The sequence below is a fragment of the Hypomesus transpacificus genome, chromosome 8, assembly GCF_021917145.1.
Source record: "Hypomesus transpacificus isolate Combined female chromosome 8, fHypTra1, whole genome shotgun sequence".
In the NCBI taxonomy this organism is placed as follows: domain Eukaryota; kingdom Metazoa; phylum Chordata; class Actinopteri; order Osmeriformes; family Osmeridae; genus Hypomesus; species Hypomesus transpacificus.
In genome coordinates this window covers 3769616-3838578 of record NC_061067.1, presented here as the reverse complement: position 1 = coordinate 3838578, position 68963 = coordinate 3769616, and the positions used below count along the sequence as shown (strand labels likewise).

Sequence of the window (68963 nt, the reverse complement as noted above, 5' to 3'; positions counted from 1 at the left end):
TCAAGAGTCTCATCCCTCCATCCATCCATCCTCCATTCCTCCATCCCTCCATCTCTCTCTCCTCCTCGTCCTCTACGAGCAGCCGCACTCCTCTACGATCATGTTCTGGATGTCCTTCTTGACGATCTTCTGCTCCTCGTTGTAGTAGAGCATGGACATGGCGCGTAGCCTTGTGGGGACGCAGCACGACTTGAGGTTCTGGAAGGGGCTGTAGCCTCGCATGCGGTAGTGGTTTATCACCGTGGAGTGGAAGGAGAGGGAGGAGCCCGTGATGCTCGCCACGTGACCCGGGCAGTCGCCTTCGCAGTAGTTGGCGTGGTAACCGGGTGGGGCTATGATCCAGTCGTTCCAGCCGATGTCTTTGAAGTTGACGTAGAACTGGCGCTTGCAGCAGACTCGGACCTTCCCGTCACACTCCAGCCCACGCTTCCGTCTCCTCCGGGGCTCGCCGCCGTCCGCCGGACGCACCACCGCCATGAGGAAGGGCCGGTGAGACTGCTCTCGCTGCTGGCCGCGCTCCGAGTTCCCATTGGCCGATGCTGACATCAGGATGGGCGTGGCCCCGGCCTCGGCACAGAGCGGACAGGAAACGCGGAGGCTGAGGGTTCCTCCGGAGGCAACGTCCCCCCCTGCTCCGCCTGCATCCAGGAGCGCCTGCACAGTTTTGGACACAGGGAAAGTGTGCCAGCCACTGCGCCGCGTATCAACCAGCTTCTCAGCTAGCGGAACCTCCGTCATGGTGGCTGCGGTGTCTCCGGGGAGGCGGACCTGCTGCAGAATATGGATGGTGACCTTGGCTCGGCTACGGGAGTTCTTATTGGCCAGCCTCAGAAAGAGCCACACGTTAGCCTGCTCCACCAATGAGAGCTCGCTGCCTCCCTCCTTGGAGACGGCAAAGTTCACCACACCCGGAGAATCACCTGGAAGGAGGCAGAGAGAGAAAGGGAAAGAGAGAAATTCTCGGTCAGTCACATACTGCACAGGATTAATGGGCACACAATCAGTAAAAATACAATTTTTAAACATGTACCCTGAGCTAAAGACACAGTAGTAATGGCTTGTTTGAAGGTTGGTTTAATGTGGTGCAGAAGGAGTGGAGGGAGAGACATGGGAGATCATTAGAGGCAGAGGCTGGAGGCTGAGCCAGACAGAGAGTGAGAGAGGATGGAGGACAGGCTGGAGGGCAAAGAGAGGCTGGGAGACAGAGGCTGGAGAGAATCTGGAGGACAGAGGCTGGAGGGTGAAAAGAGGCTGGGGACACAGAGGCTGTAGGCCGAAGAGAGGCTGGAGACAGGAAACCACATCATTACCCCTACACTGTGTCATTAGAGCTGTTTCTGACAGGAACTTTTTCTCTCTCTCACACACACACACACACACATACACATCACTCATTTCTGTATGGTAGTGTATTGTGGTGAACAATTCCTTAAACCTGTATGCTAGTTGACACTTACAAACACACACATGCACAGGCATAAAACAACAGTTTATCATGAGGTCTAAAATCACCTACAGGTCCAAAATAGAGACAGAGAATAATTGGTGGTTGGGAACCAGGTTATGCAACTCATTTTTCCAGGTCTGTGTGTCCATTTGTGTCCGTGTGTCCGTGTGTGTGTGTGTTTGTGTGTGTGTTTGTGTGTAAACCCTGCCCCCTGTGCCTTCCCTCCCAGTAACAGAGAGGTAGAGTAGAGATGTGGAGAGGCTGGGGAAAAGGAGGTCAGTTATTACTGTTAACAGCTACCCTGACACACACACACACACCCTGACAGGCTCCTGCAGCTGTGAGCTAACTAGTGATGTGGCATCTGGTCCTGAGGTCACTGAGCACAGGGCTGGGTCTTTCTCAAGCTGACGGAACTTACAGCCTCTCTCTCTCTCCCTCTCCCTCTCCCTCTCTCTCCTCTCTCTCTCTCTCTCTCTCTCTCTCTCTCTCTCTCTCTCTCTCTCTCCTCTCTCCTCCCCTCTCCCTCTCCCTCTCTCTCTCTCTCTCTCTCTCTCTCATCCTCTCTCTCTCTCTCTCTCTCTCTCTCTCTCTCTCTCCCTCTCCCTCTCCATCTCTCTCTCCTCTCTCCTCTCTCCTCTCTCTCTCTCTCTCTCTCTCCTCTCTCTCTCTCTCTCTCTCTCTCTCCTCTCTCTCTCTCTCTCTCTCTCTCTTCTGGCTGGACTCCAGTCTCTGAGTCCAGGTCTCTGGAAGTCTTCTCCTAACAGATCATTCCGGACATCCCTCTCTCCCTCTCCTTAATCCCACTCCATATACAGGACGCTGCTCTTTACAAAGTGATGTATCAACATCCCATAATGATCACCCTTCTCTGCTGTCTCCATCTGGCTTAGCTTCCTGCTCGTGTAACTCATTCTCCCTCCCTCCCTCCCTCCCTCCCCTCCCTCCCCTCCCTCCCTCCCTCCCTCCCTCCCTCCCTCCCTCCCTCCCTCCCTCCTCCCTCCCTCCCTCCCTGTGTTCCACTCTAATGTGGTTGACACGTTGTTTTTTTCTGTTGAGTGTCCTTATGCAGCAGAGTGTCCCAGTATGAAACCTTAACCCAAACACTTTGCGTCCCCCGTGTTCATAGTTTTAGGTTCCTGTGGAGGAAAGTTGTTCGGTTTCGAATCCCACCTGTTTGCTCTTGGTGAGCAGTCCTGATGTGTTCTAGAGGGGAGGTCCCTGAGCACTCTGGCATGTGTTGGGGAAAAGTCCATCTCCCTCTCTCTATCTTTACCACTGCCCCTCCTTCCCTCTCTCTCTCTACCTCTCCACCATGTGTTTGGACAGTCCACCGCCACACCCAGCCTGAGCAGAATGGCTGCTGCCAGTTTAGATGTGCTCCTACAGACAGCAGGCTGCTTATCTTCTGTCTGTTTGTTGGTTTAACCCCATGTGGGAGCAACAATGGCAATGTATGATCAATGTGTGAGTGTGTGTGTTTGGAGGGCGGGGAGGTTGTGGGGTGGGGGGTAGTCTATCCAGTATTTATCTACTCTGTGTGTGTTTAGTGTGTACATGTGTGTGTTGTTGTGTGTGTCCATAGGGGCAATACCCATCTGTCCAAACACAGGCATTCATGTCAAACGCAGCTTCTACACAGCGGGTCTTTACCCACAGTGACTCCTTCATTGTTCCCCTGCTAATCCTTCTGCTGTGCTCTCAGGGTGGGGGGGGGGGCTGAGGAGGGGGGGCGGATGAGGGGGGGGGGGAATGAGGGGGGGCACTAAAATATGGTCCAACGTAGAGAGCCCTGGAGAGAGTGGGGGGTTAAGAGAGAAGAGTGGTGAAGAAAGAGACAGAGGGAGAGAGGAAAGGCAAGAAACAAGGGAGAGAGAGGGGCGTATTGTGCTGTGCAGCACAGAAGTAGAGAGATAGAGAGACTACAGGGCCACTACAGAGAGGACTACAGAGAGACCAAAGAGAGAACTACAGTAATCCCTCAACAATAAACACTCCATCCAGCAGCCCAAAGGACAGCTTGCACAGCTGTCACACACACAAAGATGGAAAATAACATTTACACATTCCTACCCCGCCCCCCCTTCCTCCCCTCCCTCCTTCTAACTCTCCTACTATTTTAGAAGTGAAGAAAAGAAAAGAGAGAAGGAGAGGGGGACGCATTACCTGACCGTTTAGAGCAGAGTGTCTGTGTTTTCTAGTTGTGTGTGTGTGCTTGTTTTATGTGTCTCATTAGATGTATGTTTAGTTTTCTCTCAATTTCTCTCTCTCTCTCGTTCCATGTGTGTGTGTGTGTTTCGTCTGTGCAGAGAGGGCCTTTCTCCCTGGTCTAAACACTGCCCTAATGTAACCAGTAATGCTTCTCTGTATTATGCTGACCTAAGGAGGGATCTATGTATTAGCTGGACTCACATGGAACAGCCTTTATAATACTCTAATAATACTGTCACGCTGCTGGGGGCAATAACGAGAGAGAGAGAGAGAGAGAGAGAGAGAGAGAGAGAGAGAGAGAGAGAGAGAGGAGCGGTAGAGAGAGAGAGAGAGAGAGAGAGAGAGAGAGAGAGAGAGAGTAGTGTCCATGCACCTACAGTGACAGTGCCTACATCTCTACTGCAGATTCAGTTACAACACAGACTAAACACTCTCTGAGAAATATGCATTTATGATATCATACCATATTTATAAGTCGTCTTTCTCTCTCTCCCCCCGTTTTTTCCTTTTCATCTTCTCTCTCCCTCTCTCCCTCTTTCTGCCTTCCAAGCTGTGTTTGTAAACACCAGATCCATCAAAATACTCTTAATGAGAGCAAAGTTATGGAGAAAATGTAATCATGAACTTGTTAAAAAACCGTCCAACATTTTATATCTGACAAGGTGAGTTAACCACGTCATAACACTTCACAGTGCCCTTTCCTCAGTACACTATGCTTAAGTACATTACAGCCTGCCTGCCCACTCAGAAGCCAGGCCAAGAAAGTCACCTCTGAGAGAACAGCTGAGAAGAAGATGTACCATTTTTCTACAGGCTAATACAGGTTCTGATCATATCACAACCATGTTCTATTCACTATTTAGTTTAAATGTCGCAATGCAGCAACATGATGACAAACAGACTAGCGCCTTCTCCTTTGTCACATGGACATTGTGCTTCCTAACTTTCCATCCTCCCCTGGCATACTTACTCTGCATCCTAACCTTGCAACTTCACAATCAGGTATTTAGTGGAATAACACAACTCTGAAACAGAGCCTTGATTCGTGAAGGCTCCATATCTTTAATGTGGTCCTGTCTGCTTTCTGACCACATGAATAGACACTTCAGCTGCAGTCTGTTACCCACTTCTAATGCCCTTCGTTAGAGAGAGAGAGAGAGAGAGACAGAGAGAGAGAGAGAGAGAGAGAGAGAGAGAGAGAGAGAGAGAGAGAGAGAGAGAGAGAGAGAGAGAGAGAGAGAGAGAGAGAGAGAGAGAGAGAGAAACAGGTCTTTATGCCGAAGCCACTTTATATAATGTGTGTCTGCTGTCCTGTCACTGTCCACAAACCCAGGTTCACTGTGTTTCAATGAGAGGACATTTACAATCCTCCAGCCTAGCCAGATTGCAGCTCACCACACAGTTGGGGTCAAATGTAAGAGAAAGGACGTGTGGTGAGAGGACCGAAGAGCGGCCCCACCCTTTTGTAACAGCTGAGGAATGTGTCCTAGTTCAATGCCAGTGTCTCATCAGCGTCCTTGTGTCTCTGCAGGTCCTTGACAAGCTGATAAAGACCTGAAAAGTACAGCTCCGCACCAATTCAGGCTGCTTGTGGCAACTCACATGTGGGGATAGTGTCTCGGTAAAGGGCACAATTGAAAGAAAGGGTTGCCACCACAATTACTGATGTCAGCAGTGCTCAGGTGGACGAGACCTCACACCTCACAACGCAGCCCTGTCAGCACAAACAGATTCAGCTTCAGCTGTCGACTTTAACATGGATTCAAACCCACATGCTCACAGCTAGCGGCTACCAGACTGTCTGATCCCGAGACAAAGTCACTGGTCTACAGAGGTATCTGACCTCAGACCAGGGGCAGAGACAGAGAGAAAAAGAAGGAAAACAAGAGAATGAAAAAGAAAGGAAGAGAGGAGAGAATACTGTGGAAGCGATCAGTGTGGACACTGGAATTTCACTAATGATGTGTTTAATTAATGACTGTCCTCAGTTGGTGTTTTGGGGGCGGGTGGTTATGGGGGCTGGGTAGGGTGTCGGGTTGGAGACTGAAAGAGAGAGCGATCAGAGAGCAAGGTTGCTATGGACAAAATGACCTCTACCAAACTTCAACCCCCCCCCCCCCAATAGGCAAGCAGCTTTACCCTGACGGCCATCCCTCCGTCCATTTATCTACATTTCTCTATCTGTACCCCTCTCTCTGTTGCTCCGCAGACAGACGGAAAGAAACCGAACGTGGTAAGCTGTTGTATTTTCGTTATGCCCCACCCCCTTCATCTTCCTCCCTCCTCCTCCTCACCCAGGGACCCACATCCCACATCTCCTGCCCAGTCTCTTTCAATCTGCAGTTCATTCAGGTTATTTATAGTCCACAGGCAGCAGGCCCCTCGTGGAAGCTACATGCACACAAGCATTTGGGTGGTGGGGGAGGGGGCATTCTTGTCGGGGTACTTCATGCTGAGGTAGAGGGTGTGGGAGGGAGGTGTGGGTTGGGGTGGGGTGGAAGTGGGGGTGAGAGAGAGGGGGGGCTATCATTACGAAGCAGAGCTCTCTGAAAAAAGGGTTCCACTTTAAACCCTTTGAAGTCTTGTTGAAACTTTTTTCTGTTTATAGCTTTGACCTTGGTCATTAATCTGTGGCGATCAAGGAGATGGTCAGGTGTGACCCCCCACCACATCCTCCTGCAGCATCCTTGCTATCACAGAATGTCTGATGGCTTTATCATCTACTATGAGCAGCAAAGACTACTGATTCACACTGGGCAAACGGTTTATTAGGCTGCTAACGGAAAACAGACTGAGTCTGAAACAAAGATTTGGAACTCATTATGTTCACCTCATCTTCATGCTCTCTTGATCACTAATATAGGCTAATGCACCGTGTGGCGAACAAAGGAATTACATAACAAATACATGAAAGTGGTTCGCTACTGCTAACGGAAATAAATTACTTTTTTTGCATACAAAACACAGTTTTCCGCTAAACCGGCCAAATGGATCAGGTTAATATAGGCCATGAAGCGTTTCGCTGTTGCTCAAGTTTTTGTTTGACATAGTCGGCTGGAGTGTATTGCCGCAGACAGTTATGGTGATGAAGAGCAGCGCGAGCCTCCAACGCTGCGCACTTCATCAACGGAATTCGAACTGCGAACATCTCGAGGCAGACAACAACGACGAGTTGCACTAGAACCTCAATTTAATAAAAACGACTCAACATTCCAGCGCAATCAGCAGTGGACGTGTTATCAACGGCCTTCTGATTATAGCAAGGTTAGGATTTAGGACTTGGCGGAGCGCGGAGCTTTCTGACAGCTCAGCTGATGCGCGCTGTGAGGGTATTGGATAGTTGATGTAAAAAGTATCTAACCGTAACCGCAATTTAGTGCACGCTCGTATTAGGCTACAGCTGACTCTCGAGTCATACGTGGCAAAGCTCAACAGTTCTAAGATATCAGACACATCCAAAAACTTCCCTATGTAATGTTAACATAGCGGTATATCCTACCAGTGGATTTTATAATTGTCGTTACTCAGAAACAGATACCTCAAACTGCTAACATAATGGGATATTGCGGTGGCACTCTGGCGCATGGTCTGTCATCAATAAATAGCTTACTAGTACATTCGGATTTCGCAAAAGTACGCTAGGCGTGGAGAGAGCACTCGTACTTGAATTTGTTTTTCTCTCTCTACTTCTGGCTCCCGAGCCGGTGGTATGACTCACTGCCGCTCCGCAACAGATAGCATACCGTCGAAGCATTCTTTTAGAAAGTTGTCCCTTTTTAGAGGCACATTTACTACCTCATAAAACACACACACATTCATTAGCACTGCACAGCATCACGTTAAATAAAAAGCACATTGTCAGATTGTGGACCATGAAAAACAGTTTATCTCTAAAGAACTTGAAAGTGCATCTGTTCTCACCACAAGCCTGTAGCATATGGAACACAGGTGTCCTTCATGTCCCTAACCTTTATACTGATGCTCTATTGCTCACAACATCACAGCTGCCAGAGGGGCTTCCAGTAATGCTTCACAAGCACCTGCACAGCACTGACAGAGAGTAGGGAGGAGATGGGGAGGAAGGGGGACGTAAAGAGGACAGAGGGAGACAGAGAGGATAGGGGGAGGCAGAGTGGAGGCAGGGAGGAGAGGGGCACGTAGGGAGGAGAGCAGGGAGAAGAGGGATGAGGCAGTGAGGAGAGGAGGTGGATAGGGGGAGGCAGGGTGGAGGTAGGGAGGACAGGGATGAGGCAGTGAGGAGTGGAGAGGAGGTGGACAGGTAAGAGAAGAGTATGGGTAGCCGGGGGATGAAGGGAGGGCAGGAGGGAAGCAGGAAGTGTAACTAGGAAAGAAGGGGATCCTGTGAAGTGGCTCTTGAACTCACTATAAATGTCATTCATTGGAGTGCACATCCACAACATTCTTATCACCATCCCTTCGTGCCTTTCTGAGATGCACCCTCGCACACACACACACACAATCACAAAGATTCACCTTCATCCACACAGTCGTACACACAAACCTGTTTCAGTGTAACTGCTCCAGTGCTGAATCCAGTACTGTCAAACATTTCCCTTCTCTGGGGAGAGGGACCTTGTCTCTCTTTCTCTCGCTGTCTCTCTGGCTCTCTCTCCCGTTTCAGTCGGAGACTGCTCTGATCTCACACACAATCAGCAGCCGCTTGACAGCACCTTTGAACACTGAACGCAGCCTTCTTTGAAACCAAGAGAAATGGATAAAAGATTCCTTTACGTCTCACCTCCCTTTTTTCTCTCTATCTTCTCTCTCTTTACTCCCCTGCGCCCCCCCATTTCTCTCTCCTCTGCTGCTTCTGATGAAAACACTCGGTTTCTAGGTAACAGCCACTGCAGTTATCTGAACAACTTCACACACACACATATACACAAACGCAGATCAGCAGAGCGGACACACCTTGGGGGTCTGTAAGCAGATAATTACATAATTGCTAAAACAGCGGGAGGTCCTGAATGACCTGAAGGAGGTGTGTGTGTGTGTGTGTTCTTGTGTGTCCGGGGAGGGTGTGGGGGTGCTGGAATGCTAAAAGGAGATTGTGGGGTGGGGGAAGCAGGGGGGTGCTGTTAACAGGGTGAACAGCTGAACTGAATCATACAGGTGGAATTAAGCAGGTGGAATTACCCCTCCCCCCCTTACACACACACACAAACCCTTCAGAGTATTTTGAGAGCTCACAGTTGTTAAAGAGATTTATGAATCCACTAAACTGCCTGACTGGCTGACCGACCAGAGAATTTTACAGAGCTGGATCTAACAAAACCGCTTTTTTATGACCCATGGTGTGTCCAGTCCCTTCACACACACATTCTGGAAGCCATCCAAGACACCTTTCACAGACACAAAACATCACACACAGGGACACACATACACACAGCATCACAAGCAGATGTGTACACACACACAGGATTAACTAAAAATACCTCCCAAACACACATATCCATCCACACACACACACACACACACACACGCTCACGCAGGTAAGAACTCACCAGCCTCGGCGAACGTGATGATCTCTGTCTGTTCCGCGGACTCGCTGGCGTCCGAGCGTCCGAGTCCCTCGTCCTCGATCTGCACGCTCCCGTCCTCGCCCACGCGGCCCACGTGCAGCTTGCGTATGGCGTTGAGCAGGGCTGCGCGCGGCACCGGGTGCGTGATGTTGGGTCGAGCTTGCAGGTGCAGCATGTTCAGGATGTGGCGTTTTACCGCTTCCACCACCTCAGGTTGGGCTGCCCCCTCCTCCTCCACCTTCTCCTCCCCCCGCTGCTCCGCTCCTCCCTGACCCTGCTGGAGAGTCCTCAGGTGGGCCAGGGCACAGGATGGGCAGAGCGCCCCCTCTTCCTCCACACCCTGACCCTGGGGCTGGAGCTGGGAGGGGGTCTCGGCCAGAAACGTGCCTGCCGAAGAGGTGCCGGAGGCAGGGAGGGAGGTGGAGCAGCCCTGGAGGAAACCCAGCAGCAACATCCCACACAGCAGCAACGCTGACATCCTGGAGAGCTACAGTTAGTTAGTTAGTTGGCTGAAACCACGAGAGGAGACAGAGAGCAGGGAGAAAAAAATACTGTCTGGAGAAAAAAAGAAAAGAACAGATGCTCCAAACTTTGAAGTCTAGGTTCCTCTGTCTGCCAGGAGTCTTGAAATGGTTCTCCCGGTCGCAGGGTGAGAGTGTGGATCTGGTCCTCTAGGAGAGAGCTGGACGGAGACGCAGCACTGAGGAGACTAGTGCTGAAGTTGGAGGAAAAAGTCCAAGTGTCCCCTGGAACGTGGAGGAAAAAGGAGAGGAAAAGGAGTGTAATCCTTGCGGAGAAGGTGTTCTCTGTGTTGTCTGAGTTTGTGGAGAGAAGCAGGCTGGTCCTTAGGAAGTTGAGGAGTTGTGTGTTGTAAAAGTATGTGTGAGTGAACGATCAGGGCAGGAGCTTTCTGTCTGTGTCAGCACAGGATGACAGAGTTGTTCTCTTGCTCTCTTCCCTTCTTTCAATCTCTTCCTATCTCTTCCTGTCTCTTTCTGTCCTTCTTTCTTTTTTTCTTGCTCTCTCTCAGTAGATCTCTGGCAGCTCTCTCTCTGCACACGTTGAATGGGTTTGTTAGAGTGGGCAGGGCTCTCTCTCTCCTCTCTCTCTCTCTTCTCTTCTCTCTCAGTCTGTACTTCTCTCTCTGTGTCTAACGGTAATTATACTGGCCTCCCTCCTCCTCCCTCTCTCCTCGTCAGGATCCCACCCTTTACTTTTCCCCTCTGTCTGACTCACTCCCTCTGTCTAACTTTTACCTAGCTTCTTTATTCATGCACTACCCTGCCTGCCAGCCTGCCTGTCTGTCTGTCTGTCTGTCTGAGTGTCCTCATGTCTGTCTATCTGTCTCTATCTGTGTATTTGACTGTCAGTCTCTGTCTCCATATCTGCCTGCCTGCCTGCCTGCCTGCCTGCCTGCCTGCCTGCCTGCCTGCCTGCCTGCCTGCCTGCCTGCTTGCCTGCCTGCCTGTCTGTCTGTCTGTCTGTCTGTCTGTCTGTCTGTCTGTCTGTCTGTCTGTCTGTCTGTCTGTCTGTCTGTCTGGTGTATTTCTGAGTGCCTGTCTGTCTGTTTGTCTGTCTGTCTGTCTGTCTGTCTGTCTGTCTGTCTGTCTCTCTGTCTGTCTGCCTTTTTCATTCTATTTAGTCTGGTTTCTCTTGCCCCCCACTCCACCCCCCCCCCCCCTCTACACCCCAGTGATTTTCTCAACCATACTAGTAAACTTCATCTAAACATCACTGATGATTGGGCTGTATTGTTGAGCTTTTAATAGCAGTGACGTTTCTGTCTGCTGGAGTGTAACGAGTGGATACATGCACGGAGGTGAGGAGAAATGTGGGGGACAGTTACTCAACGCATAGTTTTGAGATGGTCATAAGCTCTCTCATGATTGGCTTAGAGTGTAAAGCTTGTTTTAAGAAAAAAACACCATATAAGGCAGCCTTGATTTTAATTACTTTATTGGAATATCGGTCATTTTTCCAGCCAATCAGCAAGCCAGAAAGTCAGTCAGTCAGTCAGTCAATCTGCCAACCACCCAGCCAGCCAGTCAGTCAGCCAGCTTGTCAGTCAGTCAATCGCAATGCCAGCCAACTAGAATGCCAGCCTGTCTGACATCCAGCCAACTTGCCAACCAGTCAGCCAGCTTGTAAGTCAGTCAGCTAGTCAGTCAGTCAGTCAGTTACATTGCCAGCCAGCTAGCATGCCAGCCAGTCATGTGGGGTTTTCCTCTTTCTAATGACGTTAATATTTTTCCTTGGACGATTCACCAGGAAGTGGCCACAAAATAAACTTTCTATTTTAATGGGTCAGACATCTGGCATTGGCCATGACATCACTTCTGTGACATCATCACGGGGAACTCTGATGGTGTGCATATGAGGTGTGTATGACGGCGTGTGTGAGTCGTTTATGTGTCTGTCTGTTGGACCAAGACATGTCATGCAAAGTCATGACAGTGCAAACAACTCAACCATGGTAACCTACTGGTTACCAAAGCAACTTGAGGGTCTGACTCACCATCATGTTGTCAATGTTGTTGGTGTTGTTGAGGGTTATATCTCATATCTATACTGCAAATAAGGTTCTAATATAGAGCTGATAGTTCTGTGTTTCCCTTGTTCGGACGTGTACAGGGCGGTCACTGGTAGGATCATTGCTCTATTCCTCCCTCTGCTGAACATTTGGTGTAACTTCACATCATCAAAATATTTGTTACAGATATATAGTAATAATAAGCTCTCTCTCTCCTTTTCTCTTCCTCATTCTCTCTCTCTTTTTTATCTCTCTGTCTCTTTCCTTCTTGCACTCTTTTCTCTCCAAATCCCAATATTTCCATCTTGCTTTCATTCAAATAATCTATAATATATTTATTTTTATTTTAAAGTTCACTTCCCTGGTCTCCCTCTCATCGTGGAGATCAAAGGTGACTTCCTGCTACACTATTGTTTTCAGCAGGACATCTCTGAGGGGGGGGGGATCTCTATGAAAGAGGGGGGGCAACTGTTGCTCCTGATTCACTGTCCTGCATCCACACACACACACACACACACACACACACACACACACACACACACACACACTCTTCTGTGTCTTGGCATAGTTTGTGTCCTGTGTGAATGTGTCTGTCTAATGATGATGTTTACTATTATTATTATTATTATTTTTATGACTAGCCATGTGTCTAGGACTCAGTGGGGGTTTAGGTATTTGTGTGTGATGAATGTGTGTGTGTGTGATGGATTGCTGCTCTTCGTCTGGTCGTCGAGGGAGACATAAGAGAGCATGGGCTGATGGGAGTCCAGCGACACTTGAGCCTCACCATTCCTCCTTGTCACGGGAGGGAGTGTGTGTGTCTCTGTGCGTGTGTTTCTCTGTGTGTGTGTGTGTGTCTCTGTGTGTGTGTGTGTGTGTCTGTGTGTGTGTGTCTCTGTGTGTGTGTGTGTGTCTGTGTGTGTCACGGTAGGGAGTAGAGAGAAGCCCATTAAAACCGAATCTCCCACACAGGACAGTGACAGGGCGAGAGGGGGCTGCAGAGAGGTAAAGGGTGAGAACGTAAGGAGAGGAGGAGGAGAGGATGGGATGGAGGGATGGAGAGGATGACTAAGTGTTTCTCCAGATGTGAGTTTCATGGAGGCGTCATGCTCTCTCACTTCCTCACAATCTGTACGTTCATCTCTCCCTTACTGATCCTATGTTTCCCTTTCTCTATCAGCAATATGTCTACCCTGCATCCCCTCTCCTCTGTCATGTCTGCCAGTCTCTCTGTCATGTCTGCCAATCTCTCTCTCTGTCTGTCTGTCTGTCTGTCTGTCTGTCTGTCTGTCTGTCTGTCTGTCTGTCTGTCTGTCTGTTTGTCTGTCTCTCACTCTTTGACTGATAGACAGACTGAGCTGAGGCACTGTGGTTCTCCAAGTCAGTGGGTTCTACTGAGAGTCCAGAGAGCAGGATCTTTCTGGTTCCAGCAGAACATCCTCTGGATGGCCTGCTTTATCATTAGTCTATACAGACCCGGTTCTGTTCCTCCCACACACACACACACACACTAGCCGCACACACACACACACACACAAACTAGCCACACACACACACACACACTAGCCGCACACACACACACACACACCAGCTGTAGGCTCAGGTCCAGCCACCCTCGAAGTGTAAAGGTCCCTGTATGTGTCTGTAAAGCTTTCTCCATAAACACAGCACCATAAATTACTCTTTGAGCCAACCCACTTTGTTCTGCTCCTCAGTCTCTCAGAGTGTTTACACACTGTGTGTGTGTGTATATGTGTGTGCAGACAAGGTAATGTTGTTTTACCAGGCTTCTACTCAGCAGAAGAGAGAAAAACCATGCCTAATGTGTTACTGGCCTACCACGTTGACACACACAAAACCGCATACACACACCTTCACAGCGGTCCAGTTTAGGACTTGGAGAGAGACATGGAGAGAGATGGAGTGGATTGAATCCTGAGATTCATTCTACACTGGTTAATCTCTCTGACCTTCTAGCTGGGATGACCTCATGCTCATGACTATCCAGAAGAGATGCAATGGAAACATCAGAGAAGAAGAATTCTCCAGAGCAGAAGCAATGCTTCCTGCTGGAACAGACCAGATGAAAAGAGATGAGGAGAAGGGTAGGAGGAGAGAAAAATGAAAAAGATGACATGGGACTAAGGTGGAGTTAGAGGAGATAGACAACACTCAGGATAGTGAGAGAAGGAAGACAGGGATGGAGAGAGGAGAAGGGAAAGAGAGAGACTAAGGGAGTGGGTGTGTTGGCCGAGGTAGTTGTCTGCTCCACAGCTGTGTGTGCGTGTGTATGTGTGTGTGTGTGTGTATGTCGAGAGGGATCCCAGACTGAAAAAATGTTTCCAAAAGCATTGGTGGCTATGTGACAAACTGCTTCCACATACACACACAAACCCAGAGATTTCTATGGTCCACAATAAGCTGCCTTTTGTTTGGATATGCATGTGTGAGTATGTGTTGGGCCAGGATGTGAGTATACGTTTTAGCATTACTATTCCTCATGACAAAATCATCCATTGACCACAACACACACGTTGGAAAACTACTGGTAACATCCTGGTTTTCCATGTGTGACAGCATTCATGCAGCGTCTGACAGACCTGCACACACACGCACACAGTCTAACCCAAGGACATATCCTGACCCCCCAGAACACACACACGCACACACAGGCCAGACATGTCCCAGACCCAGCTCCATGACAGGTCTCAGGCTGATTCAGCTACCGGGTGGACGGAAGTTTGAATCAGGACCTCCTGACTCTCATTGCCTGCCAGATCATGACTCAGGCGTATGACGTAGAGAGCCGGCCACACCAACACCGGCTTCACTATCCATGAGAATAGGAGGGGAAAGAGAGGGAGCGAATGAAAGGGGCTTTAAGGAAGTGATGGTGAGTGAAAGAGAGAAACAGGAGAAGAAGAGAGGGGAGGAGCTCGGTCTTCGGTCGTGACCGATCAGGCCTGTCAGATGTCTTTCCTCAGGCAGAGGATGAAAGGGGGGGTGAAGTAGCCCCCCCCACCCAACCTCTCCACTTCACTTAGGGTTAGATACACACGCGTATGCCAGGCTGTGTGGAGTCATTCTAGCATGTAGCAGGTAGAGTAGAGTACCAGTGCCAGACTGTCTGATCACATTATCCATCCTGGCATGATGCCTCAATCTACCTCCCCCTCTCTCTCGCCTTCCCTCCATCTCTCCTTTTCTCTCTCTCTCCCCGTCCCTGTCTCTCACTGTCATTCTCACTTTTGGTCTTTCAGATTTCTCACGTCTCTTTCGGTTTAATTTTTTCAATTTCTTTTCTTTCCACTTCGGGAGGGGCTGGGAGACAAACACCAAAACACATAAAAAGTTCAAAGGACTTTGTGCTGGTGTAGCTGTGTATGAGTCATACAGGGAGGCTGTTCCCCAGGTACAGCCCTGGTTCAGCTTCGCCTCCTTCATGTGGCTGTGTAGCAGAGTGCTGCACATCCATCTCTACCTTCAAACACTGATGTCACAGAGATCATCTCACATGATTGACTCAGAGACGCCAATGATGTCACCCCCGCCCCCTTTCAAAACCCCTGACACTAAGCTCACCTGTCAACCTAAAGAAGCAGGTTTTTTGTCAGTGGGGGGGGGGGTTGAGGGGTGTTGAACCAAAGCCCTGTGGTTGATCTCTGTCGGTCCTTCGCTCTATGTCTGATGACGCACACGTGGGCCGCAACCCAATGAGGGGCTCAGCTGTGCTCTCCTTCCTGCCCACTCCTTACTGTCTCATTTTATGCCTCTTTTTTAGTCTCTCCTTCGGTGCCGACCAACATGAGCCATGAGCCTGGCATCCCATAACAAGGGTCACGTCACCAGGTTTCAAAACCCAAGAGAGTTCATTGGTTTGTGGGTCAGGGTAGGGGAAAGGGACCGGGTGAACGATGGATTGGATTCGAACACAGCTCCTGTCCAGACAACTACTCAGGAGTCAGGACGGCATCTCCTCTACTGCCACTTCTGGCAGCAAAGAAATTTGTGTGTCCTGTCTCCTCTCTACCTTCCTCTGGGCTTGGTCGTCCGAGGAAAACTCATGTCTAAGGTGCTCTACAGAACGTTCAGGTTCTAGAAAGAGACCAGAGGTGAAAGGTGAGGGAACAATGGCTACTGTGTGGGATGTAACCTTTCTCCAACTCCACTACCCAGCCATGCAGTACAGGTTGCATGGATGCCAGGACAAGCACTCACACACACCCAGACGCAATCATTCTCACATCTGCTTTTTGTGTGTGTGTGTGTGTGTTTGAGTGTGTGTTTGTGTCAGCGCCCATTCAACCACAACACAGAATGTTCTCTAATCCCGACTTTGATGAGTTGTACACATCAAACACTAAGACTTGATGAAGAACGCCCTTCTAACAGCTCACCACACACACACACACCATTAAAGATGGCTTAGTCAGAAATCAGTGCTGACGGTTGAACTGCTGTGGAGGATGAAAGGATGATATCACAAAGCAGGTGTCGTCCTGGTTTATTGATGCCCATATAAGGAGTGGTCAGCATGTTAGTTAGGAAGGTGGGCCTCACCACCTGTGGAGCATCGCAATGCTGATCACTCAGCAGTACTACTTTAGCTCCAGAGTCAGAGCAGAGTCTGACCTCACAGACTCCTGTCCTGGTCTGCCCTCTGGCTGTGTGTGTGTGTGTGTGTGTGTGTGTTTGTGTGCGTGTGCGTTGTGTGTTTGCATGTGTGTGTGTGGGGGGGTTGAATGCAAACTGTTGCCACCGTAAACACCCAACGGCCTGTAGCAGGAGATGATTCAGCAGAAACACTGACTACGTTGGGTGGGCTTGTTTTATGAACCAGATAAAGGCGTTGGGCTGGCAACTCTAACACAAATACTCTGGTTCCAATAAACATTTGCTGAATGAGACATTAAAAGCCCATAGACACACACACACACAAAAACATGCACATCCACACATGCACGCACAAACAGAAACAAACACACAGAAGCACATACACACACAACCACACACAACCCCACGCACACAAATGGTTTAATTGATTCTATTCAGCCTGTTAGTTACTGTAGGAGCGGTTGCTCAGCTCATTAGACAAGCTCACAGTGTACCTTCAAGGCCGACCAAAAATAGCAACAACAACTGCAAATAACAAAAAGTTCATAGAGGGTTGAAGGTGGAGAAGCCAGATTTGGGTGTGTGACGGTGCTGTGAGACCCACAGTAGAACGATGGTTCTGGCTGTTTGTTTTCTGGGCAGCCTGTTTCCTGCCATGACGAGAGAAACTTAATCACACACACGCACACAAGCACACACAAATGGAAATATCCCACTAGTCAGCGTGTGTGCGTCTGAATAATGTGCAATACTTCCTGGAGTTGACTGTGCGTCTGTGTGGGGGAGGAAGGGATGGAGGGATGGAGGGATGGAGGGATGGAGGGAAGGTTAGAGGACTGTGGGGGCTCGGGGGGGTTGGAGAAAGACAACATGTTCAGCTCAAGCCCAGCTTTCTTAAACATTCCACGCACCAAAACAGCTGAGAGTAGACCGATGGTGGACTCTGAGAAAGGAGGTCAGAGCAGTTCAAAATAAAAAAACTGAAAATCTGTTGAAAATGTTTGAAAATACTGATAATCACATCTTATAGAGAGAGAGGGGGGGGAGGAGGGAGAGAGTGATGGAGGAAGACAGAGAGAGAAGAGAATGTTCTTGTCAACTCCACACACTTACAGTAATTGAGGTTCACCAGTTCATTGCAGTGAGATGAATCGTCAGGTTTCTTTTACGACAGAACTCCCCCCCCCCCCCCCCCCCCCCCCCATCGCCCTGTCCACACATGCCTGGTTCCGTGGCAACAACATGTAGGTCAAATCAGTTGGCTGGCAGGCCGTGCATGTGCTGTGCATCACAGTCTGTCTGAGGTCCTTAAACAACCCTGCTAGCTCCTCAGCCCTCTGTAACTTTCCAGTGTAGCTGTACTTTTGTCACAGTGTGTGGGAGGTGTATGTGTCCAGCTTGTATCTACTGTATGTGTGTAGGATAAGTGTGTCATGCTGTGTGTATGCCAGGTCAACATGCTGCATGTGCGTATGAGAGGTGAACATGTAGGTACTTTCCTCCTCATCCAAGCTCCACCCCAGGGCCCAGCTTCAGGGCTCAGACAGAGGGTCTCCCCAGGCCAGCATCACTCAGCTCTGGGCAGAATCATACAGGGACTCTGCTTCTAAGCTGGATACCACTGGCTTTCTTTCCTCCTTTCCTTCTCCTCTCCCCCTCAGTACTTCAGTCTCTGGTACCCCAATACTGTTCACCATTCGTCTTTCCTTTTAGCTCTCCTCCTGCTTCCCCCTGCCAATGGCTGAGGCATGGATTCTCCACCCTCATCTCTCTTCCTTCCTTTCTCCTTCTGCTCCCCTTTTCTCGTTCTTCCAGGTCTATGTTCTAAGTCCCCAGGGTTCTCATCAATCATCCATGTCCTCTGCTGACCACAATGTGTCTGCATCTGTGTGTGTGTGTGTGTGTTTGTAGTAACAGCTTCCCTCATCAGCTGTCAGCTCATAAACGTCACATCACATGTGGGATCTGTCAAACACACACACACTTTATCTCTCCCTTCTCTCTTTCTCCTTCTACCATGCCCAAACATTCAGAGACACCTTGTTAAGCACACACTCAGAAGCAGGAGAGAGACAGATTGACAGGAAAACTAATTTAACAAGGCCTTTGCACAAAAAAGTCAGTGGAATAGAAAGAGAGAAGGGGAGAGAGACAAAGAGAGAGAGTGAGGGAAAGAAGGAAAGAGAGACATGTGTCTACCAGGAGTCCTGGGACCCATGTAGTGCCATCTTTCCTCTCATCTCCCCTCCTCTCTCCTCTCCTCTCCTCTCTCCTCTCCTCTCCTCTCCTCTCCTCTCCTCTCCTCTCCTCTCCTCTCCTCTCCTCTCCTCTCCTCTCCTCTCCTCCCCTCTCTCCTCTCTCCTCTCCTCTCCTCTCCTCTCCTCTCCTCTCTCCTCTCCTCTCCTCTCCTCTCCTCTCCTCTCCTCTCCTCTCCTCTCCTCTCCTCTCCTCTCTCCTCTCCTCTCCTCTCCTCTCCATCTTAGTTTGTGCTGTAGATTCAGTCTCAGTCTTAGGACACACAGATTATTTATGACACCTGTGTCCCCTGGGGGGGACAGAGGATATGGACTGTTTCTTTAACTGGACACCCAGGACCATCGCTCTCCTGACTATAGCAGGGTGACATATGGGTGTTTTCACCCTTTGGAGATAGCAGCATGTTTTACATACGCCCGGACACAACAACAGGGAGTCCTAAAACAGGAAAATACTTTTGACATCACACTTTATGGAAGTGTATGGAAAGCTACACACGTGCGCGCGCTCACACATGCATGGTGACTGAACAACTGAGCAGAGGGAGAAGCTGAACCAGACCATGCAGTCTGGTTCTATCAGGCCAGCTCAGAGAAATACAACTCAACATTTGACACACATAAACTAACAAATAAAGTTGTGTGAAAGTAAAGGCTGGCTGTCTGTCTTCCTGCCATCTGTCAACGTGTATTCTCAGTAGAACACACCACTGCACAAACACCTGGGAGGGCTCTCCCGCCCTCTCCTCTTTCGTCCATCCCTCTCCGTCCCCCCGCCCTGATTCTCACACAGCCGTTTCCTCTTTTCATCCTTTTCTCTCCGGGGTGCTTTCCTGTCTCTCTCTCTCCTTCTCCTACCTTTCTCTCTGTCACTTCTTATTACTTTACCTTCAGTCCTTTCCATCGATGGGCGTAAGAACGAGAGGAGAGAAAAAAAGAAGAAAGAAGACCCACTGGGATGTCTGACGCAATCCCTTCCTCTCTTCTTCACCTCCTCCTCCTCTCTCCCTCTTCACCTCCTCCTATCCCAGTCCCTTCCTCTCTTCTTCACCTCCTCCTCCTCTCTCCCTCTTCACCTCTTCCTCCTATCCCAGTCCCTTCCTCTCTTCTTCACCTCCTCCTCCTCTCTCCCTCTTCACCTCCTCCTCCTATCCCAGTCCCTTCCTCTCTTCTTCACCTCCTCCTCCTATACAAGAGGTACTAACTAGTGTAACCAACCTGACTGACTAAAGGACTGGTTGGGGGGGCTAGCCGACTGACTGATACACTGACTGACTCCCTGGCTGGCTGACTCACTGGTTGGCCGACATGCTGGCTGACTGATTGGCTGGCAATTTGGCCTGTAGAGCACCACAATCTGAGATGGTTTCAAGTATTCAATTGTTTCATGAGATCACCATTACACAGTTTCCATTCCAGCATGTTAGTGTCCTGTCCTGTCCTGTCCTATCAGCTTCTCTAGTGGGTGGGCCTATCTAATGTATTAGGGACTGTGTGTGGGTGTCTGACAAGTGGGTGTGTTTGCACGAGTGCACAAGTCTGTGCATTACTTTAATTATTCCACATTACACTGTGTTTCCAGCTGAGGCTGAGGTTTCTCTTGTATCTCTCCTAGATAGGGTAGCTCAGGTGTCAAATAGTTTGAATAAACAAATCGGCACCTACTTCCTGGTTTGTGAGTGATGTATTCCTCTGTTCATTCCACCAGACCCGGGCACATATTGCCACTGACACAGGGTGTACTTGAATTAGGAATCCATTTGAATGCTCAGCCAAACCTAACCTTTATGTCTGCCTGTTTTATCAGTATGAATGTTTTCCTTGGTTATAAGAGGGGGGTTGTTAGGTCGGGGTGTTATGATGTATTATGATTTAACTGCTCGTTATCTACAGGGTAGGGGTGAAGGGGTGCAAGGCACGGTTCTGGTCTAGCTGTGTCTGTTATCGGTCAGGTAAAGGTGAGACCAGCCAGGTTGTTGTGACTAAAGCATTTGCATGTGTCTTCGTCAGCTGGGGGAGGGAGGGGTGTGTGGGGGGGGGGGGGGGACAGAGCTGGTGCCCCTAGATTAGATACACAGTCGGCTCCTGGCTGGTTGGTCTGAGATGTAACATGGTGACATATCATAAGCAGAAGTCATTCAGTTGGTGGACCATGTTAGTCAGGCTTTCACTGGTCAAGAAAGAGCACGTCACTCCTAGTTGTTTCTTTGATGATGGCTGAGTGAAGACCACCTGGGGTCTCACAAGTGCATGGTGATGAGGTCATTTCCTGCCTGGGTGTCTGCTGGTGATGATGCATTTCTCCGTGTGTGTGTGTGTGTGTGTGTGTGCGCACCTCAGGTGTCTCCCAGTGCTATTACATTCTCCATAATGAGCCTCGCAGACAGCAGCATAGAGCAGTCTTGTCTCCACAGACAGACAGACACACACACACTCTTCAGTCTCTTGGCTGCCAACAAAACTCACAGCTCCAACAACTGTTGATCTAATAACAAGTGTGTCCTGGTTTATGGGTGCTGTGCTCCCTCTGCTGGACGCTTGGAGAAATAACAACTTGACAGCTTTCCAGCCCCTCCATCGTAAACCCCAAAATATCCTGACACCATCAGAAATACTTAAGACACCAATGAGCCATCAAAATATGATTTAATTTAATGCATCAGCACTGATTAGAAGGGAGAAGTGAGAACATTCAACATGGCTACACACCGTCCTCAAGGTAGCATGATTACGTCTCAGTCAAGAAAAGGCACTGTTCATCTGTACTTTACTGAACACACCTCTCGTCGCCTCCCCTTCAGGCACTGTGCACGTCACACACACGTTTCACAGAGCCTAGGAAAACATTAACAAACTGTTAAAACTGATAACAAAATGCCCCGTTTCTTTACAGTTCTACACCACAGCAAAATGTGTGGTAGCTGGAAAGTATTCATACTACATTCATTCACAAGATATCTAAGAAATGTAGTAGAAAAAAAGGCATTTGTCACTTGATTGGAACCTGCGATGTGTTAGGCGATATGCTAGTGGTCATTTACCGTAGGAGGGAGGGAGTAGGAAGTAGGGATTAGGGGGTAGGATGTAGGAGTAAGGGAGTCGCAGGTGGGTGAGTTCATATGGGACGGATGGATAAACTGTTTATTCAGGGGTGCATCTCAACGGTCTATCCATTTTCCCTTGTGTCCTTAGTTTCCATCTCCTTCACTGCATGGCCAGAAAAGAAAGAACTATGTAAAAAGGCTTTTTAGGGGAAGGAATCAAGGAAAGAGGACCCGAGACATCAAGGACAGACTGTTGACATTCACTCCAGGTCTGAGCTAGACAGCTGACGGACTGTTTGCAGGCTGGTTGTTGGTCAGGCTGGCTGTGTGGCCGGTTCTCAGAGCTTGGCCTTGGCCTGGAAGAAGCTCATGATGGCCTGCATGCACTCGTCAGACAGCCACCGCTCCACCAGACGCTCCACTTCCTGGTTGTTGACGTCGTAGAGTCTCTCCTTCTCCGTCTGACGAATCAGCTGCTTGGACAGGGCCAGAGACTGGAGGGGAGGAACAGGGGACAGGAAATAAATATGCATGTGTGTTCATGTGTGTTCAGGTGTGATTGTGTGTGTGTGTGTGTGTTCATGTGTTTATGTGTGTTCATGTGTGTTTATGGGCTTGTGTCGTACGTTTCTGGGCAGCTTGGCGTAGGCCTTGATCCTGGTCCAGACCTCGCTGTTGAAGCTGCTGTCAGGGAACACCTCAGTGACCAGGCCCTGGACACAAGCTTGGTGGGCTGACAGCTTCTTATTGAATAGCAGCATTTCACTGGCCTGAACACAGTTTTAAGAGAGAAAAACATCAAATATTTGCACGTGAATTTAAAGCGACATTACTCATGAAATGATAAGTGTACTGAACTGAAGCGTTAGGGAAGTACCTTGGCAACTCCCATTATCTTGGGGAAAGTATAGGAGGAGCAGCCCTCTGGACTCTGTCCCAGCTGGCTAAACGGGGTGTGGAAGGTGGCCTGGGACAGGGAGGGGGTCAGAGATAAAGAGTCATGGTCATTGGCTGTGATTCTCAGGCCTGTTGTTAGCCCGTGGTACGGTCTCTTCTTGTGTGGGAGGGAAAGGGAGGAGTCTCACCCTCTCTGTGGCGTAGACGATATCGAACAGCCCCAGTAACGTGACCGACACGCCCACTGCCGGTCCGTTGATCACAGCTATCAGGGGCTTGGGGAAGTCAATGTAGGCCCTCACGTATGACCTGGGACACACACGCCATTTTAAGCTCTGTATTAATTGTTCTGAAACTTGTTCATCCACATTTAAATACATCAATTGTGCATGAGTCAGTTAATGAAGTCAATCCATGTCTCCGGCCCTGCTGTCCCCCCTCCTCCTCCTCCCTACCTCACCTGAGCAATTCTCCAGCATCTTTAGCCATCTGCTCCATGCCTCCAGCTGGGATTTTGGTGAAGTTAGACAGGTCGTTTCCACTGCAGAAGTAGTCTCCACTTCCTGGACCACAGAGGAGTGGCAAGGGTTACCCAGGAGCCATGACGAGTGTGTTTGTGTGTGGGAAGGAGTGAGGCATGTAGGTGAGGTTTTAGAGTTTTACCTGTGATGACTGTGAGGACAGAATCATCTTTGCCTGCCTGTTCCAGGGCCTTGATCTGCTCATTATACATCTGAAAAGAGGAACAGAGAGGGCAGTATAGCTGGTTGCACACATACAGACACACGCATGCACACATCCACACACACACACACACTCGTACACATATATAGCCTTGTGCCATGCCGTTACCTCTACAGTGATGGCGTTCTTCTTCTCTGGTCTGTTGAGTTGGATGGTGGTGACGCCGTCCTGGATGGAGACAAGCAACGTGTTGAAGGTCACCGAGCTCCCAGCAGGCTGTGCGGCAACCCCGGCAGGCGCCTCGGCTGCCACCAGTGAGCCAATCAGATCCACGTACTGCTTCCTGGCTTCTTCCTGATTGGAGCAGAGGAGGATGTCCATAACACAATGCTGGTTTGGCTAATCACAGCATGGGAGTGTGTGTGCATGGACTGTAGTTACCGCTGAAATGGATCCTAGAGCCTTCCAGGCATCCCATTTGACCTTGTTAACAAAGTCTAACATTCCTGGTTTAGGGGTGTTACAGGGTCCCTGAGTTGCCTGGGAAGAGCGGATGAGAGAGTGAGAAATACATGGGCGGGAAAGAGAGAGAAGAAAATTCAAAAAAGAGGGCATGTTTATAACCAGTTGGATGTGGAAAGTGAACCAACATTCTGAATAATAACTGACTACATAGATCAGTTGGTGAGAAAACAATCGCAACCCAAGTGAGAAACCAGATGGTCACAGTACCTGTTTGAAGAGAGCGTAGATCTGCAGTTTGACCTGGTTCCCTGGGTCCTCTTTCAGGGTGCCCATCTCGTTCTTGGCCAGGTTGAACTGTTCTACTGTGGCTGACATGGCTGATGTGGTGTGGAGCTTCAGACTGGGTAGCTGAGAGATCTGGACAGTCCTGCAGAAACAGGTAGACAGGCACTATAGAGACTGGTACTTCAGTACTATGGAAGACTAACATTAGTTATGTTGGGTCATAACAGCAATCTACAAAGCCAGTGTAATGTAAGTGAATAGGTACGAGGTACGATGATTGTTTAATGAAAGAAGGTATTTAAATTGGACTGGACTGGTAAAATATCAGACAGTTAATCTGACCAAACAGGGTCTGGATTTATTTGTACAAAAGGTTACTGCTGATGATTGCCAGATCTATGCCAATGCCTTTAACGTATATTTTTCTCTGGTTAGTAGGTAACCATAAAAGAATGCCTTCTCGTCAGAATGAATGTAGACCAAAGGTCACCGTTGATGTTACTGTAGAGTTAGCTAGAGCTAGCTTGCTACGTTAGCGGTCTAATTCACACAGTTTAGTATGTTGTTGCTTTGTGTAACATTGAAGGAAACTGTTGTCTGTATGTTTTGGGCTAGAATTGAACTATTTGTTTAAAAGGCAGTGTTTCATAATTGGCAAGCAACTGCTAGCTATCACCTTCATAGCTATCACCTTCATTTACTCACGATTGCGAACGACCTGACAGTGTCATATACAGCAGGCTAGCTAAAATTAGCCTAGACTAGCAACTTTGGCCATTAGCAGACTCTCGACAGCAAAAGCCAAGAACATTATTATGACAATGTTCACAACAAGTGAGCTAGTCTAAAACTAGCTAATCTAAAATGATTGGTGAGCATTAGTTAGCCTTTATGTTGCTAGACTGTGATAACCAGTGCCAGCAATGTTATAAAACTTACCTGGCAAACCTGACAAAACGCCACGGTGCAAGTAAGTTAAAAGCTACTGCCATGACAGGGGGGTACAAAGTTCAGCAGCTAACGCTAGATACTTGGTTATTCAAACGGATTACTCCAACCCAGAGGTTCTGATCCAACCACCACAAATGAAGAGAATTCGCTATTTACAATCAAGTACCGCCCCCGACCTCTGTTATCCTTCGCCATTGGCTAGGGACCTTATGAAGTCCCACCCACTACTAAAGGGATAGTGCTTCCAAAACACAAAGTAATTTTGTCAAATTTAGGCCTTTTTTGAGAAGTCTGAAAATTAGGTTTGTCAACGGAATGCATACATAATTGCAATATATTTTTGTACACCAGTCCGAGTCTTCACGGGTTATGCGGACGATGTTGCTACAGCGCTGTATAAGGACGGGTTATTTGGTTTTTGAAGCGGACTTCAGTTGCGGTAATGCAACCTTCTCGGTTGAGAGGGTCAGTCCGATGGTTATGTCAAGCTGGGCTGCGTTCCAGCCTGGTTTTTTAGCATTATGTAATCTTCAGATCCTAGCAAACATCTGGACACCGTGCTGGAATCTGATCTTTGTCTTAAAAAGATTAGCAGGGAGAGTCGTCCACGCTCAGTGCACACCAGCGCAAGCACAAACAAATACTGGTCAGTAGCCTAGAAGATGACACATCATTAATTTACTGACTTCACCATCTCATAAACAAAGCCTCCAGTAGAAAACATATTATTTGTGTAGGACTTCGTTATTTTAGAATAATTCATTCACGTTTAACCTAAGTCTAAGGACTTAAGTAGGCCTGTAATTACATGGATTTAATCATCTTAAAACAACAATATTAAGCCAGAAAAAGACAATATTAAGCAAGGGTAAGACAATATTAAGCCAGGGTAAAGACTGCAACAGCTGTCACCCTGTATACTCAAACATGCTTCCCTGTAGGGCAGCTATTCTTTATTCTTCCTTTCGTCCTCCTTTGTGTTGGCAGTGGCCTTCCTTGGCAGCAGACTGGCAAACTGGCAAGCCACCATGGTCTGGGGCAGCTAACGAGCCAGGTATAGCTGATTGTAGGTCAGACAGTGACTTTCATTAGGGGCACGGCCCAGAACAGGGAAATCTTCATTTTAATAAAGAGATAAAAGGTGTTAACATGGTAACAACCTAACTGACCCAAATTAATGGAATAACTAAATGTAAATTTGCCTAAATAAAAACATTTTTTTCAACTTTTACCTCAACTTTAATTTCGAATTGCAGTGCCTTGCTTTTATGTCTGCATCTCTGACCCCCTCTTGACCCAGTCCTCGAGGAGCACTTTGTCAGAATTCTGACAGCAAAACACGCCCCCGAGCGCGCGCCTATGTCATTGGCCCGCGCGGTCAGCATTTTTTTCTCGCTCATTCAGGGCGCTGATACTACGATCAACGGATGAAGACACAAAGGACACGAAGGAAAAAATACGTTGCGTAAATTTGTCTTTCCAGGGTAATTTTGTTATATCATGCCTCGCCTCAAATGAACGCTTGTTGGCGGTTTAAAGGATAAATATCGCATGCACTCTCCTGCAGCTTGGCTTGTCCAGATGTGCAGGGACTATCCATCCAGAGCCACCTCCTCTCCGCACTCCCCCCTACAACCCATTGTTCCACCGCTTCTCTCCACCTCTGCGCTCGTGGTCTATCCGGCAGCACGGGCAACCGAAAGGTGAGAGTTTGTCTTTCTTATTTCATGTAGTAAACGCAATACAGTCTATATTAAATCCCTTTCCCTTTCAGTGTGTAACGTTAGAATTGAAAATAAATAGCCAAAAGTTGTTTTAAATATTTCTACCATTCTGCAATCTTATTATCTTATTATTTCAAAACTGGTCTTTGTTTGAAAGTTGTCTTTATTTGAGTGCGACGGTATAATTTAAGCTACTCTTTAGGGAAATGACATTTAAGTGTCCAAAGCGCACGCAGTGGAACCCCGAGCAAAGCCGAACCAAGGAGTGTGAGGCGTCATTCTTTAACCGGGTATCTTACTGGCCCGTGAACAGGTGAGCTCATCCCTGTCTCCACTCTCATTTCGGATTATTATTCTGTTTCTGTCAATGAGTTTCTCCTCCTCTCCTCTCTTCTCTTCTCCGCTCCTCTACGCTCCGCTCCCCTCCCTTCCCCTCCTCTCCTCTCCTCTCCTCCCCTCCCCTCTCCTCTCTTCTCCTTTCCATCTCCTCAGACTTGTGGCGGCTGGTTACAGGCGAAGGCTACAGCTTTCTGACCTATGTTGCCCTGGCAATGAAGATTCCGCCAAAAGCCTGTGCTCCGAACTGGAGCAGCATTGGAGAGGCGATGTGCGAGGCAAAAAGGTAACCATGGCTACATGACAATTGTCACTCTATGTCTAGGTTCTCTTTTTGTTTATCTTGTACATTTGTCCTTCTGGGATCTAGACATGTCTCTCCCTCTCCCTCTCCCTCTCCCTCTCCCTCTCCCTCTCCCTCTCCCTCTCCCTCTCCCTCTCCCTCTCCCTCTCCCTCTCCCTCTCCCTCTCCCTCTCCCTCTCTCCTTTCTTTCTCGCCCCCCTGCAAAACTGTAAGCAGCGGAGCAGCCAGGAGTCAAGTGGAGAGGAGGAGGAAGCTAAAATTGGACAAAAGCCCATCCTAGTTGGTCCCGCCCTGCTTAGACACCTTTGGGTGTGGCTTCGCCCATCACTGGTCCAAGTGACCCTGCTCAGGATGACCTCCGACCTGCTGGCTCTCTTGCCCTTTCAGGCTCTCAGGTAAATGCACACCCACGCATGCACTTTCTCACATACACTCAGCTGTATCCTTCCGCCCTCACCTCTCGTCTCCTCAGGTGGACAATTCTTTTCTGTGAGAGCCAGCCAGCGTTTGATTGGTCAGGCCATACATATGCTGCACTGTTATTGGCTGTGGTGGTGTGCCATACCCTGGTTCTACAGGTGTGTGAGTGTCACAGTCAGTTGACCAAGCTCAGAGCTCACACTGCTCTGACAGCTGCTCTGTATAAACAGGTAAACTGATCTCTCTCTCTTTCTCTCTTTCTCTCTAAACATGGCAGTTTGTTTTGCTTTCCCTTCACCTTCACTTCTATCTCTGACTCTTCTTCTTGCTTCCCCTCCTTTTCCTCCTCTTCCTCCCCCAGGCCCAATCTCAGTCCTCCTCTGCAATCTCCTCTCTCCTGGTGGATGCAGAGCAGGTAGCAGCACTGTCCGTGTCCCTGCCTGTGTTGTTGTCCTCTGTGCTACAGGGGGCGCTGTGTGTGTGTCTGCTGTGGAGGGAGCTGGGCCCCTCTGCTCTGGCAGGCCTGACGGTGTTTCTCCTCCTGGTCCCCCTCGCCTCCACTGTACAACACAGGGCCTCGGCCATACAGGTCAGGGAGTGTGTGTATGTGTGTGTGTGTGTCAGAACGTGTGTCTCTGTGTGGTTGTGTGTGTAACACTTTCTGGTACCCCTCAGAGAGACCAGCAGAGAGTGAGAGCAGAGAGAGAACATCTTCTACGGGAGATGTTGAATGGAATCAGGGTATGTTTCTCTCACTGAACGCTTCTGCTCCAGTCTTCTTGATGATGTCACGTTCGACACACTCTACTAACTCTAGCTCCTCCTTCTTTTCACTCGTTGACCGTCTCTCTCTCTTCTCTTCTTCCTCTCTCTCTCATATAGACGGTGAAGCTGTTAGTCTTGGAGGAGTGGTTTCATTGCAGAGTGGGCGTGACCAGAGAGAAAGAGCTGGAAAAATTAAGGATTCTGGGATACCTGACAGCCTTCTCTCTATTGGATCGTGTCTGCGTGCCTTTTTTGGTATGAGCATTCTGATTGGTCCAGCGGTAACCCTGATGCGCCCCTTCTGTGCTACATCCCGTGATACTAGATATTGTTCAGGTTAGGAGAGCCCTTTCCTCATGCAGGATTATAGTCTGTTATCTGCCATATAACTCTGCCAACTCAACAGCATCCAATCAGCTTCTTGTGTGAGTGTTTGGTGCGTCATGTTCTATGCAGTATGTTACTCTACCTGAGTCCCAGAAGCACAAACGTCACAGACCCTGACAGCAGGGCATTAAAACAGGAGAGATTACAACCTCTAATCTGACCAGATGACAGATTGGGGCCATGGGCTAGGAGTGGTGGACTGTTTTGAGAAAGGCTATTTAGGCCCAACGGGGAATTTAGGTTTTGTGTGCATGTGTGTGATCTGTGTTTTCTTCATCCCCTCATCCACAGGTGTGTGTGTGTACCTTTGGAGCATATGTCCTAGTGGATGATGGGAATGTTTTGACGGCCTCGCAGGTCTTCACGTGTATGTGTGTGTTTCCACTTCTGCACGTCCCTCTCCGTCTGCTGCCTTCCCTCCCTCTGAGGTTCACACAGGTGACCCCTCCCACACACACACACACAGGAAACGCAGTGCACACACACACACACACACACACACACACACACTCTAACACACACATCAAACAGACAACATGCACACATAAGTAACACACGTGCACACAGGGAATACAGACACATCTGTTTTGACTGCACATCGGTAACGTACTGTCATCTTTTTAATCTTTGATTGACAGGCATGGAATTCCCTGCATTTTCTGAACGTCTTCCTGTGTTCCCAGGAAGTCAACTGGACAGGTTACTCAGGTACACCTTTATAGTTTACTAGGAATAAATGTGTGTGCACGTGTGACTGTGTCTTAATGTTGTTGATGTTTGTTATATGTACAGAAGACCACTTTCTCTCAGCGAATTGGATCACGAAGACTTGTGTCCTTAAAGGTCTGTCATACCGGTATGTGTCATGAGGCCGAATAACAATCCCCTCTAATCCCCCTGGTAGAATATAAGTGTTATATCGTACCATGCCACATTGCACTGATCTGTTCATACACTGCACTGTAAACCTCAAAAATTAAGTGAACTCAAATGGTGTGATGAAATGAATTGTCCAGAGCCATTTGACTTGAAAAACTGGTTTCATTGAGTCAAGGTGTAGTTCACACGATTGATCCAGTTCTTCAACTCAAATGGCTTTAGGCAATTCATGTCATCAAACCGTTTAAGTAGACCTTTTCAGTTTTTTTTCAGTGTGTAGACACACATACGCTCCCATAAAACCTGTCTGTCCCTCAACCTGTCTCTTGTTCTTTGGTCTCCCCCTGTAGTGATGACGGTCAGGCTCTGAGGGAACCACTCAACACAGAGGTGACCTCAGCGCCACCCGCAAACACAGTGAGTCCAGTGCAGCTCTGAGAGGCAGTGTGTGTCTGTGTGTGTGTGTGTGTGAGAGTCTTTGTCCATCTGTGTGTTAACGCATGTCTTACCCTCCTCTGGTCAGGTGACGTGTGTGAGGCGGTACCTGTGTGTGTGTGGCTGGGGCTGGGCAGGGCTGGTGGTACTGGCCCAGGTGTGTGTGTGTGTGTGGTGCGTGTGTCAGGCTGGCGTGCTGGCGCTGTGGACGGCAGAGGCCAAGGAGGTGCAGGGTCTGGAAGAGTGGAGAGACCTGAGGAACTCTCGTCTGTCTGTCTACGCCCTGCTGGGGATGCTGCAGGGTAGGCCTTGTGTGTGTTTGTGTTTGCCCAACATGATGCTTGTAGTGCACAGTCTTCCTGTCTGTCTTCCTTCTATTTTGTGGCCTTGGCTGTCTATCATGTTTCTGTTTGTGTGTGTTCCTGACCTATGTGTGTGTGTATGTGTGTCAAGGTGTGTCAGTGTGTTGCGTAGCGTTGGCTATGAATCGGGGTTCTGTCAGAGCATCGTCTCGTCTTCATGACAACCTGCTCACCTCCAAACTCAGTCTTCCCCTCAGCTTCTTCAAGACCACGCCTACTTCCTGGGTGCTCCGGAACTTATCACAGGTCAGAGTTCCGAACACATTACCTCTAGACGAGTCATTGGTTGAAATTCTTTCGTTTGGTCTATTTCGAAACATTTAGTGATATTGATCCTCTTGTTCTCTCTGTAGTCCTTATATATGATTGAGGAGGCATTCCCCGCCCTCTTGCACTCCTGCCTCTTTGGTTGGCTGCAGGTGTGTGTTATAGCACTCCTGATAGGCTACAACTCCATGATGTTCAGCATAGCTGTTCCCGCCCTCACCCTCCTTTTCCTCACTCTACAGGTAAGCACTTGTTTTGCATTACAGAGTCGAACAGGAGTGTGGCGCTTCACTGAAAATGTGCATTCTGCTATTCTTCCACCAGAGGGAGTATTGATCTAATATGTTTGCATCTCTGTTGTGTCTCAGTCTTATTACCAGCGAGCCTCCAGTCAGGTAAAGCAAATGGCTGCAGACTCCACCACCTTTCTCTCCACCCTCTTTTCTGAGTCGCACTGTGATGATGTCACTGCCACTACAGACCACCGTGACTATGGAAGCGATCTTTCCCGCTTCCATGGTGTTCTTGATGAGCACCTGTTGTGTCGATACAACAGCATCCTTTTAGACAGGTGAGATAACATACACACATACGCACGAAGACACACACACTGGGAATACCTTCATTGACAACTTCCCTACCTGTTTTGCTCCTGTATGCCTGTGTGTGTGTATGTGTGTGTGTGTGTAGGTGGCTGGCTGTGTGGCTGGATGTGTATGTAGGTGTGGTGTTGCTCCTGGTGTCTTTGGCTCTGTTAGACTCTGAACCAGACCCCTCCACTGTGGGACTGTGCCTTACCTACGCTCTGAGTGTGAGTACACACACACATACTCTCACACATGCTTTCACTCATACACATACACACACACACACACACACTAGAGATTACTGCTCATGATGATTGTAATGAAGATGATGGTGATGATGATGGTGATGATGGTTCCAGCTGAGAGGGGTCCTTCCTGCGTTGGTTCGATCGTCTTGTGAGGTAGAGAGGAGTGCTGGGGTCCTGCAGAGTTTAGTGGAGCACCCAAACACCGAGAGAGAGGTGAACACAAACACACACGGAGAGAGTAGTGAACCCACACATACACACACACACACACACTCACTCACTCACTTACTCACACACACACAAAAATGGAGAGAGAGGTGAACAAATATATCTACACATACAGTGCCCTCCAAAAGTATTGGAACAGTGAGGCCAATTCCTTTATTTTTGCTGTAGACTGAAAACATTTGGGCTTGACATCAAACGATGAATGTGAAACCAGAGATCAACGTTTCAGCTTTTATTTCCAGGTATTTACATCAGGATCTGATGCACAAATTAGAAAATATCACCTTTTTGTTCGAACCCACCCATTTGTCACGTGAGCAAAAGTATTGGAACATGTGACTGACAGGTGTGTTTTGTTGCCCAGGTGTGTCCTATTACATACATTATTCAATCAATAAATACCACTGAATGTCTACACTCAGGTTCAGATTGGGTAAGATAGGTTTTGTCTATGCAGACTGTATTCAGAGGTGAAAACAACATGAAAACCAGAGCGCTGTCTTTGGGTGAAAAACAAGCATTTGTGAGTCTTAGAGAAGATGGAAAATCAATCAGAGCCATTGCAGAAACATTGGCCATAGCCAGTACAACCATTTGGAATGTCCTGAAGAAGAAGAAAACTACTGGTGTACTAAGTAACAGACGTCGAACAGGTAGACCAAGGAAAACATCAGCAGTTGATGACAGAAACATTGTGAGAGCTGTAAAGAAAGACCCTAAAACAACTGTTAGTGAGATCAGCAACAACCTCCAGATGGCAGGAGTGAAGGTATCACTATCTACTGTTCGCAGAAGACTTCATGAACAAAAGTACAAGGGCTACACCAGAAGATGCAAACCACTCATTAGCAAGAAGAATAGGAAGGCCAGGCTGGAATTTGCCAAAAAGTACAGAGATGAACCTCAAAAATTCTGGGACAAAGTTTTATGGACTGATGAGACAAAGATTAACTTTTACCAAAGTGATGGAAAGGCTAAAGTTTGGAGAAAGAAAGGAACTGCTCATGATCCCAAACACACAAGCTCATCTGTGAAACACGGTGGAGGTAATGTCATAGCTTGGGCTTGCATGGCTTCTTCTGGGACGGGCTCATTAATCTTCATTGAGGATGTAACACATGATGGCAGCAGCAAAATGAACTCGGAAGTCTACAGAAACATTTTGTCTGCCAATTTAAGGAAAGATGCAACCAAACTGATTGGCAGAGCCTTCATCATGCAGCAAGATAACGACCCAAAACACACTGCCAAAACAACAAAGGAGTTCATCAGGGGCAAGAAATGGAAGGTATTAGACTGGCCAAGTCAATCTCCAGACTTAAACCCTATAGAGCATGCATTTTACCTGCTTAAGAGGAGACTGAAGGGAGGAACCCCACAAAACAAACAACAACTGAAAGAGGCTGCAGTGAAAGCCTGGGAAAGCATCAAAAAGGAAGAATGCAAAAGTTTGGTGACGTCAATGGGTCACAGACTTGCTGCAGTTATTGAAAGCAAAGGATTTGCAACTAAATATTAAGTCTTATTCACTTAAATATGTTTTAAGTATATCTGTTCCAATACTTTTGATCACATGACAAATGGGTGGATTCAAACAAAATGTGATATTTTCTTAGTTGTGCATCAGATCCTGATGTAAATACCTGGAAATAAAAGCTGAAACGTTGATCTCTGGTCTCACGTTCATTATTTGATGTCAAGCCCAAATGTTTTCAGTCTACAGCAAAAATAAAGGAATTCGCCTCACTGTTCCAATACTTTTGGAGGGCACTGTATGTAAATACAGATTTCACCCTCCCTCCCACATTTTCTCTCTCCCCCTCTCCCTGTCTCCCAGTCCTCCTGGTCAGTGTCCTGTGGAGCGCCCCCTACCTGGCCAGAGGAGGGAGTGCTGGAGTTCCGGAACTACGAGACGGAGATGAACCCCTCGTGTGCCAGACTCTCCTTCTGCACTAGGCCCAAGGAGAAGGTGTGTGTCTGTCTGCGTATGTGTTTTTGTTAGTGTGTGAAGATGTTTTTGTCATTGTATGTGTGTGTGTATTTGTTTGTTGTGTGTGCTTGATTCCTGTTTCCTGATTGATTCCTGCCTTCATCCTTAGGTGGGTGTGGTTAGCAAGTCTGCAACAGACCTTGAAGCCATCACCACTTCTCTGTTCCGATTGGTTGAGGGCAGAGAGGGTGTGGTCACGATAGACGGAGTGAACCTAGCAAGTTTGGGACTTCATGACCTCCGTAGCCGATTGGCTATCATCCCTCAGGTGGAGGGACACCTGGTCGAACCTGTTCGCACTTCGTCAGACCTCATCATGTTCACTGAACCAAGCTTACCACCTCTTCCTTTCTCTCCTCCTGTTCCTACTCCGCCTTCTCCTCCTCCTCTTTCCTGTTTAGTCTCCTGTTCTGTTCTCGGGCTCCCTGCGCTCCAACTTGGACCCATGGGGTTGCCATGGCGATGCCCAGGTGTGGCACGCTCTGGAGAAATGCCACCTGAAGGAGAGGGTGAGCAGTCTGCCAAGACAACTGCTCCACCCTCTAATCCACGGAGGGACAGGCTTCAGGTAAGGGTGTGTGTGCAAGCCTGAGCAGGAAGAGGAGGGAGAGTGTGTGTTAGAAGAGGAAAGTGGAGGTTTCCCTGATGTCTACATCATCTGAACCACATCCCTTTTCCCTGTTATCCTCCCTCCTCTCCCTCTCCCTCCTCTCCCTCCTCTCCCTCTCCCTCCTCTCCCTCCTCTCCCTCCTCGCCCTCTCCCTCCTCTCCCTCCTCGCCCTCTCCCTCCTCTCCCTCCTCTCCCTCCTCTCCCTCTCCCTCCTCTCCCTCCTCTCCCTCTTCTCCATCCTCTCCCTCCTCTCCCTCTCCCTCCTCTCCCTCCTCTCCCTCCTCTCCCTCTCCCTCCTCTCCCTCTCCCTCCTCTCCCTCCTCTCCCTCCTCTCCCTCTTCTCCCTCCTCTCCCTCTCCATCCTCTCCCTCCTCGCCCTCTCCCTCCTCTCCCTCCTCTCCCTCCTCTCCCTCTCCCTCCTCTCCCTCTCCCTCCTCTCCCTCCTCTCCCTCCTCTCCCTCCTCTCCCTCTTCTCCCTCCTCTCCCTCTCCATCCTCTCCCTCCTCGCCCTCTCCCTCCTCTCCCTCCTCTCCCTCTCCCTCCTCTCCCTCCTCTCCCTCTTCTCCCTCCTCTCCCTCTCCATCCTCTCCCTCCTCTCCCTCTCCCTCCTCTCCCTCCTCTCCCTCCTCTCCCTCTCCCTCCTCTCCCTCTCCCTCCTCTCCCTCCTCTCCCTCCTCTCCCTCCCTCTCCCTCCTCTCCCTCTCCCTCCTCTCCCTCCTCTCCCTCCTCTCCATTCCCCTCTCCCTCCTCTCCCTCTCCCTCCTCTCCCTCCTCTCCCTCCTCTCCCTCCTCTCCCTCCTCTCCATTCCCCTTTCCCTCCTCTCCCTCCTCTCCCTCCTCTCTCCCTCCTCTCCCTCCTCTCCATTCCCCTCTCCCTCTCCCTCCTCTCACCCTCCTCTCCCTCCTCTCCCACCTCTCCCTCCTCTCCATTCCCCTCTCCCTCTCCCTAGCTCCAGTGACAGGAAGCTCTTGTGTGTGGCCAGAGCTTTACTGCGAGGTTCTGCAGTTCTGGTCTACGAGGAACCGGTTCCCCCAACAGACTCACCCACAGACAGGCTGCTACAGAACCTGCTCCACACAGAGTTCTCAAACTGCACTGTTCTCACCCTCACACGAAACCCCTGGAACGCCATGCACACAGACAGGTGAGGAGGGTTCCACTGCAAGGTTCTGTCTGGGGATATATGTTGGTGGACGGATGGACAGACAGACAGACAAATGATTTGATTGACTCATTAGCGATTGATTGATTGATTGACCTAACAACATGCCCTCCTCCACACCCATATACAGGGTGCTGGTGTTGCAGGAGGGCCGTGTTGTAGAGTTTGACTCCCCTACCACCCTCCACCTGAGGGGGGCGTTGTTCTCTCGTCTGCTCTCTCTGAGACGCAGACAGGCCCAGCCAGGGAGGAAGAGCCCTGAGAAGACACCATCGTGCAACCCCCCCAACCCCCCCCCCCCCCCCCCCCCCACTGCTGGAGCCGCAGGGAGAAGGTGCTGAGGAGGATGAACAGGATGAAGACGATGGTGAATAACATGGTGATGAAGACGATGACGAAGAATTGATTGGTTGTGACAGCTGATGCATCACTATTTCGCCGTGAACCTGACACTGTCTCTCTCTATATTTATCTATTTTCCCCTCTATCACTTTGTATCATGTCTATTAACCCCCCCCCCACCCCCAACCCCCCTACCAACCCTTTCCTGTCCATAAATCTACACGCCAAGTCTCTCAATCCCTCTATCCACCCTCCCCCCCACTCACTATCTCTCTCTCCCACTCTTCTTCACTTCCTGTCTCTTCATGTTTCAGTCGTTTTATAAATCTATGCAGATCTTCCCGAGCTGCTAAGTGATTCATCAGCCAGCCTCCCTGCTGCACAGTCTATTCACAAACTCCAGACGTCAGGAGACCCTTGGTGTGTTCAGCTATTTCATCTGTCTACAAACAACCCAGAGAGCTCAGAGACTTCAGACAGACTCATTTAAGATGTCAGTTGTCTGATCAAGAAGAGAGCTGTACTTTAATATGGTTTATCGTTAAAAACGCTTATTTAAACATTCTGTTGGTTAACAGTGTGTGTGTTTGAGAGAGAGAGAGAGAGAGAGAGAGAGAGAGAGAGAGAGAGAGAGAGAGAGAGAGAGAGAGAGAGAGAGAGAGAGAGAGAGAGAGAGAGAGAGAGAGAGAGAGTATGTAAAATTGTGTGTCTAATTAAATGAGAGACTCAGATGTAGGGGCTGTGAGCTTCAGAACCCTTAATTACTCATATCACTAATTACCAGAGCCTGCCCCCCCCCCCTTGGGGCCACATAATAAATACAACAGTTCTACCCAAAATCACATAAAGTAATTTATTGAGTGCTCACAAAACAAGTCATAACAGAACCATATGTTATGCTAATGACACAGTCTCACAGGTCTGCCTGTCTGAACACATGCTACAAGGAAATTGCCTTTAGATCACAACAGTTACAAAAACAAACATCTCCTCTCCTCATACACACACACACACACACACATTACACTGTAAGTCTCACCCTGTTTCAAGCACTACACAGCCTTTGTACTGGCTTGATAGAACAGCCTCGATCTGACACATACACACATTTATGTACCTACTTTTACACATATACCTTCAACTGATTTCAATCCAGCTGCTGTGGCAACCCATGTACAGTACAGTAAGTTAAATATTCCACAACAAATAAAGAAATAATGACAGGAATATAAACTGTAGATGCCAGGGTTACGCATGTTGGTAACCTCATTCATATTTATGCAACACACTGTAAACGACGTCACAAAGCAGAGACCAAGGTGAACTAGCAGACCACAATAACATGCAACACACTGCACATACAGTACTACACAGTGGCTGTATAAACTACCAGATGGATTGACAGGAAATGCTGGTTCCCTTAAAAACATACTACACTCTATCATCCAATAACATCCTTTCTCCCTCTCTCTCTCTCTCTCTCTCTCTCTCTCTCTCTCTCTCTCTCTTCTCTCTCTCTCTCTCTCTCTCTCTCTCTCTCTCTCTCTCTCTCTCTCTGTTCTTTGCTTTTCTTTCTCTTCGTATCCCCTTCACTTAACCCCTTATTTTTTATCTCTTTTTATTCCTCTATTCTAAAATATTTGTTTCCTTTCCTCTCCCCCATGTCTCACCAGAGTGTGCGGTTCATTAGTAGTAAACCTGTCCCCTGATGTTGGAGTTGAAGTGGTTCTGACCTGGTTCTGTTTCTCAGGAGGACCAGTTGAAAGTCTTGGTTTATCTGGGTCTCCCAACAAGCCCCTCTCCATCTGTCTCTCCTCTATCTCTGCCTCTCTGTTCTCTTCTTCTTGCTCCCTCTCTCTCCCTCTCTTAATCAAAACGTAATTACCTCAGCTCTACTTGCTGCCAATTAACTGTGACTATTAACTATCCAACCACACACACACACACACACACAAACTCATGCTAGGTCTGACACGCATAGACACTGATAGAGAGCAGAGGCAGGAAAAAGAAGACAGACATAGAAAGAGAAGGTGATGATATTGGAGAGTATTGGAGAGAATTGACAAGTATGATCTTTCGGTGTGTTCTGTGGTGCCTCGTCTGGAGTGATGTCATTTCCGCCTCATACTTCTATACTATCTGATTTGGCAGACTTGGAGATCCATAGGGTTGATTGGTCCACACTTGTTTTGGTCCGAGGTTGGCTACAGGAAATGGAAGACAGGAAGACACATTTGACATAAAACGTGATGCTCCTTCTAGGCTCTTCCTAGGTTTTTCCTAGCTCATCTTAATTCATATTCTGTCAGTGTTATAAATACTGGTGTAACGTGGATGCCTGGCTTGGCCAGGAGTCAACAGCAATCACCCAGAATGCTTTGAATGCAGTCCAGGGAGTGTGTTTTTAAAGTATGTGTGTTGAACACACACCCACACACAAGGTCCAACCCAGCCTCCAAGCCATCAGAAATATGTTAAAAAGCTATCACTTAGAGTGGGAGTTGATTTAGTTTAGTTAGTTTGTGTTGACGTGTGTGTGTGTGTGTGTTTGTGTGTACACATGTGGGTGTGTGAGTTCTGTATGTGTGTGTGTGCATGTGTGTAGAGATGGTTACAGTAGTTTAATATAATAGAGATGCTTGATTCAGTAGTTTCTCTGGTGTAAGTATACTATAGTAGGGTCCAGGTATCAACCCAGAGACCTCCATAGCCCCATAACAGACACACACACACACACACATGCTCTACGCACCCACATAAACACACAGGCACACTCACACAAACACACACACAGGTACAACAACCATTATTTTAAATGAGCTTTGTGCTAACATGACCTCTGTGTGATCTGGCTGCCAATATTACTGAATCAGCTATATTCTCAAAGCAAACTGGACCGCTTGAGGATGACTGCTTGGCCATTAAAAAAGGCCCAACTCTCTCTTACTGTTGCCAGTCAGAACCGAACAGAGATGGATTGCAGTGCGGGTGAGTTCAGAGAGAGATGAATTGAAAAGGGGCGTTTTACTATAATCTTTATGTGATACACAGCCTCCTACCTCTTGCTAAACATCTGGAAACAGCAAGTCCCAGTTGCCACCAGGATGAGGAGCAGGAGTGGGATAGTGGGAATGATCACATACACCAGCAGCATACCTGATGAAAACACATGACATATAGAACTACAACTCCCATCACTCAATCAGCAGAACCCTGTAGAACCTCTCCCCTATCCCCTACTTGTCTCCGCTGTCTCCCCCCATCGGTCTCACCTGTGGGCCCGGCCAGAACCACTTGAGGGGTGTTGTCCTCGCTGGGAACTGGCTGTTTCACCCCCTCTGTGTGGTCAGAGGAAAACTCTACGACACACACACACATACCCACATCGTTGTAATACTGGGTAACTGTTATTGACCGACAGTAGCAAGACAGTCAGAATGGTACAACACTCCAGGGCCAAAGCCCCAGGATACACCTCCTTACCAGGGCCAAAGCCCCAGGATACACCTCCTTACCCGGGTCACGAGGCCCAGGCCGGTCTCCCTGCTCCTTTACCAGGTGGCTCTCTGCACAGAACACAGGACAGGAGAGGAAAAGGAGGTTGAGAGAAGAGTTGAGGGGAGGTAAGGGGAGGTCTACTACCATGAAGTTTTAGTCAGGTGTACAGGTGCTGGCATACCTGGCTCGTACTTGCAGATGAAGTTGTGCTTCATGTTGCATCTGTCATCGTTCCATTGGAACAGGTAAGCTCCGCCCAGACCCTGGAGTGCCGTGGGCTGGTGGTACATGACCACACAAGCCTCCCCGCCACACGACGGCTCATCAAAGTACCAGTTCCTGGCGCACGTGTTACATAACACACACAGGTGATAAGCTACATTGTCCTACCCGGACGTCACATCATCTGTTTAAATACACGTGACCTTACATACTTCCTTCTCTTCCATTGTTCTTTATCACACAAAAACACACACTAGTACCATCACACACTAGGGTGGCTAAGCGGTTAGGGAATCGGGATTGTAATCAGAAGGTTTCTGGTTCCATTCCCGGCCGTGCCAAATGACGTTGTGTCCTTGGGCAAGGCACTTCACCCTGCTTGCCTCGGGGGGGGGGTGTCCCTGTACTTACTGTAAGTCGCTCTGGATAAGAGTGTCTGCTAAATGACTAAATGTAAATGTAGTACCTAAACTGGGAAACACTTCCATCTGTCCAGTGGTAGAGGTCTGGACAGGAAGTGAAGCCGCTGTGTTCTTGGTTAGTGTCTCCATCCACCCGCGTCAGACCAATCCAGAAGTCCCCATCCTCTATGCTGTTACCCGGCCCCTGTGGAAGAGGTACACAGCTCCTGGAGGAGAGAGGAGGAGAAGAGGAGGTGTAGCTGTGCTTGTTTCTGTCTCTCTTGCTGTCACGCACACACATACATACAAGTTCAAGTTCAAGTCTTTTATTTGTCAGGTGAACAGAACAACACAAGGTTAGACTGGGCACTGAAATTCTTAAGGCAAGACAACGCAAGCACCTGTCACACACACACACACCAACACACCTGCAGCAGGTGCTCTATGTGTTTCTGTTCTGCTAGGCTCTCGATGCTCAGCAGCGATCCTCCGTCCATCTCACACGCCTGCCGAGCCTCCAGGAATGCAACACGACTTGTCACGTCCCGGAAGTAGGCGATCTTGTAGCAGGGCTGCTCTGTCCCCCCCTCACACACTGTCTGACCTGGGGGGGAGAGGTGGGAGGGAGGGGGGTGGAGCAGGTTGATGTGATGTTTGATTGTCTTCCACTTCTACCTTTATCTCATTCTTCTTGTCATTCATACTTTCTGGCTTGTTTACCTTTTATTCATCCATCCCTCCATCAATTCATCCAGCCATTAGACCAGCCTCTCATTAACCAATCAGTGAGAGGGAAATCCATCTGACTACTGAATATGTAGCCAATCAGACCTGCATGTGATCAATATGTCCATCATTCATTCAGTCAGACAGTCAACCAGTCAGAGAGTTATTTAACCCAGCAATAACATTATCCTACAGTCACTGAGCTTCTTTCCTGAAAACAATACTGATCAATATGCCCCTGTAACGTCAACAGCATCAGAAACAGTACAGATCAGTCGATCAGTCACTGTGACTGACAGCGGGACACACCCTTAACGACTTGGCTTCCTCCCAGGATGATGTGGTCATCCTCTTCCCATTCCCTCTCCGTCAGTTCAATTTACCGTTAAACTTTTAATACTACCCACCCCCCCCCCCCCCACACCACCACCTAGAACATATGAACCGCCTCACCCCACAGCTGAACTACTGCCCAGTGCCCAATGATGTATACTACGGAACACGAACAATCAACCATCTTCATCCATCACCCTAACAAACCTCAGTTCTTATCATGTTGATGTTAAACATGATTATAGTCTACACCTGGGAAGTCCCCATTGGATATGGTGTCTCTGTCTATCTACAGCAAATACACTGCTTTTACTACACGCACACACACACACACACACCAGCATCATGCAGCACCCATAAACCTGTCTCTATAGATTTGTGTAAAGTGGGAGATCTGGACCATGTTTGGGAGTGACCTATAAAGACTAGAGAGGCCAGCACCATTAAGCAAGATTCAGAGTGTGTGTGTGTGTGTGTGTGCATGTGTGTATGTGTGTGTGTGAATGTGTGTGTGTTTAGTGTGCTCTTTCATTGGTGCTGCCTCACATGAGTATTTACATTTCCATGTTTGCGCCTGTGTATGGGTGTGTGTGTAGTTCTACTGTGTGTGTCTGTGTCTCGGTGTCTGTGTGCGTGTCCAAGTTTCTGTCTGTCTGCCTGTGAACAGGGATTCTCAGTGAATAACACCAGTGATTAATACATGGCCAGTTAAAGGGGCTTTAATAATAACATTAGGCCAGAACCAAAGGTACTTTAAATGATTGGCTGGACCGTGTCTGTTTTGCACCATCATCACTTTGGTTCTCCTGTAATGCAGCCAGTATCACAGACTACACACACTCAGCATTTTCACCTTCCTCCATATCCCCCTCTGATATCTTCTCCCTCTCCCTCTCCCTCTTCCCCTCCCTCATTTCATCCTTTCTCCTCTTCCTGTTGTGATTCCTCAAAAGGAAACACTGTTTTTCATCCCAGTGGTCCCTTCCCTCTCTCTCTCTCTCCCTCTTTCTCTCTTCTCTGTTTTCTGCTTTCTTTTCTCTCGTTCACTCCACCGTCTCCTCACTCCCCCTACATCCTGTCCTCATCTGATAAGACTTGTCATTCATCCATGTATTTTTATTTTCTCTTGCTGTTAGTTATCTCATTTTCTCTACCTCCCCCTGACTCCTCAATTAATCCATCTTTCTTATCATTCAATCACTTTCCTTCTTTTTTCCAGTTACTCCTTCCACTCCTTACTGGGAAGACAAATGATGAACTCAAGCATCCAACATCAGTGTTATGCTATCCTCCTTCGCTCCCCTCTCTCTCTCTCTCTCTCTCTCTCTCTCTCTCTCTCTCTCTCTCTCTCTCTCTCTCTCTCTCTCTCTCTCTCTCTCTCTCTTTCTCTCTCTCTCAAAAACGGTAAATAGAATGTATACTCTATTTTAAAACCACAATAACCACTAGTCATTAAAACCAATAACTTAAAAAAACTAGGCTAATACACACATACAGACACAAATAGACAAACCTGCATCCAGAGCCAACATTGTGGCTTTGAGGTTCTGAAATTCACCTTATGCTAATATCGTGGTTGTTTTCGCACTAAAACCATGCTGCCTGGATAATAAAATGTATCTAGTCGATTTCTTAAAGCCAACCCGGGAATAATGTTCTGAAGGTAATGTGCCAACCTATATCAAAACAACGTCCAGTCTTTTGAAAATCTGAAGAAAAAAAACTTACCACTTACAACTCGCGCGCCGTGGCAGCTCGAGGCCATCACCAATACTCCCCAAAGATATGTCAGGATGTTCTGTTCCGCGCGTGTCTTCAGAGATGCCATTATTGAATTTAAAAATAACTTTTCAGCCGGCATTAAGTAACCCTTCCTTAGATCGGCGTATCCCAGTCTACTCAGCTGCTAAAGTCGAATATGAACTCAGTCTCCCGCTTCTGAGGTTGTCATGGTTTCTTCAAGAACGTTATAATTGTGTGCGCAAAGAAGAAACTCTTGTGACTGTGCTGAAGACGCTTTCTCTCCACCGCGCTCGTTGCTTTAATGACTGGCGAAAAGCCAAAGAGAAGCGCAGGCAGCCCTCCAGAGACTACAGTGGAAAGTGGCCCCCACGCGCTTTCTTATTGATCTTTCTTCCCACACGTTCCTCTCTTGCGACTTGCAGGGTCCCTCATACGCTGCCTACATACAGGGCCACAGCTGTAACCTCGCGCCCCACACGGACTATTTCATTAAGCTTCGCCCCCCCTCGAATTGAGATCCATAAGCGAGAAGTCCAATTATGGCGCATTTAAAATGGGATGGTTGGATCATAACGTTCAAAGCCAACAAGCTTTACAAGCTTGTAAACCAATTTCGCTGACAAAATAATTGAATTGGCCCAGCATGTAACTCATTTGAGAAACTCTATTATTTAACTATTTGCAGAGATTTGATCCAACAGGCTCTCACAGACAGATCTCAACCCTAAACATTATGTTCAAATCGCATGAGCATACCCTCATCATCCCATTCACTTATTATATTTTGTGATGAAGATTAGAATCCAAACACACACGCACATACACTTACACACACATACACACTGCACAAGTTGTTAATTACAGACAGTGGTCAGCTAGAAGAAAAGAGGGTGTCAAAGGGTCATAGGTCATCTCTCTCTCATAGACCAGCCAGGTCAGTTTGCCTTCATAAACCAGCCGCACATCCTTCATGAAACAAAAAATAATCTATTATAAAACATGTTTTGTGTCACAGAAAAAATCACAGTTATGGCTGTCTAGTTTTTAAACTCTGTATACATCCGTTAATTCTCACACACACGCCTCTACACTGAAAGGGAACTATACATGGTTTTCTGTTCTACTGTTATGATAGTCAATTACACTGTCCGAGACATCATCTTTCATTCCTTCTTTCTCTTTCTCGCTCGCTCTCTCTCTCTTCCATCGATCTGACACGGTGGTGCCTGAATGTTCTGGGCCAGCTGCTGTTAAGCATGCAGTAATATGCATCGACAGAATAACTGCTATTACTTAATTTGCTGTAAGCCATCGATCGGTTAAACCCCCCTCTCTCTTCTTCATCTCTCCTCTCTCCTTTCATGGCACATTTTCATCTCTCCTCTTACCTTCCCCTCCATTACACCCCCTTCTCCTTTACCAGTCTTATTCATCCCTCATTCATCTCTCTCTCCGCCCCCCCCCCCCCCCCCCCCCCTTCAGAAGAGCCTGTTGTGGCCCATTGGTGGTTAGTCTTGTGTTCAATAAAGACATTGAGACATTCTCAGACACATTATTGATGGAGACAGCCTGCTATTACAGAAGACATCCTTACTATCTCTACCAGCATCATCTTCATAACAATCTCCATCCTCTTTATCATTATCTATCTCCGAGAGGATATTACTGTAAGCAGAGCAGAGAGCAAATACCAGAAAAGATAAGAAAGTACAAATTTGAATTAGAGGGAAGAGTGTGACAGACTGAGACAAAGAGAAAGTTGAAGAAAGGGAGAGAAAGAGGGATGAGGGAAAAGAGAGAGAAAGAGGTAGAGTAGAGAAAGAAGCGTAGTGTCATGGTGAAAGGATAGGTGGGCGAGGACGATAGTGTTTAAGTGCCGTTGGACAGAAGAAAGGCTAGCTTGCAGAAACAGCAGACCGAAACGAGCAATGTCCAGGGCAGCTGAATGGGGTCCTGCTGAAACGGCAGTTTCAAAGGACCCGCTAAGATTAGCCAAACGCCAGAACATCATCTTCGTTAAAGTCTTCATTGTCCGCTCATCATGCTAGTCATGTTGCTGTAGGAGGCCTTTGTCTGGGCTCCGCTCACTCTCTCCCTAACTCTCTACCTCTGCATCACTCTCACCCCCATCCCTGCCTCCCTCATTCTTTCTTTGACCAGACTATAACCTTGTCCCTCACCGTCCTGCTACAGCTTGTCCCCAGACAGAACAGCCCTCTCAGTAATTAAGTTTTGAAACAACTCTGTCTTCTACGACAGTTTTATTGCCTCAAACCTCCCAGTCCAACAGAGAGACACGGGTGGTTGGGGCCACCCCAAACCCTGAATGATGGAGGGGGGACAGGGATATTTGTGGTGGTGCATGTATGTATAGTACATGATATGATATGCTTCTGTTCCATGATGTAACCACTTCCTGCCCTCCTGAGCATGTCTACATGTTTGTGCATTTGTGTTGATCTATAATCTGTTCATGAGAGATCAAGAAGGATAGAGGGAAAAGGATAAGGAAGTGCTTGTGTGTGTGGCCACTGTCCCGGTCCCCTCCTTCTCCCATCTTCTCCTCCACCCCCCAGATTCATAGCACCCCTCTAAACTCTGGGTGACTGAGTGACCCTCCTCTGATTGGATTAAAGGCTGGTTGTCGGGGTGATGTGGGATGGAAAGAACACTCAGAAGAAGCACACATCCATTAGATGGACAGAGGAGAGGAAGAGGGGAAAGGAGAGAGGAGGAAAGAGGAAGAGGAGAGAAGGGGAGAGCAGGATAGAGATAGATGGAACGAAGGGTAGAAGAGAGATAAGGGGAGCAAGACAGAGAAGAAGAATGCAGGAGGATCAGAAGAGGGATGATGGGAGAGAGAAGGACAGAGCAGAAGGAAAACAGAAAGGAGAAAAGGGGAAAGAATGGAGGAGAAGAGTGCAGGTGAAGAAGAACAGAGAAAGGACCTTCATCATTCATTCCTATACATGGCCCCAGTGATGATGATGACCAGGCTCCTATCATATTTCTGGTAACCTACTTAAATAGCTGTGTTGTTACTCAGCACAATATCGTGTTCCTCTGGTGAGAATGGGAAAACATGGGAATGTAAGAATGTGATAGGTTTAAGTGTCTGGTCATTTCTTTTCTGCACACCTGCTAATGGACATGAACGTGCACACATGCACACGCACAGACATACACATTGGGCAATGTAAGTCAACCAATTCGCTTATAGTGTATACAGGTCTATGCAAAAGGCACCATCGGGTAGCTGATTGAATATGAAAGAGAGAGAAAAATATGTGTGTGTATTTAGTTGATTATTTCTACTGTTTACAACCCTTACGAGTCCCTGTGGACATAGACAACTCATTCCCCTTCAGCTCATCAATTAGAGAGGTCAGCCACTGATCACACACACACTCATACACACACACACTCATACACACACACACATACACACACACAAACACACAGTGGTTCCCAGAGGGGCCGTGTAGTGTTCTATAGGGTGACATCAGCTGGAGAGCAGACGCCACTGCGGAGATAATGGAATCTGTGATTATACCACAAACCACTGGGGTCAGGTCAGCAGACCAATAAACACACGCCCAAATAAACACACAAACACACACACACACACACAGGTATGCATGCTAACAGAATCAGACATATAAAAGACCCACACCAAAAGGGGAGAGATAAAAAGAAAAGGAGAGAAGAATGAGGAAGAGAGGACAAGAACAGAAAATGCTGGGATTTGGACAAACATTGAGAGACAGCTAGACAAGTCTCTCCAAAAGATAGAAAATTAGAAAATACAATAAAGTTTGACAGGAAGCTGACAGTTGATTGCCCCTGCGGTGGGTGAGTGTTGCTGGTGTTGCTCTGGGTGAGCTGGCGGGCTGAGGCTGTGGCAGCGGGGGGATTTCTGCCCAAATTGCTCTATTTCCACAAATGGAGCCGTATTGATTGGTCTGCATACATCTACCCAGCACAGATAATCTGTTACTGCCATTCTGCCTCCACCAGTCACCACTTAGGCCTAATTACCCAGAAGTCAATACTGCTGCTAGGAAGTTAACCTCTCGCTGCCCGATTGGATAGATCGCCCCCGAGGCAAGAAGCACGAAGAAAAGAGAGGAGAAAATAGTGAAGAAGAGATAAAAGAAAACAGAGATTGACAGACAGAGGAACAAGGAGAAGAAGGAGTGGAAGGAAAGTGAGAAGGAGATCAAGAAAGAAAAGCTCACCAGGGAGCAAAGAAGAAGAAATAATTAAGAGAGAGGAGGTGGGAGAGAGATAGATTTATTTGTGAGTGTAAAAGTGACTAACGGTGACAGAAGTTTACTCAGGGTCCCTGGGGCTTGGGAGACACACACAAACTTACAAACACCTACGCATGAGGGGGGAAGAGACTGATTATGAATTTTACGACTTAAATTCAGCCTGTTGCTTTCTCTACTGGTTTCTCTTTTTAACTCAATTACCCTTCTTCATCACTCCCTGTAAATTGCAATTTTTCTTACCTTCTGCCCCCTTTTACCCCCCACCCCCCAACAAGCCCCGCACTGAGACATCACTCAGGAACACATCACTGCATTTCCATACAGTCATAAAAGCCATCAATGGCTCTTAAGACCATAACCATTGACTCCATCTTTCTTTATCCATAGGTGTGTAAAAGTATGGTGATGCTTCAGTTAAGGCACTGATAATGTTAAACGGAAGACTACATTTTATGCTTTAATGCTTATGTATTATCTAGACAGAATTTTTCATCCTAAGAAAAGGTGATAATACGACAAGAAACAGGATCTTAACACACCCACACACATGCACTCTTCAAAATAACCAGTAATTGAAGCCACATAATGAAGCACATCTTCCACAAAACAGCAAACAAACTGGTCTTTAACAAAACCACAACTCCTACATAATGAAGACTGTGTTTGGTGTGTGATTTTCTGTGTGTGTAAACCTGTGTGTGCACCTGTTTCTTAGCCTCAGTCAGTCACACAACACATTACATCCAGTTTACCCATCAGAGTGATCGTGTCTGTCTGATTACCCTGCGTTATGGTTGTTTTCGTCTGGCTATATATAAACTCCATTATGCTAACCACAACACGACATGCTCTGAATGACTCCAGCTCAATGTGTTCTCTTTAAAAATCAATCCTGGGTTATGAATTGGTGTTGTCAGAATCACCATGGGAGATTAGAGTCTGATCAGAAGGCCTGGCTGCCAATATGTCTTAGATGACAAGTAGCTTATAAAAAACATATAAAGCTCTCACTGTTTTTCCGACAGAAAAGACAAACACACACGTACAAAATTCTAAACGTGTATTTACACACAGTATGATATATTAACAGTATAAGTACACAAACTCCAATATGAATCGTTACAAAAAAACATCAGTAAATTAACTTTAAAAGTTAATTTGAATGTGTGTATTTGTTTGTGTGTGTATATGTTTGTGTATGGGTGTGTGTGTGAACACAACCCTGGGTTGATGGTCCCTAAGCTTCAGTCTAATCCCTTGGTTATAAGATTAATATAAGGTTAATTATGAGTGTGTGTTTGTGTGTGTGTGTGTGTGTGTGTTGGCTCACTCAAAGAGCAAAAAATCTGGTAATTTATGGCTTCCAGTGATTCAACACAAATAGTAATTAGCTTTCCTCTGTGTGGTCACACACACATTTATATACACACATATACATACAGTACCAGTCAAAAGTTTGGACACATTTATTTGCATTGATTATTTTATTTCTAAATCTCATTAAAAAAATTACGGGTGCAAAGAGATGGGGTGTGAGGAAGAGAGAAAGGGGGGGGGGGGGGAGAGACAGCATGTTAGGCATTTCTTATGCTTGCAGAAACACAAAACGACTGCTAAACTTTCATGATATAATATTTACAGCGAATGTCATTCATTTCTGACCCAATATTTAACATCAAATAGACGTTTCATGTCCCCAAAGCATGTACGCTGACATCTAGTGTTCACAAAGCGCACTGCACGTTACGTGCAAGATTTGGCCATCGACTAGTAGCCTAGTTTAGGCTCAGATGATATTTGGAGATGTATGTGTTCATAATACAGTATTTGTAATGTAGGCTTATTCAATTAGACCGACTTCATAACATTTGAGTCATATCGGTCATGAGGTTGATATATTCGTAAAGCTGTGTTAGTTAACTGCCTAATTGACATCAGAAGTAGGCTATACTTCGCCATTTGGACTTGAGGGGGTTTGCAGTTGAAGATACAAAAACAGACAAACTTTTAGGAATGGATGATTCCTTAGTAGCTTATAGAATGTTGTATGACAGATGTATAACGTTATAACGCAATATTTGCCCAATGTCTATCTGGATTCTGTTCATTGTTGCTCCACGGTGGAGGTACCTCTAGTTTCCCATCACCTTATCACTGTTGCTTAGTAACCTTATCTCGTGATGATCAACAGACACGCCTCCCATTGCCCTTTGGCCTTTACGTGAAACTTAGAACCTGCGCACCTGCATTGAAAGTCGAGGAACGGCCGACTGCTCGAGAGCTCGAGGGTCAAGAAATAATGTACGGGCCAGTGACACCTCGCTATGAGGTTTTGGAATTCCGAAGATGTGTGTTAAAACCACCCTTTTCTCGACTAGGTGTCAAGGCTCTTTGTTTAGTCGTAGAGGGTTAACGGAGCGATACACAACTGGCTCCGCCAGGTAAAATGTCAACACGTGACGCGGTGGATTCTAGAATTCCAGGCGCCGACTGGGAGGAGACAGCAGCGCGAGAAGCTCCAGACCAACGCAGAAAGAGAACGGAGTACAACTTCTGCACAAGGTAGGAACTTTGTTCTGGGGGTAATATTGTAAGCTACTACTGTATTTTGATATCAGCGATTGTTCTATGTAGTTGATTGGAGTTGGTAAAACTAAGAAAGCTTTAACGAAATGTATCTCCTTCTTCGATGACTGTTACCGTGTTCCGTATATCGGCTTGTAGAATGTATTGTCTTGTGATGTCTAAACAAAATAGACAATATTCTCAGGAGCATCATTAGTTTTATGTAACTCCACACATAGTTCAGCTATGGTTCCAGTAACGAGCTCAAACATGCTCCCCTCAAACTAACTTTACCAAGATGACAGTGCTCATGCATGCTCACAGTTCTCTTCATATGGAGCCAAACCTCGTCCTAATCCCTTCACTTAAAGATCAATAAATCTGCCTCTTTAAACAAACTCCGGTTTTAAGGTGGGGTTTGGAAAACAGTTATACTATAGTTGAACTTAGCTTTGATCACTTGGCTAAGTTGTTTTCATAAAACAATTCTTTGTTTTAAAAGACAGATCTTCCATCTGTTGTGCATGTACATCATTTGAGACTGTGTTGTTTGGTGAGGGATACACATTAGTGTTTGAACACTGTACACACCCACATTATGTACGAATTTTTGCATATATGAGCACTCACCCCTCGGCTATACACTCATACACACCACTGCTGGTCCTGACCCTCTCTTCTTCTTCTGTTGTCATCAAAATATGATGACAATGTCCACTCCCTTAACGGTGAGATATTGAATGGATGAACGCTTACCACAATTACACATCACAATGTGTAATTCAGTGAGAGATCGCAAGGAGCTCAGACAACAGTAATAACAGGCTTTGAAATTCCCTAGCCATCTTTCTTTACTGCAGGCCTGTCATCTGGCTATGGTTATGACAGGTGTGACCTGTCACCTGGTTATGGTCACGACAGAGCTGGCCTGTCACCTGGTTATGGTCATGACAGAGCTGGCCTGTCACCTGGTTATGGTCACGACAGAGCTGTCACCTGGTTATGGTCACGACAGAGCTGGCCTGTCACCTGGTTATGGTCACGACAGAGCTGGCCTGTCACTTGGCTATGGTCACGACAGAGCTGTCACCTGGTTATGGTCACGACAGAGCTGTCACCTGGTTATGGTCACGACAGAGCTGGCCTGTCACCTGGTTATGGTCACGACAGAGCTGTCACCTGGTTACGGTCACGACAGAGCTGGCCTGTCACCTGGTTATGGTCACGACAGAGCTGGCCTGTCACTTGGCTATGGTCACGACTGCGAGGTCTGCTCAGCCAGTGATTTGTCTCATTCCTTAACCAACCCTTATCTATATCAGTCCTTCCAACACTATCTGTGGGGATTAAGTGATATCAGAATGGTCTAAACTAAATATTTGTAACTTTTAACAGTGGGAGTGGGCCGGGCCAGCTGGGAGTAGACCTGATGAGGTTGACATATAAAACACAAAGTCTGCAGTCCTTTATTTATGACTGGAAGTGAAGGGTTAAGCCTCGCTCCCCTCCACCTAAAAGTTGACTGTCTTCTAGATGTTGATGCATGAATGTGATGTTGTGATATGTCTTCCCTAAGGAGGAAGGGAAGAACAGATTGCGTGTGTGATTGGTGTGTGTATTTGTGTGTCTGTGCGTTGCAGGTAAAGGTTAATCTAGAATATGTCTCTCTATTGCATGTCCCACCATGTAAGTCAGTTATGTTTAAAGAGCAATCTGCTCTGGGGAAGGGAGGGTGTAGCTGCAGTGGGACAAGCCTGGCCATACACCCTGCCTGAGAGAGAGAGAGAGAGAGAGAGAGAGAGAGGGAGGGAGGGAGGGAGGGAGGGAGGGAGGGAGGGAGAGAGGGAGGGGCAGTACCATATAAAAAGAGAGAGAAAGAGAGGAAAAGCGAGAGAGAAGACAGTAGACAGTTGAGCAGATGATGAACACAAACTTTAAAGGATTACTTAATAATACACGTCATTACACTGTACTTAAACATGTCATTACACAGTGATAATTGTAAGATATGACAGCCATCTGCTTGGTTTCCTGTGGGTTCTGTTGACACACTACAGAGTGATAAACACAAGACTGTTAAACTGGAGGGTGAAAAAGAGAGAATGTGTTGTAGATGTGTCACAGCTGGTAGTTGTGGAACATATCTGAGTTGTATAAACACTGGAGAAAAAGGGAGGATGCCTGTCAAATGTGTGTGTGTGTGTGTGTGCGTGCGTGTGTGTGCGTGTGTGTGTGTGTGTGATTGGGCGTGAGATTGTGAAGAGAATGGAATTGTTCTGTAATCTGATTTCATCTGTCATGCATTGGCAGATAGACATATCTAGATAACAATTAAACACATTCTAAAGTTATTATTTTTTGAACTTCTATTGTTCATAGGCTTAGGTTTTTCCTGGGTTCATGTTGCCAGCCAGATACTAATCAGAATGCTTAAAATGACATAATCTGAATCTAATGTAAACTAACAGAAGCGGATTTATTCTTAAAATCATTATCTGAATATGAAGCCTGGAGCTAATGGCCATTTGTATATGTGTTTGGTTTGTGGTTGCTTAGGCGACGACAGGTTGTGAGTCAGAGTGGAGCGTTGGGGTGCCTCGTTCAGAAGGAGGAACGCCATGGGAACCAGACCAGGACTGGCCAGGAAGTCGACCAGTCACATGACAACTATAGGAGAGGAAGAGAACTCACAGGTAATACAAACAGACACACACACACACTCAAACACGCACATTCCCACACAGGGGTCTGCTATGTGTCTGTGCTGGTTCCATCCAGGTTTGACTGTTGGACCGTCTGGTAGCCTCACACCCAGAGTGGGGCAGGGGGACGGTCATGGTCCATCTGTGGTTCTGAACAGGAAACAGCTCCAGACCAGGTTCACCTCCTACATCTCCTTAAGATTTCCACCCAAACGCAGGAGGAAGTCTGACCTCACAGAACACAGACCAGCAGAACTTAGGTAAGACATTAAGAGGAGAGTGAAACATGGAGAATGTGTATGTGTGATTTTTTGTTTAGTTTTTAAGCAGCACATGAATCAGATTGGAGGTGGTGACAGGGGAACTTTTCACATCCTGTGTGTGTGTTCACAGATAGAAGGAAACAGTGAGAGAGAAAGTGTGAGAAAGGCAGGAGACAGTGAGAGACAGACAGACTGAGAGGAGAAGGTAGATGGAGACAGGCTAAGAGAGAAACAGAGAGGAGGAATGTTGCTAGTCCTGTATGTCCATGTTGTCTGGATGGGGGAAGAACATCTGAAGACTGTAATGTTACCTTGAAAAACATTAGCTAAAGGGGTGTGTGTGTGTGTGTTTGTGTGTGTGTGTGTTTGTGTGTGTGTGTGTGTGTGTTTGTGTGTGTGTGTGTGTGTTTGTGTGTGTGTGTGTGTGTGTGTGTGTTTGTGTGTGTGTGTGTGGCAGTATATCCAATGTCCTTCAGTATGTTTCACCTGTGTTTGCTTCTCCTACACATACCTAAAGGGCTGTTGTGAAACTGTTGTTTCAGGTGCTTGTCTAGTGTATGTGTTAGTTTTGCATTCTACATTATACATTAAACAAGAAGGGTATTCTGTTTTCTCCTTCTCCCCCCTCTTGTCTTTCTCTGTCACCCGTCTCTCATCCAGGTGTTCTGTCCAAGACACAGCAGGTCCCAGGGGGGTCTCACAGGTAGGACTCACCTCTCTGTAGCCTCATGACCATCTGGAGGCTGCATTCATCATTTAAATGACATCACTGTCAGGTTATGAGAGTTCCTGCTGGGGACTGAACCCCTGACAACCCCCGTTAGACAAAATTATTTCCTAATGATTTTTTTACCACCAGTTCCTAGTTATGAAGTTGTTGTCTTTGGAACTGTACTTTTGTTTAATAGAACCAGTTTATCAGGAGGAGTGACAGGGTAGGAGAGTTGAGTCCCAGCCTCTGCCTCAGCCTCTGCCCCAGCCTCTGCCTCAGCCTCTGCCCCAGCCTCTGCCCTGGAGTTAGACTGAGCTCAGGACTCATCTCTGTCATAACTAGTGAAACCTTTCTGTCGAACATAGGCGATCAGGCCATTTGTTGACACAGGGAAACTCTTAGGCTCACTCAGTCAGCAATAGCTTGAATACACTGCAGCTATGGCTGCTGACACAATGGTATTGGACTTTCATTTATTTGAGCATCACGTTTGCTGATGTGATGTTTAAATTTAAAAACACTTACAATTATTTAGTGTCAAAATTTGACTAATTTTATTCAAACCTCTCTCAGCAGATCAACAGAATAATCCCTCAACCTGAGCTTTCTGTGGAACCAGTGAGCCACCTACTATCATTAGAAAAAACCTCCCATCCAGTCCAAGACGATGTGGCCACGCCCCCAACAGGAAGTGGATATTTGACATTAGACCAGAGACACACTCCTTGCCTTGCCTTTGGACAGCAGAGACAGACAACAGACAATGGAACCACTGACACAGGCCTAGCAGCTGTAGAAACACAGAGCCTTGAACCTCCCACCACAGACACACAGCAGCTCCAACCCACTGACACTCAGAAATGTCAACCTACTGCCATAAAAAGTGCTATCGACTCAGTGATACCGTGTGTCTCTTCTGAACTAGCCAACTTAGAAAGACTAGACTCTAGAGGAAGTGACACCCCTGTAGCAGCGACCGCATGCACGAGCTCTCCAGGGGTAGATGACTGTTTAGGTAAAGGGTCTGTAAGGGTTGTGACGGGGAACTATCCAGACTTAAACTCTTCAGGCGTTCCATCCCTCCCAGCAGCCATGCTGTCCTCCACCGTGGTGTCGGTGCTCGCCACAAACTGGGCCACACGCCGACGACAGAAGAAAGCTGAACAGGAAGCCCAGGGCAGCCAACAGGAAGTGATTGAGGGGGGATGGCTTTCATCGTTGCGAAACACCCGGGAGGTAACCTCTAAAACTATGAGAGAGCCAGCGGGAGAGAGGGGGGATACGCCTGGTTCCCCATCCCAGTGGAGGGCTCCTTCTCTGGGTCGCCGTGGAACACTGAGCAGTCACGGTGATAGTACCAGCCCTGTCTCTCCCATTTACTCCTCCATGGTATCACAAACTGACGCCTTACCCCTTTCTCGAGAACAGCATGCACAACAGGGGATATCCCAAGCAGGTCGTTATGGAGACCAACTGTCATTTCTGAGCTCTAAACCGAAAACTAGTAGCCTGCTTCTTTCTCTTAGAAGGGTCAATTCTGCTGGCCCCACCCACTCAAACACAGCCCCTCCCACTATGTTCAGGTCAATCAATGACAGAGCAGCAGGGTCATCTGTGCCACAGTCCTCTTCAGCCTCAACCAATGACGGCGAACGAGAGAGGTCAAAGTCCCTCCTTTCCTCATCTTCCACCCCTTACAGGACAAAAGAGAGGTCTTGGCCCCACCATATATCAACATCCCCCAATCAGAGAGAAGCAGACACATCTACGTCACGCCTTTTTTCAACCTCACCCAATCACAAGGAACCAGAGGCTGCCTCCTTCTCCAACCCCTCCATGACCTCTAGAGTGTACCCCACCCCTTCCTACTTCCCTAAACACACCACCCTCTCCAGCGGCCTGAAGAGGATGTCCTCCACAGACCTAGAACTGACCAAAGAGGATAACCTCACTTCTTCCAGAATGTCAGACTTCCTGACGAGACCCCTTCCCAGGAGCACCCAGCTTGACTCCTCTTCCTGGAGCAAGAATGTGACCAAGGACCAGAGTTTTTCTAACTCAAGCTCTCCTCTTCGCCCCACAAACAATCTCAACAACAAGATAAGTGAAAACAAAAACAATATGTTCCCTTCCTCAGACTATTCTAATAAGACTGTGCAAGGAATACACGCCAATATCAACTCAACCCAGAACCCTCAAAGCACCAACAACACAAACAACTACTTGAGTCAGTTAGGTCATCATGGAAACCTCGGTAAGTTCCCTGACTCATGTGCTAACACCCCACCGCTCAGACAAACTGTGACTCCTCAAGAGCCTGGGGACCAGCACGCACACGCTTCACACGCTCACACCTCTCCCACACAGCCCACAGACACACACCCCTCACACACACACGCTCCGTTTCAGAGTCACCAGGATCTCAGTCCTACAAACACCCCAGGCCAGACGCTGGACCAGAAGCCTCGCAGTCTGTCTAATGTTTACTACAGCACTAGGATGAGCAGCGCTCTGAGACCCACCACATTCAGCTGTTCCACCGTGAACCTGAGCAGAACAGAACCAGGACTGGACCGAGGGCACGGTGGAGAACATCTCACTCATAGTCTGGGGTCTCAGCTCCGCTCGCACAACCCTGGACCCTTATTCTCCTCCTCCCCTGCCTCCTCCTCCTCTCCCCCAGTTCCCTCCCGCTACGCCCCCCGACCCTGTAGTTTCATCCCCTTCTCCTCGGGACCTGTCTCAACAAGCCTCTGCTCCACCTCCACCGACCCTTCACCTTCCTCTGGCTCTTCTTCCTCCTCCACCCCTCAGCCCTTCCTTCCTTACCATACCACACCCACAAACACAAATACCACTTCTCAGCCTTTCTTCCCCAACAACTCCCATCCGCCCTCCCTCTCACCTAACACTTCCCACACACCCAACACCCCCCCAAGCCCCCCTGACTTCCCACTCTCCCCACACATCTCTCTTACCCAGGGAATGAAACTGGCGTCATGGGCCACCTGGCAGGACTCAGTGGAGCTGCACGGCGGGGAAACTACCACCAGGGGGCAGCGTTTCCCCCCTGGGAGCCCCCCAGTCCTCACCAGCCCCTTGTCCCCCCCCTCCAGACGCCACCATAGCGTAGAGGGCCCATCCATCTTTGCCTCCCTGCGGTCAGGGAGTCCCTCTTGGGCCACTTCTCCTCGGTCGCCCCCTGCGGCCCGCAGCTCCAGCCTGTCAGTGTGGAGGGGGGGCAGAGAAACACAGGGCCCCTCCCACTCCTTTCTTGACTCTGCAGGAAAGACGGAGGGAGAGGAAGGAGAGACAGAAAGGGAGGGAAGAGAGAAAGAGGGCAGGAAGAAGGAAGACAAAGTGTCTGCTGGCAGCTCTTTAAAGTTCACGTTTGACCACACTAGGGATGGTGGAACAATACCGCAGAGAAAGTTCCCAAAGGAGAGCACTTCTTCCTCTGCCTCCAATGCTCCTCTCTCCCTCCAGTCAGACTTTGGCAGCAGGTCCAGCAAGTTCAGCCCCCCTCCCTACCAAACACTCAAGGCTAACTCCCCATCTCGCACATCCCCAACCTCACCAACCACTTACCTCTCTAAATCACCCTCTAAATCCCTCTCTCCCTCCCCACCCTGCACTTTCCCCATATCTCCCCCAATCTCCCCCTACTCACCCATCCTCGCTCACAAGCGGACTAGCTCGTGGGACCGTTCAAACGACGTTGTCACAGAGAACAACCGTGCCAACAACAGCCATAACACTGCCCAGATCATCCAAGATTGTGTGGCTCTCCACTTATTACGCACAGAGACTCATGTTGATGACATCACCAGTCCCTCGCCTGCCCCTTTTCTGTCTGCCAATGTGGACAAACCTCTCCCGCCCTCTGCACGTGTCACCGTCGTGGAGACGCTGGTCTACAGGATTCCTTCCTGTTCCTCCAGCTCCAAAGATGGCATCCAACTCACACACTCCTACTCCAGTCTGCAGGCTCCGTGCACTGTCATCTCCAACTCTGACCCCTTACAGATAGCACATCGCAGACAGTTGACTGGAGGAATCATCTGCCAATCACAGCAGAGTTCAAATGACAGCAATGCATTAGGTCAACAGTGCCCTCCCACTGGTCAGATTAAAGGTAACCTGTTGGAGCGTACTGACAAAGGATGGAGAGCGAGAGAGATTCCTGTTACTGAGAAGAAAAGTGAGAGAGAGTGGAGAGAGAGAGACAGTCCCCCTGAAGCCCCACCCCCCAGCCAGGGCAACAGAAGAGGACTGTTCAGAAATAAGAAAGAGCGAACGGCCAGCATCACTCCTGCTGCTACACTAGCTAGAGGGAGAGAGACCGCCCAGACTGAGAGAGACAAGAGAGAAAAGAGAGATGTAGAAAGGAGAGAGGGGGAAGCGGAGAGAGGAGAGAGGGGACACGAAAGAGACAAGAGGGGGCTGACCAAGATGGATCTGGTCCTCCAGCGACTCAAACAGACGTTCAACATCAAATGGCCAAACGATGAGCTCCCGTCGCGACGGAAGAGGACGTCCCCTCCAACCTCTGACCCCAGCACTGCCCCTGGCACCGAGGTCACCTCCGTGACGAGCAACAGGGGACATGGGCAGGGGAGAGACGGTATTAGCTCTCTCCATTCCTCCTTAGCCCAGGGGAGCAGAGGGGAGGGAGGAGGTGAAGGAGGAAGAGGGGGGGTCTGTGTCCAGACTGACAGAGAAAGGACAGGACCAGACATTCCCCCAGAGGGAACCGGAACTGGACATTCACAATTCGGTGTGTTGAGAGGTCAGGTTGGGGATCACAACAGACACTGGTCCAGCATGATAGACCTCAGTCACCCAGATCCACACAGGAGCCCCCTCTCTTCCCCCTCCTCCCCCCTCAGTAGAAAGGATCGGGGGGGTGACAGCGTGTTCTACAGCCCCACGCTGCAGCCCAGATGGGGGAGGAAGAAAGCCACCTCCCTCTGTGAGTCAGGGGAGGGGGAGTTCAAAGGCCAGGAATCAGAGGTCAGGGGTCAGGGGGCTGTTCTGGCCTCCTGCTCGTCGTATGCGGACCTGAAGTATGGTCTCGCAGCAGGACGCTCGATCTCTGTGAGTTCTGTTATGTCCTCCAGACCCTTCGGCCCTGGACGCATCTCCACTGGACCAGGCATGGTCAGTGTCAGCGACCTCACTGACCCTGATGATCCCGCTGTTACGTCTCGAGGGGTCGCTACCTGGGTGGATCACAGCGGTGCCGGCAAAGGGGATTGGTTAATGTCCAATAGGAGTGGGTTCAGATCACTGCCTAGATACAGGACCAGGGGCTTAGAGGTTACCTCCCCAGGCCAGGTGCGCTCCACCAGCCTGGACACCTCGCACTTCCTGTGGGAATCAGAGGGTCCCCCAACCCCCCCTCTGACTCCTCCCTCCAGACGGATGTCTCGCTCCCCCAGCACTTCTCCCTCCTCCCCCCCCTGCTCGGCAGGTGGCGGGGTGTCACCAGAGAGCCAGGCCTCCAGGGGGCGCCTGCCCTCCAGGGGTTATGTATCCAGCCTCTCAGCCTTCGAGGAGTCGGATGCAGACTCGAATGCCAGCTCTGACACCACCACTGACGACGAGTATTACCTAGGAGACGGGGACGCTGAGAAGGAGACAGAACTGTGAACTGGTCTCCTTGTCTCCTTTCCTAGTCCCTTTTTCTTAAATTAGAAAGTAAAGAAAGAGAACTGACTGATGCACGCTTGTTTAGCTTGAAAGAATATCAATAGGAGGATGACACAGAACTGTACCAGAACCAACCATTTAGGTAAACATGCCTGGTGGTACTGGTTAAAAGTTGGGACAATGATAAGTAGCCGATACATACAGAGAACTTTCTTGAGAGACACTTTAGGTGAGTTTAATGTTACTAAACAGGTTAAATTAAACATTTAATGGAAAACCTTGGTGCCACCAACATCATCAGTATGCTTTTATCGGCTGACATGTCGTAATTGACTCTAAAGTTTCTGTATAGTGAAAATCCAATAGTAGTTCCACCTTAATGCTAATGTAGGGTAACATGATCTGAGGTTTGCTCTCGGGGGTAAACACTTCTCCTGTCGGCTCTTGTCTTTGAAGCAGCTCCAGAAATATGTATTGCGGAATGTCTGTTCTTAAAAAAACAATACTGGTGATAATTAATATTTCACTGCTTTATAAAAGTGAGTCAGTTGGTTTACTGAGGATGTTTTCCAGACGATTTTAGAATAAACATAAGCATATACAGTAAGTCTCTTTAAGTGTTCATTACTTTTGTCATCACAACAACCCAGAATAAGCTATTGTTTAGTCTGGCTCCACAACTCACTAATGATCTGCCTTTACCAACACTGATGAGAACCACCTAACTACATTCCAACCTTTATAAAGAAGGCTTTAGTGACAAAATCTGTATCGTAGGTATAATTGGCTCTTGGAACTGTGGGAGTCTGGGTGGGGCCAGTCTTTTACATTGATACAAAGGGTGTTTTCACGATCTTACAATAGTATGAATAGGAGGGTGACAAAGACACTTATCAGTAGCCTATGTGGCATTGCACAGTTTAAGAACTTATTAGGGTTTTTCAAGATGGAAGAAAGGTTTCTTGAAGTTTTAGTTAGGCTTAATACATTTAGGAGACCCCTTGTCTCCTAATTCCTCGTTTGTCTGTTTTCCCATGACTTACGGGAGGAATGATGTGTATTTAGCGGCTGTCTGCTGGGTGTGGTGGTGATGTCTTTCAGAAACAACAACCCCGAGGTGAACTCATCTTTCTCTGTCAAACGAAGTGTGTGCGTGCGTGCGTGCAAAGATGAAAAACAAATGTATACATTTGGCCTACTCCGTTTTCTGATTTTACAAAAATTAATTAGCATGGGATACCAAACCTTTTTATACATATATACATATATCTAAGGTAATCAAAAGAGCATAAGTTATATCATCATTATCAACATGAACAACCCGCGTTGAAAACACTAGATCTCCCCATTATGTTAACATAACATATGTTGCCTGGTAACCTCGATCATTCCTGTGGTCTGATGCTGATCTGCTTTTTTTTGTGTCCAAACATGTCGTAGCTTAGCCACCTCTAGGATAGCCTATAGCTAGGGGGATATATTGTTGTAACAAAAGATAAATTGTTACACATTAATTGTGGGGGACCAAAAAGATACATTATTAAATAAAAGATTTTAGGGCGTCTGCATGTTACTTTAATATTCTTCGATTAAATGAAATTTCCCCAGCGCATAAATGCCCGGTGGTAAAATCCAGGTAAGTTTCCGCACTGCCAGACTCAACGATCGAAATAGACTTTTTAATTTGATGTCAAGTTCAGGTTCAGCTATAATCACCTAAACAAGGATGAGCAAAGACCTTGACCTCACCTGCACGTCTTTTTATTTTCTTCATCGCAACAAATCTTGATGCATTTTCAAACTGTTGTGTGGTGTCCATGGTAATATAGGAACTACTATAAATTGGCTACTTTCGACGTACTTCATCACCGTTCTATTTGTATGATTTTCTTCAGGAAATGGAAAGAAAAGGAACAGAGTTCACCATAGACACGTAAGGCATCTTCTGACATCATTCTAGGACATTGATTTTCAAAGACGTATATCATACATTAATGTTTACCATATCTTAACCCCATTAAATCTAACCCAACGATGTGCCACCACCCCTTTCTAACTTCCACAATTTCTCATGTCCATCTAAAAACTCTTGATCCCCACACACCATGTTTATGTCCCACCGTTCTTCCATCATCCTCTTTTTACTCCTCTGTTAGTGTTCCCACAGCATCCCCCCTTTTCTCTGAGTTGGAGAGTCATGATAAACTGTACCAGCGTTCTGCATGCATCATACAAAGAACCTGGAGGAGACATGTGGTGGGCACACACACCCATGTATATTATACACACACACACACACTCGGGTGCACACATAGTTCAACGTGTCCTCTCTACGTCTACAGGACACACAAGTGTTTAAGTACTTCAAGATGCTGGTGAGCTTCCGTAACCAAGGCGATCCTCGTTTGTTGCTCCGGTCCATTAACCCCAGAGAGGTACACCGATGATGACATCATTCTGGAATGACTACACTTCTGGTTCCTTACTAATCCTCAAAAGTTCACTCAATAAATAAGATGACCGTTGAGGAATTGAGAAAGGCTGTTCATGCTATTCATTGAGAGAATGATCCTACTCTTACATGCGGTGTCATGCCAATTAGTGTGATAGGGTGGTTTTATTTAGATTGTTGTTTTGTGTTGTGGTAGGCGAACATGCTGGACGCTGCAGCTGGGGCGTACATCAGATTCAGACTGGGAGGGGTGAGGTCACACCAGCTCACAACTCTTAATTGGTCAATTAATATGAATATCACTGTCAGTCAATCAGTGTCTCTTAGTAAAAGTAAAAAGTCAGTAGATCTCATTGTCAGCCAATCAATCACTCAATCAATCACTATTCATTTCACAAGCCTCTCTGTATCCCCCTTCAGATCTCCTTTCCCCCCAACATCTACTACAAGATCTTTACCCATCGGCCTATTGTTGACATGTGTGCCAACAGTCCCAAGGACTACACCCATCCAGGCACCAAGAGGCCCGTGCCCAGGCAGGCCCACAATGGCCAGGCCCTGGTCCTGGACGACCAGAGCGGCTGGTACCGTCGGGTGGAGAACAATGGCTGGAGAATTCTTTGTGGCAAGGTCTGAACCTAAATTAGGAGGCAGCTGTTTGCTTGGCCAAAACGATGTCATGTCTCCATACTAACGCTCACTGACTAACCAACTGTCACAAAATAATTAATAAACTGACACTAAATGTTAGATCTGTAATCTATTTTTCTGCAGATTGTGCTCCTAGGTGACATCATTGAGACAGAGACCAGTAGCAGGAAAATACAGTTCCACCACTCCAAGCTGCAGAGGAGACAGGATGTGGAGAGGAAGAGGAGGATGAGGAAGATGGATTGGTTCAAAAAGATGTGAGTCTTTTCTTCTGACTCGTGTCCCAGGGTATGCCTAGTTCTGCCTGTGTATAAATATATATATGCATACACATTTTATTAAATGTGTGCCTGTAACCATGTACGTGTGTTTGTGTGTGTGTGCCAGGTACAAGCAGGGCTCCCTCCATGCTCGTACTCAGCACCCAGAGGCAGCAGCTCTGGTAGAATGTTCAGCCCAGGGCATGATGGATACCATGGAGACGCTGGGGGCCAATCACATTCTCGACTGGGAGGTGGATGAACTGATTGAGTGGACCAATGCCCTCAACTTTGATGAGTATGCTTAAAGAAATTGAAGACATTTTGTAGCATCGGTAGATGTATTCCCTCAGAGAATTTATATTGAATTACTTTATGATTTAAAAAACATATTATTAAATACTGTCCCAGAAATATTTGGAAATGCAATGTGTTGACATAAAAACTGTGTTCATGTTTCAAGGTACATAAGTGAGTGGAGAGATCAGGGAACCAGTAAATACTCTAGTAAAGGTAAACCCCTATTTCTAAAGTTGTGGAAAACATTATTCAGACTATCGTATCAGCTGTAACATTGTTTAATACTACCACCTACTGGCCAAGTAGTGCAATAACAATTACTTCCTCATTGGTTTTCTCTTCCTCCTCTTTCTGTACACGATTCTTTGCGTCCTCCAACCTTAACAGATGCAGAGTCTAAACTGGCTCCATCCTCAGGATATGCTAATGAGGGCGATCAGATGGGCACGTACCGCAGCGTACTCCAACCCCTGGACTCTAGCCTCATTCAATGAGAGAACTCCAAGCCCATCACCTGCGATTGGAACCTGTTAGCCTCGGGAAATCAAACATCTTAAAGAATGCACTCTCTGATTGACTGGTTTGTTGACTGATTTGCTGACTGACTAACTGGCCGGCTACATGCTTGCTCAGTGATTAAATCTAAAGAACCAATACATGTGCTACAAGCACTAAACATGAGCCTTGATGTTCATAATAAACTGGAAAAGGTGCGTATCCTGATGATGTCTGTCAGATTCATCACTGTCTAGGTCTTAATATGAAGGTGTTCTTAACAGCAGCCATTGCCTTAGTAGGCTACATGGAAAGGAGATGATGAAGTTGGCATTATCAAATATGTCTGCCATGTCAGCGAGTGCTAAACCGCAGTGTAAATAGAGATGAATTTTGTAAAAATCAAAAACAAAAAAATGAGGGGGCACCCGGATTTGAACCGGGGACCTCTTGATCTGCAGTCAAATGCTCTACCACTGAGCTATACCCCCACACAGCACCGATGTGAAAAGTTGATAATTTAATACTACATTTAGTGTCATATAAAGTTACTATTTGGGAAGAATATTTTGTAGGTCTAACTTTGGTTTTTATTTCAAAGAGAGACGGTAGCTTTATAGTTTTCTTATTTACGAATTTAGTTTTAGCGTTCAAAGGTAGGAGTTTTCTCCTTCCGTGTTATTACAGAGATACGCCACTAGAGAACGTCAGTGTACAGATATAGGCTGTTCATTCAAACTGATAGAAAAATATATTTTTTTGTTGAAAGGTTGAAAACATATTTTCTAATAAAGGTTTAGTTAAAAAAAGTTTCAAAAGTTTTTTTTTTTTTGTACAATATTTTCGAAAAATATATATTTTAAATAAAAGTTTGCATTATTGATTAATGTATTTTTTCTTATTGAGCAAATGACCCGTAAAAATCAACAAATCGTCCATTGATTAAATCTCATTGCATTTTTATTGTACTGCCCGCTCCTAGCCTCGTCCTTTCTCATCGACAAAATAATTCTGATTCAATAAAGCCTAATTGTTTGTTCTCTCCGTTGTAAGTCAATTACACTAGACATGGCCTATTGGCCGATCATTAGTAATTTCTCCCTGCACGAGGCCCATATCCTACGTGATCAGTTATTTATGAGCAATCGATTGTTTCATGAGTATCGATTTGATCATACAGTAGGTAGTGTATTTATTATGATACCATACGTCACATATGTCACAACCAAAGCATAAGCCTTGTTTTTCACAGTGATTCACAACCAGCTGAAATTACAGCAGTAAAATTACATGTTTTCCTGCCTACCCCTGCGATCAATAACTCATTCACACACACGGCTGATTAATTAGTCTAATTCACTTACGTCATTATGCATCCGTTAGCCCAAGCATAACTAGTTAATCACTCCAGAAGAGGAGAGAGAGCGCAAGCTAGGTTCCTGCAGGAGGAAGGTGCAGAATGCGGTCTAGTGTGTAGGTCATTCTGCACACGGGTGATTTAAAATATGCTGCTAATATCACACCTGCGTATATTCATATTAGCAAATTACATTAAATTGGTGGATTGCCTTGATTTGTTTCACCCACTGCAATCCAACCAGTCATTTACAGTGCCTTTTACCGTTTAGCCCATGTAACTATGTAGTAGGCCTATTAGTTATCTATTCTTAACGGTCTTGGGTAAATGCTTGTTTTTGATTGGTGGCTGGTTAGGCATGAAGTTCAAGCATCCTTTTTTAAGTATTTCCAGGTAAAACTTGTCAGGATTTCAAATCAATACTCAGTCCACATCAGCCCTGTCTTCTGCTTCCCTGAACAGCTCAGCCTGTGCTCCAATCATTCTCATTCTTTCCCTCCTCTCTGTCTCTCTCTCTCTCTCTCTCTCTCTCTCTCTCTCTCTCTCTCTCTCTCTCTCTCTCTCTCTCTCTCTCTCTCTCTCTCTCTCTCTCTCACACACACCACGCAGACACACAGCCCCCCCCCCCCCCTCCGTCTTCTCATCAGTCCCCTCCCGTGCCTCTGTTCTCACCATTATTGGGGTCGCTCCTCCGGGGTGAGGAGGGAGGCAGTTTAGCCACTGTAATAAGCTGCCACCCCACAGAGAGGAGAGGAAGAGAGTTGGGGAGAAAAGAAGAAGAAGAGAGGAGGGGAGACGAGGATGGAAAGTAGGAAAGTGGGAGGGGAGGAGAGGGGAGGAGAGGGGAGGAGAGGAGAGGAGAGGAGAGGGGAGGAGAGGGGAGGGGAGGAGAGGGGAAGAGGGGGGAGGAGAGGGGAGGAGAGGGGAGGAGAGGGGAAGAGGGGGAGGAGAGGGGAGGAGAGGGGAGGAGACGGGAGGAGAGGGGAGGAGAGGGGAGGTGAGGAGAGGAGAGGGGATGAGACGGTAGGAGAGGAGAGGAGAGGGGAGGAGGGGAGGCAGATTAACGTGTCCGACAGGGTCGTTCAGGGCTGGGGAGTAATAAGGTAGACTAGAAGGGGTAATAATGTGAGGGGATGAAATCCTTTGATGGAAGTTATCCTTGGAGGGAGGGGTAGAGAGTCAAAACGAAAAGCCTTTAACTCCAGAAGTTGAACTATTCAGCAGAGAATTACACAATGAGACCAGGAATTTGAGATGAATGTGTTCTAATGTATTCTGGCCTGGGTCCAAAAGACAGGGGTCTGTAGATGCACAGTAGGACAAAGAGAGTGGGTGAGAGATAGTCTTTAGACGGTTTCTCTGCCACGGTTCCATGATGTCGGACAGCTTCCGCCCTAGATGAACCAGCTCCTCCCAGTGTGTGGGTAGACTGCACGATTCTCGCTCCATAGCTGAAACACTAAGAACAGAGAAACATCTATCCTTGGGTATTAAGAAGGGACAGTGAGAGAGAGAGAGAGAGAGAGAGAGAGAGACAGAGAGAGAGAGAGAGAGAGAGAGAAGAAGAGGGAGAGAGAGAGAGAGAGAGACAGAGAGATAGAAAGAGAGAGAGAGAGAGAGAGAGAGAGAGAGGGGGTTAACAGGCTGTCACAGTACATGGAAGTCATCATGGTGATGGGCCGTGGCAGCATCAAAGACTTGAGTCAGGGGTGACAGGAACACATACTAAAATGCTAACATCCAGTTGAAGGAATACAGATGTGTGACTGTGTGTGTGAGAGAGTTAGTGTGGTAAGACAGAGAGAGCAGAGAAGGAGGGCGACAGACACAAACCAGGCATAGGCAGACAAATGACCATCATAAGTCTTTCTCCTTTCCTCTTCTGTCCTCACCTCTCTTTCTTTATTCTCCATTACAATAATTTCGATAGAGAATCACCTCTACTTCTCCCCTTTGTTATTCCCTCTCTTCACTCCCTCTGCCCCCCCCCCCCCCCCCCCCCCCCCCCCCCAGTGCCCATTGACATTGAGAGAGAGAAGAATTGAGCTGAGGATCAATGGTTTTTGCTTAGCTTGCAGGGCCAGGGTTAGCAGGAGGTTGTCTGGAATACCCAGGACAGGGCGGTCTTCCCTGCAGACCTCCCTCCATGCCCACACCATAGGAATACTAAGATACACACTCGCCTTCTATTCCACCCCCCTTTTATCTTTACTCTCTGTTTCGGCCCTTTTCTTTCCCTTTATTCTCTTTTCCAGGTCTTTCCTGGGTCTCGTCTCACCAGCCCTCTGCTTGACTCTCCCTGAGGGGCGAGGGGGGGGAGCGGGGGGGGGGGGAGAAGGAAGGGGAAAGAGGGGGAATATGAGGAGGGGGAGAGAAAAGGGGAGTCAGGGAGGGAGGAAAACTTGTCATCCCAAATCATTTTAAATGTCAGTGTTGAAATTATGCCCATTCAGACAGTAATTCTCTGAAAGCCTGTTGCTCAAATTCATAAAAGATGACCTCTTTCCAATGATTACACACTTTTTGCCAAGCAGAATGCTTTCTTTAGAAAATACATGGACCGCATCTGTAAAACACACATATGCCAACACACACACACACATACTGTACACACACATGAAAAAGACAATTACTTGTCTGTTGGTCACCCTCCTGTGTTCTTTAAGAAAACAATTTGAAAGGGGAAGGGAGAAGCGGAAGCTAAATATTGGTTAATATTCAAATCTACAAAACATATCTGTTGCAGTATGATTAATTGATTGGTTGATTAATTAGGTAATTCATAGGTACACTTGATATTCTTTCTCGCTACACTCTTCAGTCCCCCACAATGCACTGCTGTCTGTGATTAGCCAATGACATCAGAGTTAGAGCTCCTTTTAACCACAGTGGCACTGGACAGGTCATTTGCATACAGGGCACCAGGTAATTAATTTTCCTTCCCCTGAGTGTTTTAGTGGGGAGGATAGAGGAGGCACGAGAATCAGGCTGACTTCCTAGCTCTGTCTCACCAACCGTGAAATTGCTTTTTCCAACAGTGTGCTTGTGAGTTCATAAAACACTACGCTCATACTCATGCTATTCTTTGTCTTCTTTTTTTCTCTCTCTCTCTCTGTCTCTCTCTCTGTCTCTCAGTGGTCTGTGCCACACTCAAACTCCTCCTCCTAAAGTTGTATGGATTGAATTCACAGTGTTGGCATAAATACTGCACAATGATGCTTTACACAGATTCAGAAGTGTTTCTTATAGTGATTCAATGACCAGTGCAATTAGGCCCCCACTGTCCCAGGGAGGGGACACACACACAACCTATAAAGTTCTGCACTCCTCCACTTTAGTCAGAGTTATCAAAGAGGTAGGATCAAACATTGAGAAGTCAGGTGGATATCAGCTTTTGCTCTTTGTAAATTGTCTCTCTTCTTTCTCTATTGCTTTCTCAGTTTTGCCATAGAGACCAGTGGGAACCACAATTGAAGAAGGAGATACTGTTGGAGCTGAAAACTGTATGAAACTACCATTACTGAACTAGTTGGTTGTCCTGGCATGAACTGTCTTCTGAACTGTCGTCAAGTTATCGTAAGATGACGTAATTGACGAAGAGACTGAAGGGTTACCTCAGGTGAACTAACTCTGACGTAAAGATCAACACAGCACACATCAAATTAATGGCCACTGACCAAAGGGTAGAACCAAGGACTTAAGATACACAAACAAAGAGTCGATTGACCGAGAGAGTAGGAATCTACATAGACTGACCCAGGACCAGGGTCAGACAGACCTAGGACACAAGGTGTGACATTAAGGAAGACCAATATACATAGTTGTAAATAGGCCCCAGCCCTGATAAAACTAGATACCGACTAACTGAAACCTGGACTTCAGTCTGTCATGACTGATAAGAGGGAACCAAACTACTGTTGACACAGGCACAGGCATTACACAGGCAACTATGAGAGATAACAAGGTGAAGCCACACATGCCTTCAATGGCCAATTAATGGCCAAGAAGGAGGGTGTCTATCAGCTATGCTTAGCTTTAGCTTTCTACCGCGGAAAGCCTATGTTGTATCTCTGATGAGATGAATAAATAATTAGCATTTGAACTTAGAACCAGCCTTGACTCCGCGCCTCCTTGCAACCTTTTAGGCTATAGAGCCCCAACAATACTCAAGCATCTCTACCAATGTCTCTAAGTAGGAGGTTGACCTTGTATCAACCTAGGTCAACACATGGTACAATATGATCAACATTACCTTTGCAGGCACTGAAAAGGACACTGAATGCTAGTTAGATTTTGTTTAGGTCTTGAGATAGAGCACCTAGAAATGGCCTTGTCGCTCCTTATATTTTCCTGATTCAAAGTTGCATGGCATTATACACTT

At 47.4% G+C, this 68963-nt stretch overlaps 6 protein-coding genes and 1 non-coding gene across 10 annotated transcripts in view; 3 read left to right on the top strand and 4 right to left on the bottom strand.

Annotated features, from left to right (window-relative positions):
* Window positions 1–10152, bottom strand: part of inhbaa (inhibin subunit beta Aa) — a 12159-nt gene extending 2007 nt beyond the window's left edge. The window contains exons 1-2 of the mRNA XM_047024367.1: window positions 9184–10152; window positions 1–920 (exon numbers count right to left, since the gene is read on the bottom strand). The exon at window positions 1–920 is cut by the window's left edge and continues 2007 nt beyond it. Coding sequence (XP_046880323.1) covers window positions 73–920; window positions 9184–9679 — 1344 coding nt within the window. The 5' untranslated portion in view covers window positions 9680–10152 and the 3' untranslated portion in view covers window positions 1–72. The remainder of the gene's footprint in view (window positions 921–9183) is intronic.
* Window positions 10153–21350: 11198 nt separating this feature from the next.
* eci2 (enoyl-CoA delta isomerase 2) lies at window positions 21351–25066 on the bottom strand. The gene is made up of 10 exons (XM_047024373.1): window positions 24915–25066; window positions 23958–24117; window positions 23667–23765; window positions 23394–23579; window positions 23205–23274; window positions 23002–23104; window positions 22730–22850; window positions 22522–22611; window positions 22271–22414; window positions 21351–22138 (listed from the first exon to the last, which is right to left on the bottom strand). Exons 1-10 carry the CDS (start codon window positions 24965–24967, stop codon window positions 21983–21985), a joined length of 1182 nt encoding a protein of 393 aa, XP_046880329.1. The 5' UTR covers window positions 24968–25066; the 3' UTR covers window positions 21351–21982.
* Window positions 25067–26266: 1200 nt separating this feature from the next.
* abcc13 (ATP-binding cassette, sub-family C (CFTR/MRP), member 13) lies at window positions 26267–36585 on the top strand. The gene is made up of 24 exons (XM_047024288.1): window positions 26267–26410; window positions 26494–26629; window positions 26853–26963; window positions 27143–27272; window positions 27504–27685; window positions 27763–27940; window positions 28072–28299; window positions 28386–28451; window positions 28593–28730; window positions 29154–29300; window positions 29501–29570; window positions 29655–29718; window positions 30092–30158; window positions 30265–30478; window positions 30630–30784; window positions 30892–31047; window positions 31174–31376; window positions 31496–31616; window positions 31752–31853; window positions 33706–33837; window positions 33968–34126; window positions 34260–34426; window positions 35419–35613; window positions 35762–36585. Exons 2-24 carry the CDS (start codon window positions 26508–26510, stop codon window positions 35970–35972), a joined length of 3318 nt encoding a protein of 1105 aa, XP_046880244.1. The 5' UTR covers window positions 26267–26410; window positions 26494–26507; the 3' UTR covers window positions 35973–36585.
* A 913-nt stretch (window positions 36586–37498) lies between these two features.
* Window positions 37499–43092, bottom strand: chodl (chondrolectin). Its single transcript, XM_047024421.1, has 8 exons — window positions 42885–43092; window positions 40524–40701; window positions 40163–40324; window positions 39656–39813; window positions 39492–39542; window positions 39249–39335; window positions 39036–39132; window positions 37499–38180 (listed from the first exon to the last, which is right to left on the bottom strand). Exons 1-8 carry the CDS (start codon window positions 43015–43017, stop codon window positions 38099–38101), a joined length of 948 nt encoding a protein of 315 aa, XP_046880377.1. The 5' UTR covers window positions 43018–43092; the 3' UTR covers window positions 37499–38098.
* A 6327-nt stretch (window positions 43093–49419) lies between these two features.
* Window positions 49420–63947, top strand: LOC124470413 (protein MFI-like). 4 transcript variants are annotated; one of them, XM_047024276.1, is made up of 10 exons: window positions 60395–60703; window positions 60963–61000; window positions 61224–61323; window positions 61410–61502; window positions 61716–61769; window positions 61940–62149; window positions 62294–62427; window positions 62558–62728; window positions 62894–62943; window positions 63118–63947. In XM_047024276.1, the coding sequence occupies exons 1-10, from the start codon at window positions 60683–60685 to the stop codon at window positions 63222–63224; spliced, it is 978 nt and encodes a 325-aa protein (XP_046880232.1). In that variant the 5' UTR covers window positions 60395–60682; the 3' UTR covers window positions 63225–63947. The 4 variants fall into 4 exon arrangements, with proteins under 4 accessions (XP_046880231.1, XP_046880230.1, XP_046880232.1 ...); XM_047024277.1 differs by lacking the exon at window positions 61224–61323 and having other exon boundaries at window positions 60396–60703; XM_047024275.1 differs by lacking the exons at window positions 60395–60703; window positions 60963–61000; window positions 61224–61323; ... (5 more) ...; window positions 62894–62943; window positions 63118–63947 and adding exons at window positions 49420–49735; window positions 52295–52431; window positions 52517–52700; window positions 53364–53406; window positions 53992–59674.
* trnac-gca lies at window positions 63645–63716 on the bottom strand. The gene has a single exon. It is a non-coding gene; the product is annotated as a tRNA-Cys (tRNA).
* Window positions 63948–68531: 4584 nt separating the features above from the next.
* Window positions 68532–68963, top strand: part of LOC124470335 (dynein axonemal heavy chain 5-like) — a 7288-nt gene continuing 6856 nt past the window's right edge. Inside the window, exon 1 of the mRNA XM_047024175.1 lies at window positions 68532–68546. Coding sequence (XP_046880131.1) covers window positions 68532–68546 — 15 coding nt within the window. The remainder of the gene's footprint in view (window positions 68547–68963) is intronic.

Excerpts from the sequence above, each read along its gene's own strand:
- eci2 (XM_047024373.1), bottom strand. The coding sequence starts at position 24,967 with ATGGCAGTAGCTTTTAACTTACTTGCACCGTGGCGTTTTGTCAGGTTT. Across the intron at positions 22,612-22,729 it reads TCGTCTACGCCACAGAGAGG|GCCACCTTCCACACCCCGTT; the intron begins GTGAGACTCCTC and ends TCCCTGTCCCAG. Across the intron at positions 22,139-22,270 it reads ACGCCAAGCTGCCCAGAAAC|TCTCTGGCCCTGTCCAAGCA; the intron begins GTACGACACAAG and ends CCTCCCCTCCAG.
- abcc13 (XM_047024288.1), top strand. The coding sequence starts at position 26,508 with ATGTGCAGGGACTATCCATCCAGAGCCACCTCCTCTCCGCACTCCCCC. Across the intron at positions 29,301-29,500 it reads TCCCTCTGAGGTTCACACAG|GCATGGAATTCCCTGCATTT; the intron begins GTGACCCCTCCC and ends TTTGATTGACAG. Across the intron at positions 33,838-33,967 it reads GCACTAGGCCCAAGGAGAAG|GTGGGTGTGGTTAGCAAGTC; the intron begins GTGTGTGTCTGT and ends CTTCATCCTTAG.
- chodl (XM_047024421.1), bottom strand. The coding sequence starts at position 43,017 with ATGCCGGCTGAAAAGTTATTTTTAAATTCAATAATGGCATCTCTGAAG. Across the intron at positions 40,702-42,884 it reads CGGCGCGCGAGTTGTAAGTG|GTCAGACAGTGTGTGAGGGG; the intron begins GTAAGTTTTTTT and ends TCTCCCCCCCAG. Across the intron at positions 38,181-39,035 it reads TTCCAGATGTTTAGCAAGAG|CCAACCTCGGACCAAAACAA; the intron begins GTAGGAGGCTGT and ends CATTTCCTGTAG.
- LOC124470413 (XM_047024274.1), top strand. The coding sequence starts at position 49,620 with ATGTCAACACGTGACGCGGTGGATTCTAGAATTCCAGGCGCCGACTGG. Across the intron at positions 49,736-52,294 it reads GAGTACAACTTCTGCACAAG|GCGACGACAGGTTGTGAGTC; the intron begins GTAGGAACTTTG and ends GTGGTTGCTTAG. Across the intron at positions 53,407-53,988 it reads GTCCCAGGGGGGTCTCACAG|CAGATCAACAGAATAATCCC; the intron begins GTAGGACTCACC and ends AACCTCTCTCAG.